General features: G+C 44.1%; 1 protein-coding gene across 1 annotated transcript; it reads right to left on the reverse strand.

Moving 5' to 3' along the window:
- Positions 1 to 4979: 4979 nt before the first annotated feature.
- Positions 4980 to 35403, reverse strand: LOC133052976 (histone-lysine N-methyltransferase PRDM9-like). The gene is given in 15 exon segments (XM_061137733.1): positions 4980 to 5071; positions 6921 to 7008; positions 9077 to 9198; positions 14389 to 14478; positions 14481 to 15575; positions 17256 to 17449; positions 18521 to 18588; positions 19121 to 19392; positions 26371 to 26472; positions 27289 to 27445; positions 29211 to 29260; positions 33424 to 33531; positions 33814 to 33930; positions 34338 to 34442; positions 35346 to 35403. Coding segments are annotated over 15 exon segments (2718 nt in total).
- Between the last annotated feature and the right edge of the window lie 36686 nt (positions 35404 to 72089).

The following is a 72089-nucleotide window of genomic DNA, read 5'->3' on the forward strand; positions in this document are numbered from 1 at the left end:
AAAGCAGAGACATCACTTTGCCAAAAAAGGTCCATCTATTCAAGGCAATTTTTTTTCAGTAGTCATGTATGGATGTGAGAGTTGGATTATAAAGAAAGCTGAGCGCTGAAGAATTGATGCTTTTGAACTGTGATTTGGAGAAGACTCTTGAAGAGTCCCTTGGACTGCAAGGAGATCCAACCAGTCAATCTTAAAGGAGATCAGTCCTGAGTGTTCATTGGAAGGACTGATGTTGAAGCTGAAACTCCAAAACTTTGGCCACCTGCTGCAAAGAGCTGACTCATTGGTAAAGACCCTGATGCTGGGAGGGGTTGGGGGCAGGAGGAGAAGGGGACGGCAAATGATGAGATGGTTGGATGGCATCACCGCCTCAATGGACATGAGTTTGGGTAAATTCCAGGGGCTGGTGATGGGTGAGGAGGCCTGGTGTGCTGAGGTTCATGGGGTCGCAAAAAATTGGACACAACTGAGCAACTGAACTGAGCTGAGGATAAAAACTTGTTGTAAGTGTCATGCATTGAAGTTAAGTAAGAATCGTGCTGTTATTTTAATAAAACCTATGTCAGAATAGGGTTTGGAGAAGGCAATGGCATCCCACTCTAGTATTCTTGCCTGGAAAATCCCATGAATGGAGGAGCCTGGTAGGCTGTGGTCCATGGGGTCGTGAAGAATCAGACACGACGAAGTGACTTCACTTTCACTTTCATGCATTGGAGAAGGAAATGACAACCCACTCCAGAGTTGTTGCCCGAAGCATCCCAGGGACGGAGGAGCCTGGTGGGCTGCCGTCTATGGGGTTGCACAGAGTCGGACACGACTGAAGCGACTTAGCAGCAGCAGCAGCAGCAGCAGCACGGGGTTATACAAAACAGGTCCACACGCCCCTGGCCCCGCTTTCTCACATCCACGCCCCCGTGCCCTGCATCCCCACATCCACGCAGCACAAGCCAGCAGTCTGCCTCCTCTTTCCAGTCAGTCGTTGGGCTTCGCTGAGGTGTTTTGACCCTGGGGAAGGAAATGGCAACCCACTCCAGGAATCTTGCCTGGAACATCCCATGGACTGAGGGGCCTGGTGGGCTACAGTCCATGGGGTCACAAAGAGTCGGACACAGCTGAGCGACTGAGGTGTTATACAAAATTGCCTGTGGTGCCACTGTGTTTGCATCTGCCGTCCACACCGTCATCCAATGAGCAGGAAGGACATAATCCCTTCTCCTTCTTAGCCAGTAAGTCATTGGAAGACATTATTAGTGGTAACAAGAATTAGTATTGTAACAAGGAAAATAAGTATTTGAAGAATCAGTTAATGTTGGGGTCTGAGTGAACGGATCATGTTGAGAAGTCTATAATTGATCATATGACAAATAGGGCCACCGGCACACGTTATTGAGAAATAATCTATTTTAGAACTGAATGATAGCTTAAGGGTTTGTAGTGTGATTCAGTGCCAGTTTGAGATAATTATCTCTTGGCCCGTATACATGAATATTATTGTTGGAACTAAGCTAATGGTGAAGGCATATGAGATAATCTTACATATAGAGTGTATGTGGTGCTTTTATAAATGTTAGTGCTTGTTATTATGACCGATGATATAAATAGTGAGTCTAGAGTGAAAGAGGAAATTTAATTTATCACTTTTATTTGCAGTCGCACCAATTATTAGGTTCCTAACACCAATGGATAAAAGTTTGAAAAAGCCATGCTGTTAGTCAAGGGAGTATAGAATCAGCAATTCTTATCTACTTCTGTGGTAAATAAGAAGGTATTGTCTTTTCTTCCTAGATTCACAATCAAGTGCTTTTCTCTAAACTATATACACAGTATAGGGGGCCTAGGATGATTTTTGGGTTTAAGGATAGGAGTAGAAGAGGTAGGATGGGTAATGATATGAGAGCATTTTCTCATGTAAAAGATGGAGAGATACTGTTTATGTGCTGTGTGTATTTGCCTCACTGTGTTGTAATGAGTATATATAAAGCGTATAGGGCAGCAATTACTGTATGAATTCCTATTGAAATAATTGCAATGTTTGATCACGAGAAGGATATTACTACAAATAGCTCTCCAATCAAGTTAATAGTTGGGGGTAGAGCTAGGTTTGTTTAACTTGCTGTAATCATCAGGTTGCTGATGATTAGTAGGAGGAACATTTGTAGGCTTTAGGCTAGGATTATTGTTTGGCAATGGACCTGGTAATTTGAATTTGCCAGGCAGAACAAAACAGAGGATGGACAATTATTAGGGCTGTGGCTCCTATACAACTTCAAGGTGTTCGGGTAAGGATAGCAAAGTGCTATGTGGCTGACAGAAGAGTATGCAGTGAGTGATTTTAGGTCTGTCTGGCATAAGCAAATGGAGCTGGTTATAATTATGCCTCATAAGGACAATAGAATGAGTGGATACCCTATGAAGTCTGTTAGTGGGTTTCAAATTATTGTAATTTGTATTTCGTAGTATACCGTAGCATCCAAGGTTTAGTAGTGCTGGCAGCATAGCCAGAACTATGAAGCCTGCAATAGGGGCCTCTTCATGTGCTTTAGGTAGTCAAAGGTGGAGGCCATAAAATGGTATTTTTACTATAAAGGCCATTATGCATACTAACCATATGAAACCATTGGATCAAGAGTTGGATACTGATTGGGCTCAGCATTAGAATATTTAAAGGTCCTACTGTATTTTGAATATAGACAAGTATTCCTAAGAGGGCGAGAGAACTTACTATGGTACAATATAAATAGAGACCTGCATTAAGGTGTTCTGCTTGATTTCCTCTTTGGGTAATGATAATGAGTGTTGAAACTAGTGTTGCTCCAAATATAATATATAAAAGAATTAATATTATGACAGTAAATGTTATAATTAAAGTAATTATAGTATGACTAGCAGTGATAATATTTTTTTTTTCTGGTAGAGATTCTTTTAATATGTGGTGTTGACAATTATATAAGGGGTCATAATGATGTAGTTACAATCAGTGGTGGTGTCCATAGGGAGTGGGGGAAAACTAACGAGGAATTGAGGCTGTTATCATTGAATAAGGAGGAGTAGGCTTGTGACTCTAATTAGTAGGCCATGCGTGGTGGTGTTAATTCAGATTAACCTGGTGATCAGGTCAGTGGTATTGTTGCTGACCAAAATCTTGGCCTTCTCTGCCTGCTGAAGCTGAATAAAAGAACATGGAGACTGAGTCTGGAGGAAATAGAAAGCTGGCTTCAATTCTCAGCTGGCAGAGAGGGGAACCCAGCAGGCTCATGCCTCAAGACCTTTGCCTGCCCTCCTTGAGGAGTCTAGGGGCTCATAGAAGGAAGGGTTCACAGTCAGGAGGCAGTGTGATAAACAAAGGGGATAGGACTTTGATTTCTTCCTCTTGCATTTATTCACAGTCGCATCAGTTCAGTTCATTTGCTCAGTCATGTCTAACTGATGATGGGAAAGACTGAAGGCGGACGGAGAAGGGGATGACAGAGGACGAGATTGTTGGATGACATCGCCGACTCAATGGGCCTGGGTTTGAGTCAACTCCAGGAGTTGGTGATGGACAGGGAGGCCTGGTGTGCTGCAGTCTATGGGGTCGCAAAGTGTTGGACACGACTGAGTGACTGAACTGAACTGAAACCACTCCAGTAGATTCTTCCAAGTGTGTAGCCCAGAGCGTTCTGCCTGAGGGAGTTGAGATCACACAGGTAAAACGTGTAACAGCTCACAGGGTGCTCAGGACTGTGGAACTGACAGCGCTTCCTGGGCAGCCAGGAACCTGAGCAGTGATGAGACCCTGCCCTTTCGTAGTCCCAGGGAGAAGGAAGCTGATTGGCCTGCCGGCCAGTCCGAGCCACTACTGGGAGGTCCCTGCCTACCCTGACCACTGGAGCGGCCCAGGGGGCCACTCTCTCAGGCCCCACCAAGGCCCTGCCCTAGACCCATGTGGAGAGTCCTTCCAGGCCGTCGTGATGGGAATCTGTGGTGGGAACTCAGCAGAAAGTGCGTGAGGGCAGCTGGGACGTTCCTTCACTGGGACGTGACATCGCCAGGTACACTGAGGTCACGCATGGTGGGGAGGCCGTTTCTGATGGTGGTCTGTGCTGAGAAGGACACAGGACACGGGGAGGCAGGGGCTGACGGGCGGCGAGTCCAGAGAGGCGCCTTCTTGGAGGAGGGGGCATGCTCAGACAGAACTGCATCTGGGCCCGGAGCTCCAGCAGGGCTGGCCGGCGGGTGAAGAGGGCAAGGCCGGGGCTCAGCCCCAGAAGTGGTGCATCTGGCCTCTGTTAGAGTTTCTGCTCCCCAAGGACTGAGGTTATTGTCTGTCTCCTCACGGCTGTCCCGTGCCTGGAACACGACCTGGCCAGAGGCAGGTGCTAAGCAAATATCTGTGAATGAGTGGACGGTCCGAGTGTGGAGATGCACAGGACAGGCGGCGTCAGACTGCAGAGTGGGGGTTAAGTAGATTAGGAGGCCGAGCCGGGAGAGAGGCATACAGGGTTTCTGAGTCTGGACTCCCAGCCCCATTTGGCTCAGCTCCACCCAAGCCCATCTGTTCCCCAGACCCTCTGTTTTCTCTGGCACATTCCCTCTGGCCTTCACTCACCTGCGTGTCCTGCCCTGCATGACTTAAAAGCGGCTCCAAGTCTGCTCCTACCACCTTTGCCTGAAGCCTCTTTATGCTTAAGGTGGGGGATCCCAAGGGCGCCCCCTTAGATGGGGCCACTTCCCTGCCCAGGGAAGGGTGCACCTTGTCTGTGCCGTAGACTCTGCTCTCTGCAGTTGTCTGCCTGTTCGGGTCTCTGCCTGACCCAGGGCCGGGAGTGTTCATGGGTCGGTGTGTCCCTGCTGATTCTAGCCATCCGCCAGGCTGAGTCCTGCTGGCCTACATCACAACACCGCCATTTACTGGTGACACATGGCCCACCCTGGAGCACCGCTGACAACGTGCCCACTGGTCTCAGCTGGACCTCGCTGTTGGGCCGGGAGCCAGAAGGTCAGTGCTGCTGGTGCCTGTGGGCCTGGCTGCCATCACAAGCTTTCACCTTGGGGCTCAGCAGCTGAGCTGTCAGGGCGTGTGCAGAACGCGCTGCAGACCAGCACAGGAGCTCAGCACTGGGCCTCAGCCAGAGAGCGGAGGCACTGACATCAGCCTGCCCTCCGTTAGGACACTTTCCGGCCTCCTGGGTTCTGTTTTGTCAGACTTTCGAAGAATGGGTGGAGCTGCTGCGCTTATCCTGGCCCACCTACTCCAGAGCTGCCCTCACAGACCTCCCCTGCAGTGGGGTCTGACCAGTATATTCCTGGTTCCAGCATCAAGCCAGGGCGTCCTGGGGCCCCTTCAGTTAAGGGGTCAGGGGAAGCAGAGCTATTTTGTTTTGAGGTGGAGTGGGAGTCGTTTGGGTAGAGTTCTCATTTCCTCCAGCGACACTTGTGACTTACGGTGCCCAGGACTCCCAGCCAGCCTGTGGGCCGCCGTGGGACCCCGTCTCCTGTCGGCCCCTCTTCTGAATGGTTGGTCCATGTTCTGACTGCTCGGCACTTGGTGCTCCTGGGTTGAGTGTCTATTGTAATTGGCTAGGGTCTATTCTTTTTTTTTTTTAATCAGTATTTTTTCTTTTTTCTTTGAATTATGGCTGGCTTACAATGTGTTAATTTCTGCTGTGCAGCTCAGGGATACACTTATACAGATATATACATTGTTTTTAAAAATATTCTTTTACAGTTTATCATTGGATATTGAATATTGTTCTCTGCTATGCAGCAGGGCCTTCTTTAACCATTCTACTTACAAAAGCTACATCTGCTGACCCAGCCTCCCACTCTGGCCCTGCACCGCCCCCTCCTGCTCGGAGAGCGCCAGTCTGTTCCCTCTGTCCCTGAGTCCATTTCTGTTTCATATGTGTGTGTGCTCAGGTGTTCAGTTGTGTCTGATTCTTTGCAACCCCATGGACTGTAGCCCACCAGGCTCTTCTGTCCGTGGGATTTTCCAGGCAAGAATTCACCGCTGGGTGAATGCAGGCTCGTGGTCACTCTGACCTGTCTCAGACCTCTCAGAGGCCGTCCGCCCTGTGAGTGCAGGCTTGTGGTCACTATGGCCTGTCACAGACCTCTCAGAGGCCATCCACTGGGCGAATTCTTGCTTCAGGAAACTCTGGCGTGGCACATACCTCTCAGAGGCCATCTTCTGGGTGAAAACATGCTTGTGGTAACTCTGGTCTGTCACAGACCTATCAGAGGCCATCCACTGGGTGAGTCCAGGCTCGTGGTCACTCTGACCTGTGTCAGACCTCTCAGAGACCATCTGCTGGGTGAATGCATTCTTGTGGTCACTCTGGTGTGTCACCGACCTATCAGAGGCCATCCGCTAGGTGAGTGCAGGCTTGTGGTCACTCTGGTCTGTCACAACCCTCTCAGAGGCCATCCACTGGGTGTATTCATGCTTCAGGAAACTCTGGCCTGGCACATACCTCTCAGGGGCCATCTTCTGGGTGAAAACATGCTTGTGGTAACTCTGGTCTGTCACAGACCTATCAGAGGCCATCCACTGGGTGAGTGCAGGCTAGTAATCACTCTGACCTGTGTCAGACCTCTCAGAGACCATCTGCTGGGTGAATGCATTCTTGTGGTCACTCTGGTGTGTCACCGACCTATCAGAGGCCATCCGCTGGGTGAGTGCAGGCTTGTGGTCACTCTGGTCTGTCACAACCCTCTCAGAGGCCATCCACTGGGTGAGTGTAGTCTTGTTGTCACTCTGGTCAGTCACAGACCTGTCAGAGGCCATCTGCTGGGTAAGTGCATGCTTGTGGTCACTCTGGTCAGTCACAGACCTGTCAGAGGCCATCCACTGGGTAAGTGCAGGCTCGTGGTCACTCTGGTCTGTCACAAACCTCTCAGAGGCTGTCTGCAGTGTGAGTGCAGGCTTTAGTCATTCTGACCTGTCACAGACCTATCAAAGGCCATCCACTGGAGGAGTGTAGTCTTGTGGTCACTCTGGTCAGTCACAGACCTCTCAAGGGCCATCGGCTGGGTGAAGGCATGCTTGTGGTCACTCTGGTCTGTCACAGACCTCTCAGAGGCCATCTGCTGGGTGAATGCATGCTTATGGTCACTCTGGTCTGTCCCAGACCTCTCAAAAGCCATCCCCTGGGTGAGTGCAGGCTCGTGGTCACTCTGGCCTGTCACAGACCTCTCAGAGACTGTCTGCTGGGTGAATACACGCTTGTGGTCACCCTGCTCTGTCACAGACCTCTCAAAAGCCATCTGCTGGGTGAGAGCAGACTTGTGGTTACTCTGGTCTGTCACAGAACTCTCAGAGGCTGTCCGCCGTGTGAGTGCAGGCTTGTAGTCACTATGACCTGTCACAGACCTCTCAGAGGCCATCCACTGGGTGAGTGCAGTCTCGTGATCACTCTGGTCTGTCACAGACCTCTCAGAGGCCATCTGCTGGGTGAATGCATGCTTGTGGTCACTCTGGTCTGTCACAGACATCTCAGAGGCCGTCCACCAATGAGTCCAGGCTCGTGGTCACTCTGGCCTCTCACAGACCTTTCAGAGGCCATCCACTCGGTGAGTGCAGGCTCGCGGTTGCTTTATTCTGTCACTGAGCTCTCAGAAGCCATCTGCTGGGTGAATGTGGGATCCTGGTCACTCTGGTGCACAGTTTCCACAGGGCTGTCGAGAGGCACCGTGTGGCTGCCCCAGCTGGGCCCACTTGTTGCGCTCTTGCTGCCCCCAAGCTACGTCTGGAGAAGGCTAATCCCAATGAGAAGCTATTTTCAGACTTCAGCTCACATCCCAGGAACTAGTCTTCCAGCCTAAGCAGGTCACTTGCGGTTTCCTGTGTTAGTGCTCACATCCCCTAGAGAGTGGGCCATGTCTGGGGACACATGTCCTCTGCTGCTAAAACTGATATTAGACTGTGTTCCCAGGGATGGACCACAAGGGGTGATTGGAGAACGTCTGCCCTACCTGCTTGGAGGCACTGTGCCCCAGCCCCTGCCTTCTCCCCACTCACGTACAGAATGTGGGAGAGCAGGAGGGGAAACCTGGGTCCCAGTGAGACCCTCTCAGCAGAGCTGGGCCTGGGGCAGGCTTGGAGGGTGTGATCGAGAGGTTGCTGAACAGGATGCCACATTTAGAGGGCCTCCTGCAGTGTAGGTTTCAGGGCTAAATAGCAACTAAGTGCAGAGCATGGTGGCTGAGCTGACGGCTGTGGATCCTGCAGGCTGAACGCTGAACACTGAACGTTTGAAGGTTGTCTGGAGTCACAGGACGTGCTTGCTCTCTCTGCTGAGATGATCTCAATGGGGACCCAGGTTCCCTCTCCTACTCTCTAGAAGCTATCAAACTGAAGCCACTCCTCATGGTGAGCTCTGAGGAACCTCAGGAAAGAGAAGAATACCTGCTTTCCAGCAGCCATCAGACTGCAGCCACTCCCCACTGTGATCCCCGAGAAAATTCAGGAAGGAGAAATCAGGATGCTAGTCACAGGTGGTAATGTATGTATCAAAGGGGATGATTTCAGTGAGATGGCTGCTGCATCTTCCCACACACAGACAAGTGCTAAGTTCCTTAACTTTAGATGCTGCCACCTGGTTTTGAAGTCCTAAAAGTTTTGTACTGAAAAAAACAACTCTCAACACCTGTATTATAATATTATTATGTCTATACATATGAAGTAGAGACCTTCCAAAGAACAACAAAAGTCAAATCTCAACATTTAGAACAGTGGCACCAGTGGTGGGCACTCCCCAAAAGATGCAACTAGTGGGGCAATTAGAGCAGTCATCACCCCTTTCCCATAAGATTGTGGAGTGGACCCTGACACTGGGGAATTGTTACGGGGAAGAACAAAATCTGACTCCATGTTGAATGCTTTACTCTAACCTTTGCTTCCTGATGGTCTGTTTGCTACAGGGATGCTGTCCATACATCATGGCGTGCCTCAGAAAACCCTGCCCCTCTGCCTCTGTCCGGGACCTGTCTACCTGTGGATGGCTATAGGAGGGAGACAGTAACACATATCCCTCCAAGGCTGGCCATTCCAGGAGATATTTGCCAGATTAATGGCCTTTTTACTTTATTTCCTTACCTCCCAGCACTGTGTTCTATAAAAGACACTGGCATCCAGACCCTGACAAGATGGCTTCTTCGAGATATTAGTCTGCTTTCTTCTCAATCTGCTGGCTTTCCAAGTAAAGTCATATTCTTTGCCTCAGCATCTCGGCTCTGATTAATCCGTCTGTTGTGAGGCGTGCAGAATAAGCTTGGACTTGGTAACAATCCCACATGCATTGCAGTAAAAAAACTGAAACATAAAATGGAAGCTATATTGTAACAGATTCAATAAAGACTCTGAAAATGGACCATATAAAAAGATCTGAAACCAAAAACCAAAAGGAACTCAGTGGTTGTCTGAAATATTTAGAAAGGTGTTAGTGCCCTTCTTGCCTGTATTCCCTGAAGCCACACTGGACAGTCAGGCCCTGTACATTCAGGACACCCTCTCCAGACCCCGGTGGAGGTGCTCTGCCTTCAGTGCCACCTGGGTCTCAGGAGTAGAAGAGACACAGCCTGGGGGGTCTCCTCTCTGATGCAGGGGAGAGTCACACCAGCCACCCTGTCTACCTGCCCATAATAAATAAGGAGGGTTGTCAACACCTGGGCAAATGATGCTGTGGGCACCTGGACTGCCTCATCCTTGTGAGATTTGGTGTTTAGACAACACAGAAGGAGGACCAGCCAAGAGGGATCCATGGAGCAATGAACCCTTCTTCACAGGGACCCTGTGAGACCCAAGACTCACTCTGCACACCCTGCTCTGACTTTTGGGAACTGGCCTTAGTCATTCTCTGGGCAGGAGGTGGGAAGGTCAACAGGGTCTCTCTTCCACCTCCTGAGACCCAGGTGGGCACTGGGGGCATCAGCCCTCCACCTGGGTTCCAGAGAGGGTGTCCTGATTGCACAGGGCCTAACCGTTCAGTGAGGCCGGCCCTCGTCCAAAGTGCACTGACCTGCTGCAGGGTCTCGGGTTCCCTGGCATCCAGCTCGCCCATCGCCAACCCCAGCTTGGTGTCTTGGGAGCCCCTCACTGGGGGGCACCCAGCAGGTGAAAGCTGCATGACCAGTGAGAAGGAGGAGAAGCCGGTGGGGCAGGGGTCCAGCATGCAGTTTCCAAGGCCCCTCTGCTCCCCCAGGAACACCCAGCCCCGCCTGCCGTGGCCTTTCTCCTCTTCAATATGTGTCTTTGTGGTTGATGTTGCCAAACCGCTTCCTCTGGAAGAGAAGGCTCCATGACCATGGAAGGGGTGGAGGTGAGGAGGTGCTGTATCCCTAAACCCAGAGAGCTTCAGAACTAACTCCCCTGAGCCCTGAACGTACTGCCTGTTGCATCTGTACCAACCGAGGCCGAGATCCAGGCAGATTCTCTGTGGAAACACTTTTCTGTCCAACAAGAGAGGTCTTGTTAACCCACATCTGAACCCCGAGACGAAGGACGTGCTGTAACTGTGGATGCAGCAGGGAAGGTGTTTGAGAGGCTTCTTCCTGGGCAGCTCCCCGAGGCCCCTGGAGTTACTGAACCCAGAGGTGGAGCACTCGCACTTCTCTCCTCACTGCAGGCCAAACAGTGTCCCCAACCACACAGCCCTACTCCTCCACCTCCCTGAGTTCAACAGAAACCCCCCAGTCACGAGTCCAAAGCACAGTCTTCTTGGTGAGCAGAGCAGAGGCTGGTGGGAAGAGGGGTGGAGGCTGAAAGCTTCTTTGTAGAAGGAAAACACGGACGTGTGTTCCCGTGTGTGGTGGCCACATGCTGCAGTAATTGGTGTCCCCCACACATTTATGGGTGGGTTTTAGTTTCTGTATTTTCTAAGTTTCTTCTTTTTTAAACAGCTGCATATTATGAGAACATTTTGCAATCAACCATGAGCACTTGCAAAATAAGCTCTTATTTTTTTTCCTTTTTCTAAAATGTTGCAGTTTTCTATGGTGACAGATGAACAGCCTCCTACTTTTAAGTATTCATTTAATTGGCTGCGCTGGGTCTTAGCTGTGGCATGCAGGGCCTTCAGTTGCAGCATGTGGGAAATAATGCCCTGACCAGGGATTGAACGTGGCCCCCTGTGCTGGGAGTTCAGAGTCCTAGGTTCTGGATGAGCAGAGAATGCTGTGATCTCCTACTTAAAGCAAGGTTATATATTTATTTTTGGCTTGCTGGGTCTTCGCCGCTGTGCGGGCTTGTCTCTGGCTGTCAGGCGTCGGGGTTGCTCTCTCGTTTCTGTGCTGAACTTCTCCCTGCGGGGGCTGCTCTGGGTAGGAAGCAGAGACTCTAGGCTCTTGGGCTGCAGTAGTTGTGAACGGACTTAGTTGCTCCACAGCACGTGGGGTCGTCCCAGATCAGGGATTGAACCCGTGTCTCCTGCATTGGCAGGTGGATTTTTAACCACAGCACCACCAAGGGAGTCATTCCCCTTCCCGCTTCCTGGCAACATCTTCCTGTAAAAAAAGCCTAAAAATAATCAGCTTAGTAAGTTTTCAGGAGTCTGAGCTCTGAGGTCAGCGTCTGTGGTGTCAGTCTCCCAAAGGCATCTTGGCTTCAGATACTGGTTGGGCTCATGAGTCCAGTAAGCAGGACAGCTCTGGTGGCTGAAGACAGACTTGGCCTCTGGAGCTCTGCCCTCAGCAACTCACCCAGGGTCCCCGAGCCCTGGCAGCCAAGCAGAGCCGCGCGCCGGCGGGGCTGGTACAGCCACGGGGCCACCGTGGTCAGGGTGGAGCATGCGGCGGAGGCAGCTGGCTGTCCGTCCCATGATTGCTGGTGTCCTGTGTGCCCGTGCAGGGCAGTCACGGTGTCAGGTGGGGCCTGGCCGCTGTCCTGGGGACAGGATGGGACATCAGAGAGCTCGCATCCCCACTCCCCATCTCCCAGCTCTGATTCAGATCCTGGCTTGTGGCTACTGGCAGCTCCTTGGGCTGGGAGGCTGTGTAAAATACCAACCCCCTTGCTCAAGGTCAGCTGAGACCCCAGCTCTGCGGTCACACACCATCTGTGCCACCACCCAGGCCATCCCACTTCTGAGAGGGAGGGCCTATGTGGGGCTGTGGGTGATGGGCAATTTGGGGGTGTTGTGGGCTGGCCCCAGGAGTCAGCTTTTTGGGGGCAGGGGAGCAGAGGGGAGGGGAGGGAGAAGGTTTGACCTGCTCAGGGTTCCAGGGGATTCCAGGCCCAGCTCTGGTGGGAGGTGCAGGTGAGACGCCCCTGCAGGTTTCTGAATTCCCACGGTTTTTCAGTTGAAGACCCTCTGCCTACACCACCCCTAACTCTCCCTCCCGTGGCCCCGGCCTGAAGCCACAGAAGATGGGGAGTTTATGTGGCTTCCCTTCCTGTAGGGAAACCAAGCCACAGACAAACGTGTTCCTTTAAGAAAGCATAGAAACTGGAAAATAATAGTGGGTGGTTATCACTGCTGCGGTTCATGTAGAGACGCTTCACAAGCCTGGAACATGGAGGGGACTGAGGGCCGTTGTCCCGAGTCCTGGACTTCGCACCCTCCACTCCCCGCCCCGTGGCCCACTCTCCCCTTGGTGTCTTCTGGTGGCCGGGCGGACTTCAGGCTCCTGAACCCCTTCTGGAAGGATCAGGCCGGGGCAGAGGTCATTCACAGAGGGGAGGCTGTGGTCGACCTTAAGAACGCCATTGCCCCCACTCTGTGTTGGAGCTCAGTTCCGGGTCTCAGCAAGTGTGGCTTTCTGGTGCTGTCCCCACCCTCACTCACCCAGGGTGGGGGGCTTTGTGTCCAACTTGTCCCCTTGTGCAGCCTGGTCACCCCAGGACCCGTGCTGTGTGTGCATCTGCTCTGCTCACAGCTCAACCCGGGGCCCATCAGACTTCACTCCTGAAAGGGAAATGTAAGGACGAAGTATTCCATGGTTAAGAATTTCAAGGTCACGACAGCGTTGCCCAGAGCGCACGGGAACAGGTACGAGGCCAATGCAGAGAGAAGCCGCGGTGTGGGATTCAAGGACCCTCCGTGTGGGGGTGGGATGGGGCCGGACAGGGATTTCCTGCAAACCTGGCTCCAGGCTCTGTTCTCTGCAGGGGGATGACTGTGGGCACTGCCTGTTTGTGGAGGAGACGTGGGGCTGCCCAGCTCAGCAGGAACGGCAGGGGTGGGAAGGGAGGTTGGCCTCCCTTAGCACCCGTGACCTCACACTCCCTCATCAGGGCAGCCCAGTGCCTAAACAGCCCCTTCCTCGTCTAGCCTGAAGACCTGGAAAGTGTGGGGGCTCGAGGACATGCAGGAAACAAATTCTGTAAAGCAATTATCCTTCTATTAAAAAATAAAAAATAAAAAAACCGATTGAATAAAAAAACAAAAAGGAAAGCAAAGGTGTGGCTTGCATTCTCAGCCAGCCTCTGCCAGATTATGCCTGTGCTTACCAATCAGACCAAAATGCTGGTGCTCCCACCTCATATCACAGATGAGAATAGAGACACAGAGAGGTTGAGCATCTTTCCCCAGCTCACACAGCTGCTGGGGGCAGGGCTGAGAACTGGACTCCTGTGGTCGCATCTGGAGTTCAGATGCTGTGATGACCCTGAGGGAGCAGCAGACACAAGATTGCCCATGCTCAGCCAGGCACGTGCGCACACACACACACACATGCTCATGGCCTTCACCTTTGCGGCTACAGAAGTCAGAGGGAAACAGTGGGCCACCAGGAGAGGCCAAAGGAGAGTCGGAGTCTCTAAGGAGGAGAGGTCCCAATTCCCAGAAGGCCAAGGAATTCCCTTCCCTGGTGAGTCTGACTCCACTCTGCATTCCTCTCCCTGGACCAGGATTGACTGTCCAGTGACCTAACTGACTTGGCTTGAGAGTTATGCCTTCCCGGGGGTACAGCTACAACTGGACTCCACTACTGTCAGTGATACGGGGGGAATGAGTACATAGTCTGGGCTTCAGATTTGTTTGGAGACAAAATTTATTAGAAGAGGAGTACTAAAAAACCACGAAGGCAATTGGCATGAACATCTCCAGAACACTTAAGAAACTCTCTGCTGTTTATCTACCTCCTCTCCTGTCACGAAAGTGGAAGGTCTATTTAACAAGTAATTCTTGATTATCACACTCTTTCTTTAAAATATTTATCATATATTTATTTATTCGGCTGTGCTGTGTCTTAGTTGCAGACTGTGGGAGCTAGTTCCCCAATCAGGTATTGAACTTAGGTCTCTGCATTGGAGTCTTGACCCCTGGACGACCTGGGAAGTCTCTCCTCATACTCTAGGGGACAGTAATGGGTCACAGGCCTCCTCTGAGGCCTCCTTAGAGCTGAGGCATGGGGTGTCTGCAGTAATCCTCCTGTGGCTAAGGTGTGGTTTGTTGGTCATGACTCACTCACACTCCCTACAAACATATGGCTACTCCCCTGTGTGTGTCCTCTGGTGTCTGATGAGGAGTGACTTCCGACTGAAGCTTCGCCCACATCCCCGCAAACATAGGGCTTCTCCCCTGTGTGTGTCCTCTGGTGTGAGATGAGATTTGACTTATCATTGAAGCTTCTCCCACACTCCCTGCAAACATCGGGCTTCTCCCCTGTGTGTGTCTTCTGGTGTCTGATAAGGTTGAAGTTCTTAATGAAGCTTTGCCCACACTCCCCACAAACATAGGGCTTCTCCCCTGTGTGTGTCCTCTGGTGGGTGATGAGGACGGACTTCTGACTGAAGCTTCGCCCACACTCCCCGCAAACATAGGGCTTCTCCCCTGTGTGTGTTCTCCGGTGTCTGATGAGGGTGGACTTCCGATGGAAGCTTTGCCCACACTCCCTGCAAACATAGGGCTTCTCCCCTGTGTGTGTCCCCTGGAGTCTGACGAAATCTGACTTCTGACTGAAGCTATGCCCACACTCCCCGCAAACATAGGGCTTCTCCCCTGTGTGTGTCTTCTGGTGCCTGATGAGGGCTGACTTCTGAAAGTAGCATCACTCACACTCCCCGCAAACATAGGGCTTCTTCTCTGTGTGTGTTCTCTGGTGTCTGATGAGGGCGGACTTCCGATGGAAGCTTCGTCCACACTACCCGCAAACATAGGGCTTCTCCCCTGTGTGTGTCCTCTCGTGTGTGCTGAGACTTGACGCGTCCTTGGAGACTTGTCCACACTCTCTGTACGTGAACCTCATAATCCTCGAGACCCCTGCCCCCGTGAGCAATGTGCCTGTGTCCTCTGGATTCAGTTTCTGGCTTGTGCTGGGCTCGTCTTTCATTCTCTCATGCACCCAAGAACCCCCCATTTGTCCTCCGGGTGAGTAGGCACAGGCCCTTGAAATCATCTTCAACCTTGTGCTTTTCAGCAATTGTTGGGGCCTGTCCTTGACCTCCTGACCTTCAGGATTGTCGCTAGGGCTGTGTGGGTCTGCGTATCGCTGATTTTGATTGCCTGGGCAGGGATCCTCTAGTTGGAGGAGGTCTCTTTCAGATGGTCTCAGGAGATTCTTAGAGGGGTGACTGCGTTGGGTGTGTTGGCTGAGAAATTTCTGACTGGAGAAGGCCAGAGAGCAGGAGGCACATGGGTGGATCTTGCACTTCGGTTCTGCTGAAAGAGGAAGCTTTTGGTCAGGTAGCTGGTTTGCCATGGTCAGGCCTGCCTCACTAATTATCTAAGTGTTGACAGTGCACAATTTGTCTCCCATTGGGTGTCTCTTTATTGTCCCCAATTCCACTCCACTCTTATTCTCTATATCTACAGAAATCCAGGAAGTTGGTGTCAGGGGCCTTTTCTACCTATCACCCAGATGGAGACCTTCAAGCACCATCAGAGGCAGCATCTCTCCTGATAGAGGTGGATCTGTAGGGAATTTCCCTGCGTCTAAGTGTCTGAAATGTCATGTCACAGTGGCCACAGGTATTTACCCTACTGAGGGATAAGACTTGATGACCTAGGTGAAATGTCCTGAGAGGCTCCCTGTGAGGGGAAAGGGTCTATTAAGTTAGGGGCGCCTGGCCTGGAGCTCTCTGCATATGGGAGGCAGCACAGGGGGTGGTTACAGCAGGTGTGGGTAAATCTGACTTTGTTGCTCCTTGTTCAAAGAGCAGCCTTTGTGCCGATCGCTGCAGGAAGTGGGTTTGAGACTGGACGAGACCGAGCGGCCCAGGTCCCACTGACTAAAGGTCTCTGGCCCCTGTGTCCCAAACTGGTTCACAAATTGCTCCTCTCTCTGTTTCCCATAAATCATAAAATAAAGGCATATCCTTTCTCCAGCCTCAGCAGTACTCATACCTCATTTATTTCATTCAGTCTTAGTCCATTTAACGTGCACTAGGAAGCCCTATTTAAAAATACATCTCCAGCCAGACTCTTCACACCCTCACTCCCAAGCATATTAAACTAGCCCAATCTCCCCTCATGTCTGGCAATGAACTGACCTCTGAGTGGACTACCCCCTGCTGTCTCGTCCGAAAAATGAACTAAAGCATCGTCTTAGCACAGAGAACATGATGCTTGCAGGTGAAAGACACATGGTTGTTCTGTGTCACCCAGGAGGACCCCTGGTGCCTGCACGTGGACACAGGCCCTGAGGCTTCCGTGTCCCGTCCAGCCTCCTTCCTCTCCCTCTGTGATTCCTCCCACGACCCCTGGCATGGTCTCTCTTCCCGGCCCTGGGGCTGTAGCACTGGCTGCTTCCCTGCCCGGAATCCTTCCCCACGGGTGTTATCTCTGCACAGACCCCGCCGCACCGTCCTGCACCACACCCCACCCTCTGCTCACGCTGACCCGAGGCATGTTCCCTGCGCTGGTTTTCCTCAGAGCACCAGCCCCTGTCTGGTGTGAAGCCCCTGCTGCCCCTGGGCAGTGGTTCTGTCTGTTTTGGTGTGTGGAGCACCCTCTGGCACAGAGTATGAACACACATGACAGTAAACTGGACCAGTAACTGAATGCATGTCACTGTACATGTGTTGCTTAGAAATGGGAGGAAATGAGGAAGAAATAGGTAAAGGGCAGAAAGCTCGTAGGTGCTAGAAATGTTGCTTTTTGCTTCTAAGCCTTTCAGCAGAAGGTGATGTTACCCATTTTTTTTTGCATGAAATATTAAAAATTAGAACTAGCATTTTTAATATAATAATTTTTCCTAACAATCATATGACAAGAATCAAATTCTGAGGCATTTTAATTGCAACTCAACTGACTTTACACTGGATCATACTCTGCTTCGAAATCAGACCACGGAGGCTCCCAGGATGGGGTCGGTGCTGGAAGAGGGCTGACACTCACCTCTCCCGGTCGCGAGCTCACTCTTCCCCCTGCTGTTCCTCTTGATGCCAAGGTCCTGACCATACTCATCCCCATACCAGACCAGCAGCTCACAGCCCGGCCTGACCACCTGGCAGGTTCGGTAGAAGATCTGCCCGTGATACTGGAAGGCCACCAGGTTCTGCTCCTCATCGTCCCGGGCACAGTTCACATACCTGGGGTAGAGGCCGGGAAAGGGAAAGAAACCTCAGGTGATGAGTGCCCTCCACTCTCTGACCATGCCCAGCTCCTTGCCTTCCGCCTCTGAGGCTGCCCCTCATGTGGACCTTCTGTTCACACCTTCGGGTAGGCCATGTGACTTCTCATGCTTTTCTCTCAGTACCTAATTAGCCATTTTTCCAGAGCCCAGTTCCAGACTCATCTCCACCTGGACTGTCCTTGAGGCTGGTGACCTCCAACTCCTCTAAACTTTGAATTAAGCTCTCTTTCATCCATAGGACTTGGGGCTCCTTGGCTAACACACAGCCCTCAGCACTCACCCCAGCCTGCTTTCTCTCCCAAGGCTATCTCCCATCTCCCCACGTGTATCCAGGGTTCTGTTTGCTTGCCCACCCCCTCCCACGGAAACTTGGAGAGAGCTCTGATATAGCTTGAGACACGGAACAGTAATTGTTTGTTCACTGTCTCCCTGCCCTGATGAAAGGAGAGGCCCTCAGAGAATGGCCCTGCTCAGGGCCATGCTACCCCCCATTCCTTCCGAGGCCTCAGGGCCCACTTCTCACTGGAACCAAGACTGAGGAGGTTGTTGCCAACATAGAGTCAAGGTCTCCTGTATTGGCTTATCCTGGCACTGTGTAGTTACTCAAAGATAGAAAACCTAAGGTTACCGTTCCTAAAATCAATTGGCAAATGTCTGTCTGCAGTATGATCTCCAAAAGGACATGGGTTGTGTGATCTGCTTCAGTAACGAAGTTCATTGTCTAAACTGAAACATAAAGTGCATGGTAAGTGTCCATTAAGAGAGTTAAAGGGTCACTGGTGAATCTAGACTCCTCAAGTTGTTTTCAGGTCCACCAGTTTTGTTCAGCATATAGACTTGTATCTTGACGGCACATGCCATATTTTTATTTGCTTCTTTCCAGTGTCTTTTGAAATGAAAGAGCATGATATGGAGGGAAAAGAGGAAAGAAGATGTGAATGCTGTTGAGGGAGCTGGGTTGAGAAGGATAGGGGCGTGGGATGGAGGGAGTCTCAATGTCTACACACTGCAGACTCACTGCACTCACCTCATCCAGTTGGCCCAAGACGTGTCCTTTCCATCCACATATTCGTAGCAGTTCCTTGCTTTGGTGATCTGAGTGTCAGAGAAAGAGTTACAAGCTTTCTTCTTTCTTTTATTTTTTCTTGGTAGGAAGATATAGAAGAGCTATTTCCCTCTGTAGTCATTGGTGCTTTTCAGCCTGCATGGATTCACCTGCCAGTCGGACCACACAGTAAGCCCCTTACTCATCATTCCAAGTCTGAGTCTCTTGGTTCATTGAAGGCAAGGGCTCCACAAGGAGGAGTCACTTCTGTGTGTCTGTACTACTGTGTTCCCACCTCTCCTCTGACCTTTAGATAGAGGTCCTGAGTGTGTACACAATGGTCCCACCTCTCCTCTGACCTTTAGATAGAGGTCCTGAGTGTCTCTACACTGTGGTCCCACCTCTCCTCTGACCTTTAGATGGAAGTCTTCTGTTGACGCCCAGGGCACATAGTACCCAGGGCTGACTGTGTCATTGCTGACCATGTTATCACCATGTGCGTCCTCGCAGGTAGACATGAAGTACCCCCCACCACACACAAGCAGTTAGAGGCCAGAGGACAGGGAAACGGGTGCTTCTCACCTGCCAGGCGTATCCAGTCTTGGCGGCCTCTTCATCGTCTGTGATCTGGCCCTCATAGGGGCCAAAGTGCAGGCCCAGCGGCAGATCGGACGCCTCGTTCCACACTCCAAGCCCAGCATCAGGTATGCCCGACAGTCTGATGCTTAATCCAGGGGGCAGAGTGAGGGCTGAGCGGTTGGCATGCCCCTTTTCCACTGCACAGTCCTTTACAAAGGTTGGGGGCCCATGGGCAGCACAGCTGTCGATGAAGAAGTTCTGACACTCCTCACAATCTGGAGGTGAGAACAGGGATGAGAGGAAGTATAGTGAAGTTGCTGGTCGTAACGACCTCCTCGAAAGAACTGGGGCACTCATGGTGTTAGGGGAAGCACACTGTTTGAGATCGCCCACCCTGTTCAGGCACCATAGTAACCATTTACATGAGTTGTTTTATGGCAGGAGATCCTGATAAGGAATACGGAACTAATAAGCCACCACCAACCGGAAGAGTTCGGGAAAGATCAAAAGGAGACACCGCATGTCTGTCCACATCCCAGAATCCCTCTCGCTAGCATCCACCTTGGCTGAGGGATGTGTCAGCCACCAGGAAAGACTCTGAATTAAAATGATTCGCCAAAGACCACCCGGAAACTAATCCATCACCATAAAACTTTAGACTGTGAGCCACGAGGCAGAGCAGTTCTCCTGAGTTCCCTTACCTCCTGCTTCCTGCCCAGGTGCCCTTTCCCAACAAAATCTCTTGCTTTGTCAGCATGTGTCTCCTCGGACAATTCATTTCCGAGTGTTAGACAAGAGCCCAGTTTTGGGTCCCGGAAGGGGTCCCCCTTCTTGCAACAAATGGCGACTCTGGTGGGACTCTTCTTTGCTGAGATTGATATCCTGACCACTCGGGGTACTCAGGGCCCAGCTTGCCTGCCAATGGGCCAGACCCAGTGGCTGCAACTGGGACTTTTTTGTCCCTGGTCTTCTCCTGATGTGGACAACTGGCCAGAGTGCCCCGACCGGTAAGGAACAAGAGACTTTGTTGACCTCTCTCCTTCCCTCTCTCTTTCCTCTCCCTAGCCCTTCCTATCCTTCCCATTTTTCTAGTCCCCTGGTCCTGGACGCAGGAATCTGGTGGAAGGGCCTCAGCTTGAGCTGAGGATTGGAGACCTATCACCTCCTCTTGGCAGAGAACTCGAATTTTCTGGTCTGGTTTCTGGTAGGGCCGGGTTCCAATCCTCCCTTTTCTGGAGGCCCAGGGAAAAGTCCCGTAACGCCTGGGTGTCTGTAAGTGGCAGGAGACGTCTGTAAGGCCACCCCTTTTGTCCCCCTTTGCCGCCTCCTCCTCCTTCTTCTTTCAACCTGGCTTCCTTTCCTCCTTGTGAAATCTTTGAAGACATCTGAAGTTTTGTGTCTCTATGGAAGGCTTTCTGAGAGACTGTATTCTTGTATTTAAGGGAGTGTCTGATGAGGACTGCCAGGTTTATATGTGTGTGTTTTAACTCTGTTCTGTGTTGTGATTTGTGATGGCCATTTTGCTTTGTCTGGCCACCATTTAGACCTGCTGCCATTTTGTTAGAACTTGATTTTCTTTCCCTGTGCCTTGAGACCAGGGCTCTCAGGAACACTTATATAGACCATCTCTAACTCCTGAGATTGAGAGAAAAAGGAAAAAAGCCTTTAAAAATGTTATTTATTTCAACTTTTTTATAAACTAGTAAATTTTATATTGTACTATCTAATTCATGACCTAACTTAGAAAATGAAGCTAGATCTTGCACTGTGTCTGTCTAAATATGTTTTGGTATGTCTTTGTCTCTGGGTAATATTTTTTAGGTTAATTTGTAAATTAGCTCTATTTAATTGGCTTAAAAAAAGATAAGTGCTTACAAATCAAATAATTCTAAATTAAACAATAAATTCCAGGTTTAGGTGAACTGGGAAATATTCAGTACTAAATACCTGATATTAATGTTTGTTTGTTGACCTAGCTAATATAGACATGTCTTAGAGAAATTAACATCAAGTAGAATATTTTCATTGTACCTAGGTTTAATATAAGTTAAATATTATACCTGTTACAAGTTTGTCAACAAGGAAATTACCTCGAGTGAAAAAACTTCTAAAAAATGTAAATGAGGTATGCATTTGTATATAAACTCTATTAAGAATAATTATTCTTTAAAAATATCTGTCTAAAACAGTCTCCCCAGATTGGCATAACTTGAATTTCTAAGGGTTGTGCTAAACTAAGTATTGGAAGTCTATTAAATAATTAGGTCATTTCCAAATGAAATAAGATTTTGAAACATTTACTACTAAACACTGATTTCCTTTTACAGAAAAACTAAAGAGATTTGGGACTATAAATGAATAATGTTTGATGCCATCCTAAAATGTTTTAAGAAAGCAAGGGTTTTAGAAATTATCACTGGTATTTATGCTCACCAATCTATAAAATGCTAAAATAAAAGTTAGCTCTTGGTTGCTAAAGGAAAGCAGGAAGTGTGCTTTCAGTAAAAAAGTATGAAAAACTACTAAAAAGTGTTATGCATGATCAGGATTTTCTAAAATTGGATTGCAATTAGTTAGATAAATGGATTTTGTTAGGAATGACAGGGTCATAAGAAAACTGGTTAGAGCCTCTTAGGTCCAAGATGGCGGAGCTGACTTTTACTAGACCTTGAGCCTTGGTATTTACGCCCATTGTGACATATCAACAAGCTAAATGATACACCCATCAACATTGACTAAATCTGACCAAATGTTCTAAACGCTTTTAATTGATCTTTTCAATAAAACTTCCTAAATCGAATTCTTTTGAAGTTCCTTTGACCTCTAGCTAACTTTGGGGTGCTTCAGAGGGCCCCTGAAACATCCCAAAGAGAGATATTAAACTGTATTTATTTGGTTGGTTAAATTACATGAAAAAGATTATCAAATGAGTAATAAATCTGCTCATGTTATAATGTATGATAAAATTACTAATACAGATATCCTAGAAATTATATGGAGTTCTTAACATTTTGATATGTCTTTGTGTTCTAATTAGAAACCTGATGACTTCACAAAAGTTAACAAAGGACTGAATGAACCAGCGAATATGCTTATAACTTATGGTTTCTATCTAAAAAAATTACAGGTTTGAATCTTGTGTTTTCCGGGAGTAAGGAAAACCTTCCTCTCAAACTGATTATGCAAATAATTTGGTAAAATTATACGTTATGAACAAAACAATTATATTTTCTCTCTATCTGACTCCTCCAGAAATTTGGAACTCTTAGGTTTCCATTAAGTTTATCAAATGAGCTAGGAAGGTTATCTCACTAACAGGTAGAAAAATCTCAAGGAATTTTTGAGCCCTTAAAAAGAAAAGAGTTCACCTAGATTTGTTAGACAAAATCTGTGATAAGCCTTTGGTGTGAGTTTCCCAGCCCTGTTTTATATTAAAAGTTCAGTCTGAGATTCTATAAATGTTTCAGCAAAATAAAAAGTCTATGATCAATTATGGTTATATAAATCATTAGAGCAAAATTAGTGAGAACAGACCTGTTTTTGCAAACAAACTAGCCTTAATTTGGTTATATTTGATAAAAATGAGGGTAACTTTAGGAAAAAAAAAAAGATATTTCAAAAAATGTTAAATCTCAGTTAATGGAGGTCTGCATGTAGTAAGACTCATTTCTTAGATAGTTCTTTGCTGTTATGTGATATTAATGTAAAATTTAATTGAATTCTTAAAGAACACCCTAAGCTTGTTTCTGAAGATTATCTCAGTAATCTGTCTTTGGATGAAGATCAGATGCCTCATGACCTGCAACCAGGACTAGAAAAAGACATAATTTAGGAGACTGTCTCCAACCTGGATAGAAGGGCTTTTTATCAGGTACTCTTAACTAGCTCATGCACAATGAAACTGAAGGAAAATTAACTCTTAGATTAATTCCCACTTCCAAAGGCCCCTACACTGGATTGGTCTATAGAAAAGACAGCCGACCTGATCTCACCTTAAAGTGATGCTCAAACAGGAAAAACTACACTACACCAGGATGAAAAGACCACTACATCAGAGGTAGGCAGCTTGCCCAAGATGCAGGATCTGCTTCGTATGATCATTTATAATGTTGTCTTGACTTCTTAGACCTTTGCATATAAATCAAATGCTTTCCTATCATAGGCCTGATCCTATGCTAGTTTTATTAATCAATCCAATTGTTGGGCTTGTGGCCAATTACCTGTATCCAATTCTGGGTTACCTTGGTAAATTTCTCTAATATAAGATTCTAACTGGTTGGCCCTGAAAAAATTTACTTAAAAAAAAAAAAAATTATAGTCATATTCAGGTCACTGTGATGCTGCTAGATGGGATCCCCTCACTGGGCCAATTAATAATGCCTGCTCTGACTCTGGCCGTAAATTTGAGCTTTTTTCTATTACTCAGGCTTAATCAGAGCAACAAGAAAAGTTTTATCAAAAAAAAAAATCTCCCACAATTATGAGAATGATTTATACAGATAACACCAGGCTATGGTAATTTAGGTTTAAAGTCTCCTCTGTGTTGGAAACAATTAAATCATACTAAGGATAATCAGTCTAGTAACACTAAAAAACTGGGCTATGTGCCTTATAGATGGTGGTGCCAATGTATAATTTCCATGCAAGATAAAGATTCATGCAGAGTAGACTAAGTCAGATGACCTGGGATATACTGGGCTACATCTAATGGAAGCTCTTAAGTCTTACTTGTGACTTTACTAATACTGCTGGCTATGCTCTTTGTATTTCACCTGTTTTACAAAACTGCTGTTTTTTACACCACCAAATGTGTGCCTGAGGCCTCTGATAAAATAATATATAGTTCCCTATGAGATCGATGATGATAACAGTGTAACTCTAGATATGAAAAAAAGCAACAAGAGGGAATGTCTTCCTGGACCAAGAGGCTAGTAAGACAGGTGGTCCAGAGAATTTTGGATACTGTTTAATGGCCTAGTCCAGTAACAGCACATTGAGTGGCCTGTCAACAAAATCTTTGCCAACCTGAAAATGGACATTCTCAGCACCATGGGATAAAATGGTCATGAAATGCCCCCCTCAAAATCATGGTCAAGTTTATGAGCAAAAAGGGGCTCTGCCAATTAAAGATTGACACTTGCCATCTACATCTACAGAGATTAAATCAAGGCCTGTGCAACTGCTGACTTTCAACAGCCCTGAAAGGAGTTCAGGGTGAAGATCAGGAATGAGGCCCTCGGTGCTCTGAAAAAAACTGGCAGAACAGGCCTTCAGATAGTTAGATCTTTTCAAGAGATTTTATGAGTCCCAATTCTTGCATCTTCTCATACCTAGAGAAACACCGACGTCAGTAGTGGTGACATCTGCTTTGGCTATTAAGGAAACTTTTACGACTACAAATCAAAATAGAGTACTCAGCTATGGTTCAGACATCCTGGAAAATAACCAGGTGTTGCTATGGGTGTAATTTCAGATTAGACGTTATATTGCTAAACACTTGAGTTTTCTGAGTCGTGTCAGGCTTAGATGCCACCATTCTCAAAACAATGTCTGCTGGATGCTAATAACTTCTACCTTACTTTTTATAAAACTAGACAACTGGCCACCTGGCTAAAAGTCTCCCTGAAGTGCCAGGACTAGACTGGGTGTCAGGCCTATTTTTATTTTTATTTTTTTTATTTTTTTTTTCAGGCCTATTTTTAAAAAGAAGAGATATATTTTGTCTATTAAAATTCCAGTTATCCCTCCTGCAGCTACTACTAATTGGGTCTGTTACAACAAAATGCCAGACCAAAAGATTGAGATTTTAATCATACAAGGCTCAGATCTAGGACTTAGAACTCAGGAATACTTCCAATTCAGTGTCTCTTCTCCAAGCTGAGGCGGTCCTATGCCCTATTTTGAGAAAAACTTATCACAGTCATAGTTGCCCTGTTCCCTAAATTAAAACTGAGCAGGACTCTGTGGGTGGCGACTCTGGAGTACAGATCTGCTGTATGTTCCCCATATCTCATCTGTAAGATATAGGCTTCTTTCAGCTTCCTTGACCTTCCCTGAGTTCCAAACGGTGGATTCAAACGATTGCAAATCAGGGAAGGGAGAGAATACTGAAACAGGAGAAACAATCATATGGTGGTGCAGCCTTGAGACAGGGTCCTGGTTCCTACTCAAAGAAATATGCATAACAATGTCTTTTGAATTCTTCTACAGACCTGGAGCCACCACCCAGGTGGAAGATGGTAGCTTCAGACTAAACACAATTCATGGAGCACAGCTCTGTTCCTTCACCACCAGCCAAGCAAAAAAAAAAAAAAAAAGTCACAAACCCTGCAGCCCTCACTCCAAATCTTGCCTCCTATTTCTGGGGACCAGTGATGACCATCCTGGAAGGTCTCCTGTTTGGCCCCTGTCTATTTCATCTCTGAGAGGCGCCAACAGTTTCAAACTAAATTGCTGTTATTACAAGAGTAAAAGCTGGTTTCAGATGTAGAACACCCCAACTTAGATCAGGTAGAGAGAGACTTCTGCTCTGCTAGGCAGGCCCATGCCCAGGCACAGCAGGAAAAATTTACAGAAGAAAGAGACCTCCGCCCCAATTCCCAAGAAGCATCTTGAGTATAAAGTCTCTCAGGGGGGAGTTGTTAGGGGAAGCACACTGATTGAAACCACCCACCCTGGTCAGGCACCATAGTAACCATTTGCATGAGTTGTTTTATGACAGGAGATCCTGATAAGGAATACAGAACTAATAAGCCACCACCAACCGGAAGAGTTCGGGAAAGATCAAAAGGAGACACCGCATGTCTGTCCACTTCCCAGAATCCCTCTCGCTAGCATTCATCCTGGCTGAGAGATTCGTGTGCCACCAGGAAAGACTCTGAATTAAAATGATTCACCAAAGATCACCCGGAAAATAATCCCATAACCATAAAACCTGAGACTGTGAGCCACGAGGCAGAGCAGTTCTCCTGGGTTCTCTTACCTACTGCTCTCCACTTGGGTGCCCTTCCCAATAAAATCTCTTGCTTTGTCAGCATGTGTCTCCTTGGACAATTCAGTTCCGAGTGTTAGACAAGAGCCCAGTTTCAGGCCCTGGAAGGGGTCCCCCTTCTTGCAACAATGGCATTTGTCCTCGATCCTGCACCTCAAGTCATAGAGGAAGGGGATGACCGGGGGATCAGATGGTGAGGTGAGGTTAGTGGACCAAGGCCTCATAGCCCCTTCTCCATGAGTGGGCCAGCAGGGTCACTCACAGAGGTAGTCGTCATCCTGGGGTTCACTGACCTCTTGGTACACATGGCCCTTTCTTTCTCGTAGACTGTACCTCTTCACTCCAGTCTCCTTTCCTCTGAATTCTAAGATGGAGAACAGAAGCTAAGCAAGGCTGGTGGGGTCTGGAGAATTAGTCTCTGTTTTATCAGAAAGTGTGAGATCTCCTACCTGTCCATCTATACACTTTGTTAAAACTTTCTTACATGTATTTTTCAAACTTTTACTTTTGTAATTTTATGCTTTATTATTCCATTATTTATTTCTTGGCTTGTGGGATCTTAGTCCCCCGACCAGGAATGGAACCCACACCTCCTGCAGTGGAAGCGTGGAGTCTTAACCACTTCATCCCCAGGAAGTCCCTTCTCTATACTTTTTTTAATTTCCCTTTAACTACTGGTTCAGGAGACTGAGGCTCCAATGACCACATTTGCCCAGTTCAGTGATAGAGTTCTGCACTTCCCGTTAGTAGGTTTAACTTCTGAACCTTCTAACTTAGGAAATAGTTCACCAACACATCTACTCAGAAAATATATGTTAAGGGCACACGACACATAAGGCACTGAGCAGAGGTCTGGGCATAAACACTAACAAAGCACAGTTCCCATTATCACAGCTGGATTTATTGAACTACTTTTAGGTGTCAGACATTTGCATTTAATGTAAGGCTTTCAAGCACTGTATGAGTTATGTATCCTTATCCTCACTTTAAAGACCGCAATCAGGACCTCAGAAAATGTATAAGATTTTCCCAAGGCCCCAGTGCTAACTTCATGTCTCAGACCAGTCCAGCTTAAACCCCACCTACCCAAAGTCCATGCCACACACCTAGGCCATACTTATTAGTGTTTCCTCAGGGATTAGAGGAACTAATTAGAGGAACTCCCCAAAGTTTTTCTTACCGACTTTTTCTCTGGGGTGCTGTCCAGGGGTCCTTGCTTTTCTGTGATGGGGCACTGGTTTCTGAGCCTGCTTGGAGCCACTTGTTTTCAGCAATTTTGCTGCTCCCGGCAATTCCATCAAACTAGATTCCTTACTTAATGGTGCCCTGGATATTCTCTTCCATGTGAGTAAAAGACAACATTCATTTCTTTAGTTTTTTAGGACTTTATGAAGTGTTTTCACATGCATGACTTTAGTTAATACTTTGACAATTCTTGGAAATACCTGATTGTTTTTTTTTTTTTTGGGGGGGGGGAGGGGGGTGGTCTGAACACTGGAGTGTAACAAAAGGACCTAGGTGGATAGTGAATCAAAACTAGAATTCATATCTTAAGGTTCTTCCCCTGCAACTTTCTGCATAAAAGTGAGAGCAAGGCAGAGAGAATAGCTAGAGGCCAGGGGAAGAAGAAGGTAAGGGCTCGTAGAGAGATCCGGGGGGTTTCTATTAATTACTGGTCCTTTGATGGATGAGGAAGTATGGAAAATTACAGAGGGGACAAAACACATCTGGAAAATAAGGTGACAACGCATTGAGATTAAGAAGAGAAAAGACGATCGGCAGAAACACATTTAGACAATAAAGGAAAAGAGATGAAAGTTGCAGGTTGCCATGTCCTAGAGACAATGTTTGGAATTAAAGTAGCTGGTCTCATCAGTTCTCCTTGAACAAGGCTGTATGACTAGCTGGTTCTCCTCAGTTTCCTGATCCATTCATTGGTATACAGGCTAATTCTTAATATTATAGTGGACATGAAATTTAATAACTTTCACCAAATTGTTGTGTGAGCTATTTAATACAGTTAGAATATGAGCGAACATCCCTGGTATCAATTTATTCCCTAAACGGCATCTATATTTGAAGTCTACCTCACAGATACTATCTTCAGCATCCTTTGACCTTTCTACTCCTAAATGAATGCTTAAATGTGGAGTCAGTCATTCACAAAACATTCAGGGGGCCCTCAGGGGCTTTGAGCTGGGCCTAGACTTCTGAGAATGAATGGGTGTGGGCTAGCCTCCCAAAGCTCACAACACAGGGGCAGGCTAAACAAACGATTCCAAACAGGAGAGTTGCCTATTAGAGCTCAGAGGAGGAGCTGTTCCTCGCTCCTGCAAGAATGAGCATTTGAAATGATGCCCAGATGATGTGTTTCTACTCAAAAGTGCATAATCTATGTGACGTCCTTCTGTTATTTTCTTATTTGTTGCTTTTCAGTCATAAACCTGAGGCTTCTCAGGGTTGTGAGTTGCTTCCTCTTATTGGAGTGGGAGGCTCTGAGGTAGGGATCCTGTCTCCTTCTTCATCTTGGACTGTCCACTCTACTAACTGCCCAGCATGTCCTTAAGCTTCCCTTAGTCAGATGTCTTAGCATATCCCTCCCTAGTACAGCACAAAAAAACTGAGGTTGAAAACATCTCTCAGATGAATGATATAAAGATATATGAATAAGCTTCATAGAACTATGGAAGTTTTAATCAGTTTGTAAGCGGTTTAGAGAACGTGCATTGGTTTAGATTGCACTACCAGTGATACTGTGATCTCAGGCATATAATCAAATGTTTTTTACCTCATTTTTGGAATCTATAATGGTGATAGCTATACCTACTTATAGGTACTGTAGGGTTGATTTAAGGTTTAAGTAAGTTAAACTTACTATAATGCTTAAAGTCTGAAACATTATGAAAATAATGTAACAACAGAACCGCCTACTACTGCTTTTTTTCTTACTAACTGTAAAGGTGGTGATGATATCAGACAGTGTGCTAAAGATCCAGGATAGGAAGGCAGCCGTCTCCAGTATCTCTGTGTTTCCTCCTATTCTCACCTGTGACTGGATCGATGAGGAGGATATTTTGGCAACAGGATTTGGGAAATACTCACCTTCTGGTGTTTACTGTGCTCCACTCTGAAGGCCATCGAGCAAGGTTTACCTAAAAAATGATGAGAAGCAGTGTTTTGGTTGGGAAATGTTTCCAAACTCTGGGTATTCTAACTAAGGATACATAATTCTAAGCCAGAGAGTGACAAAGACAATGATTACCAAAGAAGGAAAGGAAGATGATTTCTGTATCATCAACTTCTGTGCTTCCACTGGGAGCATTACATAATTTTCTTAAAATTAAAAACAAACAAACAAAAAAAAAAAAAAACAGAAACTTCATCTGTGCCTCATCTGATGTTCCGAACAGTATCTAATAAATTTACTAGTCGTTCATGACAATAGTACTCAACAATGTAGAAATAGGAGGAAGTGACTGCAATATAATAAATGTCATATATTGAAAATCTACCTCTAACATCATAGTCATCAGTGAAAAAGATCAAGAAAAAAAGGCAAGGATGCCCGTTATCAACATTTCTGTTCACCATAATATTAGAAGTCCTAGCCAGTGTTTTAGGTTAGAAATGGAAACAAAAGGCTTCCATTTGGAAAGAAAGAAGTAAAATTATGTCTACTCACAGGGGCATGGTTTTATGTGCAGAAAAATCTTTAAATCCACACACACAAAAATCCTGCACAGAAAGTTGCATGGTACAAAATCAACATTCAAATATCTTTCCATGCATGAAGGATGACCATTCCCCAAAGGAAAATAAGAAAACAATCCTATTTATTTTTTTATTTTTTTAAAGCTACAGTCAAGACCTAAATTAAATATATATATATTTTTTTTATTTATTTCTTTGTGCCAGGTCTTTGTTGTGGCATGTGTGATCTAGTTCCCTGACTAGGGACTGAACCCAAGTTCTCTGCACTGGGAGTGTGGAATCTTAGACACTGGACAAAGAATCTTGTTTGTAATAGCATTGAAAAAAATGAAGTAATTAGGAATAAACTTAAGGAAATGAAAGACTTACATGTTGAAAACTACAAAGTATTGCAGAAAGGAATCTGACATAAATAAATAGATAGGTGTCTCGTGTTTATGGATTTGGAGGCTTAATATTATTAAGCTGTTCATACTACCCAAAGCAATTTAAAGATTCAAAGCAATTCCTAATAAAATCCGAATGGAAATTTTTTCAGATATAGAAAATCCATCCAACAGTTAACACGGAATCTCAGAGCACCCCAAATAGGCAAAGAATCTTAGAAAGAACAACAAAGCTGGAGGCCACTGATTTCAGAACATACTACAAAGGTACAGGAACCAAAAGAGTGTAGATATGGCAAAAAATGTGTGCTTAGTCACTCAGTCTTCTTGACTTTTTGTGACCTTTTGGACTGTAGCCCACCAGGCTCCTCTGTCCAGGGGATTTCTCAGGCAAGAATACTGGACAGGGTTTCCATTTCCTTCTCCAGGGGGTCGTCTTAACCCATGGATTGAACCCGCATCTCCTGTGTCTCCTGCACTGAAGGCAGATTCTTCACCTGCTGAGCCACTGAGGAAGCTGGCTGGCATAAAGACAGATATGACAATCAATGGCACAGAATAGACAGCCAGAAATAAACTCTTGGATACATGGTCTAATGATCTTCATCTATGGTGTCAAGATAATGGGGAAAGTTTAATCCCTGTAATGAATGGTGCTGGGGAAACAAAATAACCATATGCAAAATAATGAACATCTCACATCTTGAAGAAAAATTAATTCAGAATGGATTGAAGACCTAAATGCAAGACTTGATAAGACTCTTAGAAGAAAACAAGGGTAAAGCTTCATGACATTGAATCAGCAGTGATTTCTTAGATATGGTACCAGGTGCACAAGTATTAGTAACAAAGTACAAATAGACAAATGAGATTAATCTTAAAATCTCTGTGCAGCAAAAGGACACTGAACAGTGTTGAAAATTCCACCTCCAGGATGGTAGAACATATTTGTAAAATATGCATCTGATAAGGGGTTAATAAGCATACACCAGTGTGAAGGTTACTGATAAGCCAGGAAGAGAAACTGACTGACCATGATGGCACCTTGATATCAAATTTCCATGTTCCAGCACTGTAAGAAAACAAATTTCTGTGGTTTAAGGAATGCAGTCTGTTTTGTTATGGCAGTCTGAGCTGACTAACTGAGAGACGTAATTGAATAGACCTTCCTCCAGAGAAAATACACAAATGGCCAACAAACATATGAAAAGACGCTCAATATTACTAATCAATAGGGAAATACAAACTGAAACCTTCTGTGATGGGCAATATGTATAAGAAGACAATAGCAAGTTTGGTAAGGATATGGATAAATTGGAACCCTTATACACTACAGTTGGCAATGTAAAATGTTGCAAGCTTTCTAGAAAATAGTATGGAGTTTCGACAGAAAATTAGAACTGCTGTATGATCTAGCAATCTCATTCAAGAGTGTGTTTCCATAAAGAATTGAAAGCAAGATATTGACTAAATAGTGGGCACATGTATGGTCACTGCCACATTATTCCCAATGGGCACGATGTGTAAGCAATCTAAATGTTCATTGCTGGATAAAAGATAAAGATTATATATTAGATATATGTTATAGCTATTACATCCACATGCACACAACGGAATGTTTTGAGGCCTTAAAAAAGAATTCTGTCATATGCTCCATCATGGATGGGCCTTGATGATATTATACTAAGTGAAATGAACCAATCAAAAAAGACAAATATTGTCCGATTCCACTTCTATGAGGTATCTAAATTAATCAAATCCATGGAAACAGAAAATATAACCGTGGTTGCCAAGGGCTGTGAGGAGGAAGGACTGGAGAATTGTCACTCAGTGGGTTAGGGCTTCAGTCACGCAAGATGTAACATTTCTACAGATTTGTTATACAGCAATGTGGATATATCCCCAGTGGCTCAGCGGTAAAAAATCCACCTGAAATGCAGGAGATGCAACAGATGCAAGCCCAATCCCTGAGTTGGGAAGATCACCTGGAGGAGGAGATGGCAACCCACTCCAGGATTCTTGCCTAGAGAATCCCAGGGAGAGAGAGGCCGGGTGGGCTACAGTCTATGGGTACGCAAAGTCAGACATGACTGAGCAATTAACAATATGGCCACTAACACTAACGTGCACATAGTTAGCAACAGTGTGTCATACACTCAGAAATTGTTAAAAAGGTAAATAAAGACGTGCAGGTGTATGGTGAACCGAGGCGTATGTATTCCCTGTAAAGAATCTCTTCTTATGTTAACACCTTTACAGACAACCAAATGTTTGGTTTTCATGTCCAATTCCCTAGTTTTAATAGCCTCAGGGAACAGAGGGACTTCCCTGGTGCACAGTGGATGAGAATCTGCCTGCCAATGAAGAGGACACAGGTTTGATGGCTGGTCCAGGAAGATTCCACTTTCTGCGGGGCAACTAAGCCTGTGTGTCACAAACTACAGAGCCTGTATATGCTCTGCAATGAGAAGACACTTACTGCAACCAGAGAAACCCATGGACAGCAGCAAAGACCCAGTGCAGCCAAAACTAAATAAATAATGTTTTAAAATCTGGGAGAACAGAAATCCACAGATGGAGAATCATAGAACTATCTAAATTGTTTTCTCCAGTCTAGGCAGATTAACTCTTCTAAACTCTTTGAGCAGCTGAAGAGGAAGTGAGTGCTCACTTCTATTTTATAATAAGTGTACTTCATATTATTTACCTGATGCCATCTCTGGTCAGTGAAATGTGGGAAAGATCATGCAGAATAAACAGTTCTCTCCAATTCTTTCCCAGAATCAAAATATAGAATTAGTTTAACCTTAGGGTAAGAAGATCATGGGTTTTGTTTTATATACATACGTAAATAATGTATCTTGACATAATATGTTAATTATTTCCTTTTCGAAGAGATTTGATCCAATAACCAATGAGATTAGTATTAAATCTGTTTGGTGAATTTATTTCTAAGGTTTGTTTAACTGCCTTTCACTAAGAATGCTTAGCAAAAATAATTCTTTTTTAAAAAGAATCATACATTTTAACCATAAAACTTTTGAGAATTACAAGGGAAAACTTATACATTCATCTTCATTCAGGCTTATGTTAATATTTGCCACAAGCACTTCGGAATGCTGAAAATTATGTTTTCCTTGCTAATGGCTGAGATGAAGTTGAGACCTAAGCCCAGGCTGGTTTCAGGAAGACACCTCCACATCCTCCTGGCCTCTCACCTTGCTGCCTTGGTGTCCATTCTTCATCAGAATCTTCAGTGTCATCTACCTGAGGTTTGATGACCTGCCTGCGGTGATGCATGAAATCCGGTCGAGTGGCTCTGAAACCTGGAAAGAAGGAAAATATTTGTTCTAAGAAGGAGAAACAAAGCACAGAATCAATGGAAAGTATCACAAAGTCAGGGAATCAGTGGGATGGGCTGGGGGAATCTAGAATAATGCAAGAGGGTCAACCTCCGGCTGGTACAGAACTGTAAACATTTCCTCCAGTTTAGTCTCCACACAAAAGGGACCTGTGAGCAGATGAAGCCACCTAAGAGCAGGCCAAGTGAACACTGAGGGTGAAGACCTGTTTCATGTTTCCCAGGTACCTGGGAAACTTCCTGGTACCTATAGCAATCAGTGCTTCGTAGTTTCTTTTCACATTCCTATATCGGATTTTTTCCCATTCTCCCATCTCTTCCCATTCTTCCTTGGAGAAGTATACGGAGATGTCTTTGAAAGCATCTTTGTCCTAAGGAACATAATAGATTTCATCAGTGATTTACTAATCTAAGTCAGACCTTAGAGCTGAGGCTTCTCGTCCACCTTTTGTGCAGGGAGTAGCCTGAAGCTACTGGATGGTCTGAGTGAGACAGGGATGAAGACTTTCCTTCCCGACTGTGTCTTGCTTACCTGAACAAACACTGAGCATTTTCCTAACTCTCCCTGGACACAGAGCAGTTGACGAAGCTAGTGTCCTGTTTTGTCCCACTCCACCCCCACCATCTCAGACAGGACCAGGCATTCCCATCCTGTGTACAGTCACAGGGAAGTTCACTCAGCTGCCCAGGCAAGCAGTCTGTGGTGCTTCAGGTACCAGCACCGTGTCCTTCCTATAGAGCTGGCTTAGAGCCCAGCTTTGCCGCCTCCACCTCTCACCATGGGCTTCCACTCTGTTCTCCCGGCATCTCCCTCAGTGCTCTCCTCTGGAGACCTGTTCGTCCTCAAGGCCATTGGAGTGCTCAAGGCCAAGGTGTCTGTGGAAGAAGAAGGTGCTGAGATAGCTCAGACCAGTGTCCAGTGCCTGGTCTGTCTTCCTTGGGTGGAGTGTCCAGGGCAGGAAGGTGAGGGGAAAGTCAGGGTGAGGATAATGGTGGGATGGACGGATCCTGACTAGATATGACAGATCAGCCTAATGTGAACTAGATTTGGTTTCTTTGGTTCCCCTACAATTCAGGCCCTCTGAGGGAAGGCACTGGGAGGGAAGTGTCTGTGGGGGATGGAGGGATTCTTGAGGAGACCCGGAAACCCCTAACCGCTGGACTGGGGTCAGGCTTAAATCAGGGCTCTTTTCCAGTGCAGCAGAGGGAATGTTTCTCCAATAAGGATTTTGAGGATCTCCTCCTGGACATTCAGAAAAGTCTGGGCATAACGTAGGTTCTACGTCTAAGGGAGAAGTCACTCGGCTTGAGGAGATCTGGGTCCCAAGGGCTGAAGTAACTCGGGTCCTCAGACAGAGGGGACTGGGGATCTTCTGGCTAATGTAGAATGTGCAGGGTGATAAACCTTGGGATCTGTGAGGCTGAGGAAATCGGGGGTTTCTTATTAATGGACTTTAAGTCTCTGACAGGCAGGACTGTTAGGGTCTTGAGGAGGAAGTTTCAAGAGCTCGCAGGCAGAGGGATTCAGGGTCTGTGAGGTTGAGGAAATTTGGTATCTCTGTGGGTGGTATTTTTAGGGTGCCTCAGGCTGAGGGGAACTGGAGTTAATCTAGGTATTTGAGGGTCGCAGCACTAAGGGGTTTGGTGTTTCTGTGGGTGAAGGGACTTGTAATCCCTAAGCTCACGAGACGCAAGCCCCCTTCAGAATAGGACTCAGGTTACTCAAAGTTGACAGGATTTCGGACCTCCCACCCTGGAATTTGAAGCCTTTAGGCTAACGGTTTATGAGGGCTGCACAGGGCGCTTTCCTGTCAGCCTCCCAGCTGTCCTGCCGCATTGCCCACCCTGTCCCCAGGAGAGCTAGAGGTTAAGCGAAGTCCAGTCCTTCCGCGCTGAGGTGAAGTGAAGGGCCAGCAGCCTGCCTGTACCCTGTCAGGCACAAGTGACCAATCGGCGATGTGACTGAGACAGTCTGGCCAATAGGCGCCTGGAGGTGTGCAGAGCGTGATGGAGGCCCCGCCCCACCGCTCGGGGATTGGCTGCTCTGTGGGCGTGTCTGTCAATGCCCCAGTGCGCAGGCGCAGTTTGGCTGGTTTCTTTGTTTTCATGCCTGGCCTCGTAGGCCTGGATCCTCAAGTGGGCGGGTGGTCCTCAGGCTGAATGTTTCTTTCCAGTGCCCTCAACTCGTATATCGGCTCCACCAGACTGTAACCGTGCTCCCGGAGTTTATCCTAGGCCCACCTGTGCCCTACCTTATCAAATCCAGTTTTGTCAAGAACTCTTTGTGGTGAGTACTGCATTATTCAAGGGAAACGGTGTAATTAACTGCATTCTGATGAGACACAAGATAAACACCGTGTGGTCGAAGATATAAACACAACGCGTGGAATAAGGATGTTAGAAAAAACTTGGAGGGTTTTTAACCTGAAAGTAGAAGTGACACTGATGAGCCATCTGTATATTTAATGTGGGTATGAAAAGCCTTCAGAAATGAGGTATAAATAAAACCTCAAAGCCTTGCAAGTGTTTTCTGTAAGCCAAGGCATCAGTCTGGAGGACTGTGGATCCACTGAGCTGAGTTTGCCTGCCACCTACTGGCTTCACAAGGTAAAATGGGGACACTGTTTCTGGCCCTTAGGTAGCTTTGCTCACAGAAAATTAATGTGATTTCCATGTATTGGAAGCAAAGCGACTGACTGTAGAATTAGTGTCAAGTGGTGGTTGGGAGTCTGGATGGAGAAATGTTACCAGAAAAGTGAGTTTACCTCTTGGTGGGTGTAGAGCCAGAAGGTGCAACCCAGCCAAAGCTCATGGGAAGGAAAAGTGTATTACTTGCAGAACTATGGAGAACACCATGGCGCTTTCCAGAGCAGTGTCTCTGTAAACCACAAAGTTGGGTAAGCTTTAATCTATGAGTACAGGCATGTTCTGGCTTCTGTGGCGACTCAGATGGTCAACAATCTCTGCATAGCAGAAGACCCGGGTTCAACCCATAAGTGTGGAAGATCCCAAGGGGAGGGCGGGGCAGTCCACTTCCGGATTCTTGCCTGGAGAATCCCATGGACAGAGGAGGCTGATGGTCCATGGGTTTACAAAGAGTCAGATATGAGTGAGTGACTAACACTTAAACTTACAGGCATGTTCATTAAGGGTCTTGGGCTGTGGGAGACTCCAAGCTTCAGTCGATTGAAGTCTTGAGAGTCAGAGCCAGTCACCATCAGTATCCCTTACATTCTAGCTGGTCTGGTATACATATAGATATCTATTCTTGATATAGATATTTATATCTATTCTTCTTCATATTCTTTCCCCTTATCAGTTCAATTCAGTCACTCAGTCTTGTCTGACTCTTTGCAGCCCCATGGACTGTAGCACGCCAGGCCTACCTGTCTATCGGTAACTCCCGGAGTTTACCGAAACTCATGTCCATTGAGTCGGTGATGCCATCCAACCATCTCATCCTCTGTTGTCCCTTTCTCCTCCTGGCCTCAATCTTTCTCAGCATCAGGGTACTTTGAAATGAGTAAGCACTTCACATCATGTGGCCAAAGCATTGGAGTTTCAGCTTCAACATCAGTCTTTCCAATGAACACTCAGGTCTGATCTCGTTTAGAATGGACTGGTTGGATCCCCTTGCAGTCCAAGGGACTCTCGAGTCTTCTCCAACACCACAGTTCAAAAGCATCCATTCTTCAGCACTCAGTTTTCTTTATAGTCCAACTATCCCATCCATACATGACCACTGGAAAAACCATAGCCTAGACTAGACATACCTTTGTTAGCAAAGTAACGTCTCTGCTTTTTAATATACTGTCTAGGTTGGTAATAACTTTTCTTCCAAGGAGTAAGTGTCTTTTAATTTCATGGCTGCAGTCATGATCTGCAGTGCTTTTTGAGCCCCCCGAAATAAAGTCAGCCACTGTTTCCCCATCTATTTGCCATGAAGTGATGGGACCAGATGCCATGATCTTAGTTTTAAGAATCTTGAGCTTTAAGTCAACATTTTCATTCTCTTCTTTCACTTTCATCAGGAGGCTCTTTAGTTCTTCTTCACTTTCTGCAATAAGGGTTGTGTCATTTGCATTGCTGATATTTCTCCCGGCAATCTTGAATTTAGCTTGTGTTTCATCCACCCCGTTATTTCTCATGATGTACTCTGCATAGAAATTAAATAAGCAGGGTGACAATATATAGCCTTGATATGCTCCTTTCCCAATTTGGAACCAGTCTGTTATTCCATGTCTGGTTCTGACTGTTGCTTCTTGACCTGCATACAGATTTCTCAAGAGGCAGGTCAGGTGGTCTGGTAGCCCCATCTTTTGGGAATTTTCCACAGTTTATTGTGACCCACACAGTCAAAGGCTTTGGCATAGACTATGAAGCAGTAATATATTTTTTTTCTGGAACTCTCTTGCTTTTTCAATGATCCAGTGGATGTTGGCAATTTGATCTCTGGTTTCTCTGCCTTTTCTAAAACCAGCTTGAAGATCTTCACCTTCACAGTTCACGTATTGTTCAAGCCTGGCTTGGAGAATTTTGAGCATCATTTTGCTAGTGTATGAGATGAGTGCAATCATGCAGTAGTTTCTGCATTCTTTGGCATTGCCTTTCTTCAGGATTGGAATGAAACCTGACCTTTTCCAGTCCTGTGGCCACTGCTGAGTTTTCCAAATTTGCTGACAGATTGAGTGCAGCACTTTCACAGCATCATCTTTTAGGATATGAAATAGCTCAACTGGAATTCCATCTCCTCTACTAGCTTTGTTTGTAGTGATGTCTCCTAAGGCTCACTTGACTTCACATTCCAGGATGTCTGGCTCTAGATGAGTGATCACACCATTGTGATTATCTGGTTGATGAAGATCTGTTTTGTACAGTTCTTCTGTGTTTTCTTGGCACCCCTTCTTAATATCTTCTGCTTCTGTTAGGTCCATACCATTTATGTCCTTTGCTGAGCCCATCTTTGCGTGAAATGTTCTCATAAGCATAAGGTCGCTATTGCAGGGAATGGCCACAAGGCGTCAGGACTTTTTCATGCCCAGTTGTGACTACCTTGAAAGTGAAAACTTTCAAGTTTTAACTCAAGACTGTAATTCAATATGGAATGTAGCTGAAGAAACACCCAAAAGCTTGTGTGCTCTTTCTGAACATAATTATTTATTTATTTTAATAATTTTTTTCATTTACTGGCGGTGCCATGTGACATGTCGGATGTTTAGTTCCCCGACCAAGTGTCGAACCATTGCCCCCTGCATTTGAAGCACAGAACCTTCACCACTGGACTGCAGGGAAGTCCCCCTAAGCATTATTTTTTTTTAAAGTAACCTTTTTTCTTATTGTAGTAACATTGATATACCATGTGTTGTTGGTGGCAGGTGAACCGAATGTATTTTCTTTTTGGTTCCTGTTCAGTTGCAGAGTCAGGTCTTTTTGTAGGAGCGTTCCCTTTTCTACAGGCCCTGTTATACTGGTAAGACATCTATTTGTATATACATAAGTGTACATAAATGTAAATATCTAGGTACATAGATATGTAAATGTCCAGTTAGAGATATAAATGTCTAGGTATGTAGACATACAAATGTTTATATGCATAGAAATATACATTCTAGGTACATAGATATATAAATACCTAGGTTCATAGAGACATAAATATCTATATACTTAAACATATACATATATATGTACCTATAGACATAACTAACTATGCAAAACAGAAAAAGAGACACAGATGAACAAAACAGACTTTTGGACTCTGTGGGAGAAGGCAAGGGTGGGATGTTTTGAGAGAACAGCATCGAAACATGTATATAATCTAGGGTGAAACAGATCACCAGACCAGGTTGGATGCATGAGACAAGTGCTCGGGCCTGCTGCACTGGGAAGACCCAGAGGGATCGGGTAGAGTGGGAGGCGGGAGGGGGGATCGGGGTGGGGAATACATGTAAATCCATGGCTGATTCATGTCAATGTATGACAAAAACCATTAAAATATTGTAAAGTTATAGCCTCCACTAATTAAAAATAAATGGAAAAAAAAAAAAAAGAATTCAATTTGTTGTAAACCATGGGCCCCACCCAAACCCAATTAATCAGAAAATTTTGAATTGGGGCCCTGCAATTCATGTTTTCTAAGCAAGATTTTCAGTTGATGGTGATGCACATGAAATTTGGGAACCTCAGTGGCTGTTTTTTAAAATCCCCTTGGAAATGGAACCCTCTTACACTGTTGGTGGGAAAGCAAACTAGTATAGCCGCTATGGAGAACAGTGTGGAGATTTCTTAAGAAACTGGAATTAGAACTGTCATATGACCCAGGAATCCCACTTCTGGGCATATAAACTGTGGAAACCAGATCTGAAAGAGACACATACACCCCACTGTTCATCTCAGAACTGTTTATAATAGCCAAGACATGGAAGCAATGTAGATGCCCATCAGCAGACGAATGGATAAGGAAGCTGTGGTACATATACACCATGGAATATTACTCAGCCATTAAAAACAATTCATTTGAATCAGTTCTAATGAGATGGATGAAACTGGAGCCCATCATACAGAGTGAAGTAAGCCAGAAAGACAAAGACCAATATAGTATACTAACACATATATATGGAATTTAGAAAGATGGTAACAATAACCCTATATGCAAAACAGAAAAAGAGACACAGATGTACAGAACAGACTTTTGGACTCTGTGGGAGAAGGCGAGGGTGGGAGGTTTCAAGAGAATAACATCGAAACATGTATATTATCTAGGGTGAAAGAGATCAGCAGCCCAGGCTGGATGCATGAGACAAGTGCTCGGGCCTGGTGCACTGGGAAGACCCAGAGCAATTGGGTGGGGAGGGAGGGAGGTGGGAGCGGGAATCAGGATAGGGAAAACATGTAAATCCATGGCTGATTCATGTCAATATATGACAAAAACCATTACTATATTATAAAGTAATTAGCCTCCAAGTAATAAAAATAAATGGACAAAAAAAGAAATATACATTCTAGGTACATAGATATATAAATACCTAGGTTCACAGAGGCATAGATATTTATATACATAGACATATAAATACTTATGTACATATAGACATGACTATGTATATACAGATATAAATATCTATTATAGATACATATAGACACAGACATCTATATACATAGACATAAATATCTGTATACACAGAGGATGGTTACACAGTGGACAATGAAGGAGACCACCTTATAGACAAAATAAGTGGTACAGACAGTAGCATTTATAAGAGCATACTAGGAGAGAGAAACATGAACAATTTCAAACAAAGAGAACACAGCTAAGCAAGATGCATGTGACTAGTTTTAATGTGATGGCACTAAACCAACAAGTCCCAGGGGGTCAGTAGATGAAGGCAAATTCTGGAAGGGTGAGATAGTGAAAACTGGTTAAATGTTTCATCTTTGTTTACAAAGTATACCTTATAAATTTTTGGATTCATACTTGTTACCTCCTTAAGTATGTATTACCTATATAACCTCATATGCCCACATCCAAACTGGTTCAACTCAAATCAAGCATAACTCCAACTTGTTGCAACTCTAGTTAGTCAACTGTTGCAATTTCATGAAAAAGACACATTGGGATTCTTTTGTATAGACCAGTAATGGTTAGGATTTCTGTCTAATGTTTTTTTTTTGTTGTTGTTGTTTTTTAGGGTCCTTAGAGATCATTTAAAATTTCAACACTTCTCCCTGCTTCACCTTGTTCTGAGTCAATGGACATTGGAAAAGTTATGGAAAGAGTGTTTAATATAATCTGAACTCACCAGGTATCTATTGTTTGGTGTACATAAAGATCTGAGAAGTAGACTTCGATGGATGTAAAAATAAACATTGTGGATATACAACATAATTAGAAATTGCGAGAGTCACTTGACCAGAGATCAATCACAATGGATCCACTTCATCTCCCACACCCATGAGGACAAGTTCATCTTGGTAATAATACCAGCAACTGAAGAGTTAAACTGTTATCACTGTGAAAATTGATTATGAAAAGAAATCTATGGAATGTTTTCATAGATAGGATGCAACTTTCCAAGAGGCTTTAAATTTCAGGTGAATGTTTTATTATTTGAAATCTTGTGTGGATTACAGGCTCTGTAAGTTTCACAGACTGTTCATTCTCTTCCATCCTGGACTGAATCCATTACCTTTTGGTTCATGCACTTGTGACACACTTCATCAGCTTAGAGACAATCTGTGTTGGGGAGTGTTCTAAACCAATGTGTGCGTACCAGCTGCAGGTCTGACAAGAAACATTCACTCTCATGTTGTTGTAGTTGCTGCTCAGTGGCTAAGTTGTGTCTGACTCTTTGTGACCACATGGACTGCAGCACACCAGGAATCCCTGCCCATCACCAACTCCTGGAGATTGTTCAAACTTCTGTCCGTTGAATCAGTGATGCCATCCAACCATCTCTTCCTCTGCCATCCCCTTCTCCGTTTGCCTTCAACATTTCCCAGCATCAGGGTCTTTTCCAGTGGGTCAGCTCTTCACATCAGGGGGCCAAAGGATTGGAGCTTTGGTTTCATCGTCAGTCCTTCCTATGAATGTTGAGGACTGAGTTCCTTTAGGATTGACTGGTTTGATCTCCTCGCAGACCCAGGGACTCTCAAGAGTCTTCTCTAGCACCACAGGTCAAAAGCATTAGTTCTTCAGTGCTCTGCCTTCTTTGTGGTCCTACTCTAACATCCATACATGACTACTGCAAAAACCAGTAGCTTTTACTCTCACATATGGGATACCAAATTTGTTTTTACATATTGCCTGCTATATTTAGGCTCTTGGTTCATACTTCATGTACCCATGTAGTGTTGTATTTCAATCCAGTTTGAAACAGAGCTTTGTTTGAAGAACGTTTTGCCCACCAGCAGCGTTCTATTCTCACCAGCACCTGTTACCTTGGTGTGACATATCAAAACTCAGAAACTCTTACATGTTGATATGAATATCAATTTCATTTTAGCAGAGTTTAAACAGAGAAGTGACAAAATCAGGGTGCCTGTTTTATCAGGTTTCTCCAGGCAGAAAATTGAAGCTTGATGTGGTTCAGTTGCTCAGTCGTGTCCAACTCTCTGCAACCCCATAGACTGCAGCATGCTGGCTTCCCATCCCTCACCATCTACCAGAGTTTGCTCAGACTCATGTATATTGTGTTGGTGGTGCTGTCCAAGCATTTCGTCCTCTGTCATCCCCTTCTCCTCCTGCCCTCAGTCTTTGAAATTGAAATTGTTAGAAGGCAGTGTTCATACAGCTTATGGGCTCCTTGACTCAATTTTTTCTTGCAAGAATTTTCTTAGGTATTTTTCAAGTGTGACCTTTCATTCATATAATAGCAAAAAACAGAATTAGAAGAAACCACTTTGAAACAACAGATCGTTTCTCTCCTGACAATCTGAACACAAAGGAACCAGTGGGAACCACAAAGATCTGGGCGCCAAATTTTTAAGAATATTTTAGGTTGGCAAATACTAACTAGTATGCTTTCCATTTCAACAATTCTTATTCTGATACAGAATATCCTTTTCTAGAAGGCTTCCAGTGTGGCTGCCTCCTGCTGGAAGCATGGAAGAAGGAATCAGGGAACTTTCTATCTGTCTTTACAAGACACTGGACTCAACTCTAAGAAATCCCTGGATCTTCCCTGGATCCTGACCACCACATGGCCAAAGATACTGGTAACAGTTTTGTTTTGCCTGTTAAAGTGTTTAATGACAAAGATTCTCTCAGTTTCCTGATGTGGGTGACATGTGGGGCCCAGTGATGATTTTTTCTTTAAAAAAGTTACTTGCCGGTTCCCACCTGAGGGTGATGCCCCTGTCCAATGATGAGAGACTTGTGCCTCCAGGAGAGCAACTTTATGTTAGTTTAAACCTGACCAACTTCTGTCTGCATGGTAGATTTAGACCTCTCTGTCTTGTCTAGTGGCTTCCTTGGTGGCTTAGATGGTAAAGAATATGCATGCTGTACAGGAGAACTGGGTTCATCTCTGGATTGGGAAGATCCCCTGGAGAAGGGAAAGGCAACTGAATCCAGTATTCTTGCCTCCAGAATCCCATGGACAGAGGAGGCTGGAGGGCTACAATCCATGTGGTCACAAACAGTCAGATATGTCTGAAGGATGAATACTTTGACTTTTCAATCCTGTCTGCATGATTATGTTTAGACAGGACATCTTGATTTCTGCAATGAGAATATTGACACCTGACCATGTTCTATGTGCACGAGGATGTGGAGACCTGGGTGCACACTGGGCCTGGCCTCCGTCCTGGAAAACTCCGTGCCTGTGTCTGAATGTCAATGCTCACAGGTCTGGGGTCTGGAGCTGAGTTGGGCCTCTCTGGGTAATGTGCCCTGCTCTGAGAGGGGTTCCATGGCCCTCCCAGGGTCAGTGCTGTAGTAGGGCTCTTGGTCTTTCCTCCTGCAAGGGTCACCTGCCCTGAGGCTCATGGAGACTCCTCGGGTGAGCTACTTGGTAATTATTCCAGTTTTCTAGCATATTCAGTTTGAGTAGGGAGGCAGGTTCACCTGGCTCATTGATTCCAGGGTACAAGGATCAGGCAAAAAAACCCACGGGCAGCAGGTGAGGTTGCTATGTGATCGCCTTCCCGTCAGCCATCCCTGCTCAGCAGACACCAGACCAGACCCTGGTCTTCTAGCCCCACGCCTGGTGTGTTTTCTCAACACCTCAGTGGGAAAATAAAGAACAGAGCCTGCTGGAACCAAGGCAGTGTGTTCAGCATTATCGTGACAGCTGTGAAAACAGTTAGTATCAGGCAGAACCAAAGGGCAGGAGAGGGCGACTTCTCTGGGATGAGAGAAGCTTCCAGGAACCCAGGGGGTTCCAGGAACCCACTCATTTCTGCTTTTGGGGCCCAGCCATCAGGCACCTGCTGTCCTAACCAAGAGTCATGCGGCCCAAGAGCCAGGGTTTGGGGACTGTGTGGGTCTCACCCCATCCACACGGGTCTGGATCCTGTGCCCAGAGACCCTGTGTCTGCTCTTCACCTCTGTGTGTCTTGCCCCTTGGAGATCCCCAACATCTGAATTGACCGTGTTGCCCTGATTAACCTGTGGTCTTTCTTCTCTTCATCTTGGGACATTCACATGAGGCCCGGCACCTTTGAATGGGTTGCTGCTCTTTGTTCTGCTGGGTGAAATCCTTTGGCGGTGTCATATTAATCTCATAGTGTATCAGAGACCTAATCTGTAGGGTCACCACTGTTTGGGGTCCCCTAGATGGATCTTCTGTAATTTAATTTTTATTTTCTATTGGAGTCAGGCTGATTTCCATTGTTTTATTAGTTTTATCTGTACAGTAACTTAATTTGATTTTACATAGAAGGGAGTCTCTCATTTTTCCATTTTTTCCTCATAGAGATTATTACAGTCTCTCTAGTAGAGTTCCTTCTTCTGTTCACTAGGTCCTATTTGCTTATCTATTTGTTAGATGTTAGTGTGTATATTGATCCTAGACCCTTTATCCCTTCTTTCTTTCTTTCTTTTGATACTCATAATTTGATTTTCGCAGGCTGTGAAGTCTGTTTTGTACATTAGTCATTGTTATGAATTTATAAACTGTGCCGGTAAGTGATATCTCATGATGTTTGTCCTTCTGTGTCTGAGTTCCCTCACCTGGTGTGATGACTTCTTAGCACACCCAGGCTGCTGACAGCATCCCTGTTTCACTCTGTTTTATGGTTGAGTGGTGTTCCAGTTGTAGATGTACGCCTTGTCTTCACTTTTCTTCCACTGGACCTTTTGGTGGATTCCATGTCTTGCTTATTGAAATAGTGCTGCCCTGAAAATCAAGGTGCACGTGTCATTTTGAATGGTGATTTTCAGTGGACCATGCTTCCCTGATAGCTTAGTTGGTAAAGAACCCGCCTGCAATGCAGGAGACCCCAGTTCAGTTCCTGGGACAGGAAGATCCGCTGGAGAAGGGATGGGCTACCTACTCCAGTATTCTCGGGCTTCCTTTGTGGCTCAGCAGGTAAAGAATCTGCGTGCAATGCGGGAGACCTGGACTTGATCCCTGGGTTGGGAAGATCCTCTGGAGAAGGGAAAGTTTACCCACTCCAGTGTTCTGGCCTAGAGAATTCCATGGACTGTATAGTCCATAGTGTTGCAAAGTGTTGAACACGACTGAGTGACTTTCACTTCACATTCTCTGGACCTAGGCCCATGAGTGGGAATGCAGGGTCGTAGGATACCTCTATGTCTTGTATTTATTGAAAGCTCCACGCTGTTTTCCATAGTGCCTTCACCATTTACATTCCCAAAAAGATTGTAGGAGGATTTCATTTTCCTTATATTCTTTGCAGATGTTTTATTTTATTTATTTATTTATCTTTATTCTTTGTAGATCATTTTTATGATGGCCTCCGTGACCAGCGTGAGGTGATACCTTATTGCAGTTTTGATTGGCAGTGATTTAATAATTATTGGGGTGGACTATCTATCCATGTGCTTTATTATTTTATACTTTGTGAGTACAATTTATCTCTTGAAACTTGCCTCTTGAAACTTGGCCCTGTTTGGAATTCTTTTCTGATGAAATACCCCAGGACATTTCTTGAGGGCAGATGTCATTTAAAGCCCTGTCAAACTTGTGCCTATTTAGAGCCCTTCAGCACCTGTTTTATGGCTTCCCTGCTCACTTGGTGGTAAAAGAATCCACCTGCAATGCAGAAGACTTTCAGGAGACCTGGGCTTGATCCCTGGGTTGGGAAGATTCCCTGAAGATGGAAATGGCAAACCATTCCAGTATTCTTGCCTGGAGAATCCCATGGATATCCTTTGTCCTGGCAGGCTACAGTCCATGGGGTTGCAAAGAGTCGGACATGACTGAGCAACTAAACAACAAAAACCGCACCAGTTTTGACATGTAAATATTGATCTGACCAGCTAATTATTCCCCCCACCACCTGCCACCTTTCCATTTTGTTAAGGGTAAGTTTCTGAGTCTGTGAATCTGTTTGCATTTTGTAATGACGCTCATTTGTATCCATTTTTAGATTCCACAGAAGTGATACTCTCTATTATCTGTCTTTCCCTTTCTCAGTTATTTCACTTAGTTTCATCACCTCTAGTTTCTTCCCTGTAACTGGAAATGGCATTATTTCATCCTTCTTTATGTCTGAGCAATATTTCATTGTGTATATGTACCTCATTTTCTGTGTCAGTTCTTCTGTCCTTGTACAATTAAGTTGCTCCCTTGTCGTGGCTGTCGTACCTAGTGCTGCCATGATCTTTGGAGTGCAGGTGTCTTTAAAATCGTGCTTTTTTTCTGAATCTACTCCTAGGCATTGGATTTCTGGGTCACTGGGTACTTCTGTGCTTTGTTTTAAAAGAACCTCCATAATGTTCTATCTAATAGGTGTACCAATTTACATTCCCACCAACAGTGTAGGAGGCTTTCTTTCTTTCCACACCCTCTGCAGAATTTATTGTTGTAGGTTTTTGATGTTGCCATTCTGACTAATGTGGGGTGATACCTCATGGTAGATTTGATTTGCCTTTCTCAAAGAACTAGTGATGCTGAGCATCTTTTCATGTGCTTTTATCACCGGCTCTATGACCTCTTTAGAGAAACATGCATTTAGACCTTTGGCTGATTTTTTTGTTGAGTTTTTTTTTTTGTTGTTGTTGTTTGTTTGTTTGTTTTAATGAGCTGTACTAAAAATTTGTATGTGTTAAAGAGAAAGTTCTTGTGAAATCAACCCTGAATATTCACTGGACGGACTGAAACTCCAATCTTTTGGCCACCTGATGCAAAGAGTTGACTTATTGGAAAAGACCCTGATGCTGGGAAAGACTGAGGCCGGGAAGAAACGGCTTTACCCACTCAACAGACATGAGTTTGAGCAAACTCCCAGAGATAGTCAGGGCCAGGGAGGCCTGGCATGCTGCAGTCCATGGGGTCACAAATAGTCAGACAAGACTTAGCAACTGAGCAACTACAAAAACCTGAATCCTCCTGAATATTAATTGCCTAGCAATTCAGCTGGCATTTAATATTCAGTTGTCCAGTATGAAAAGACAAAAAGTTATGTCACTGAAAAATGAATTCCCCTGGTTGGTAGTTGCCCAATATGCTACTGGAGAAGAGTGAAGAAATAAATCCAGAAGGAATGGAAAGGCTAAGTCAAAATGGAAACAGTTGTTGGGTGTGTATGGTGGTGTAAGTAAAGTCTGATGCTGTAAAGAGCAATATTGCATAGGAATGTGGAATGTTAGGTGTATGAATCCAGGTGAATTAGAAGTTGTCAAGAAGAAGATAGCAAGGGTGAACATTGGCATTTGTGGAATAAGTGAACTACGATGTGTGGGTTAGGGTTAGGGTTAGAATGTGGTCCACTGGAGAAAGGAATGGCAAACCACTTCAGTATTCTTGCCTTGAGAACCCCATAAGCAGTGTGAAAAGGAAAAAAAATGTTAAGACACTGAAAAATGAAATCCCCAGGTGGGTACGTGCCCAATGTGTTACTGGAGATCAGTGGAGAAATACCTCCAGAAAGAACGAAGGGATGGAGCCAAAGCCAAAACAACACCCAGTTGTGGATGGGTCTGGTGATCAAAGCAAGGTTCGATGCTCTCAAGAGCAATATTGCATAGGAACCTGGAATGTTAAGTCCATGAATCAAGGCAAATTGGAAGTGGTCAAACAGGAGATGACAAGAGTAAACATCGAAATTTTAGGAATCAGCAAACTCAGGTGGACTGGAATGGGTGAATTAAACACAGATGACCATTATATATATTACTGTGGGCAGGAATCCCTTAGAAGAAGTGGAGTAGCCATCATAGTCAACAAACGAGTCTGAGATGCAGTAATTGGATGCAATCTCAAAAACAACAGAATGATCCCTGTTAGTTTCCAAGGGAAACCATTCAATGTCACAGTAATCCAAGTCTATGGCCCAACCAGTAATGCTGATGAAGCTGAAGTTGAATGGTTCTATGAAGACATACAAGGCCTTCTAGAACTAACACACCCAAAAAGATGTCCTTTTCATTAAAGGGGACTGGAATGCAAAAGTATGAATTCAAGAAATGCCTGGAGCAACAGGCAAATTTGGCCTTGGAGTACAGAATGAAGCAGGGCAAAGGTTAATAGAGTTCTGCCAATAAAATGAACTGGTCATAGCAAACACCCTCTTCCAACAACACAAGAGAAGACTCTACACATGGACATCGACAGATGGACAGCACCGAAAACAGGTTGATTATATTCTTTGCAGCCAAAGATGGAGAAGCTCTATACAGTCAGCAAAATCAAGACCAGGAGCCATTTATGGCTCACATCATGAACTCCTTATTGCCAAATTCAGAGTGAAATGGAAGAAAATAGGGAAACCACTAGATCATTCAGGTATGACCTAAATCAAATCCCTTATGACTATACAGTGGAATAGAGAAATATATTTAAGGAACTAGATCTGATAGAGTGCCTGATGAACTATGGATGAAGGTTCATGGTTCATTCTAGAGGAGACAGAAATCAAGACCATCCCCCAAAATACAGAAAAATAAAAGAAATACGAAAAATCAAAATGGCTGTCTGAGGAGGCCTTACAAAGAGCTGTGAAAAGAGGGAACTGGAAAGCAAAGGAGAAAAGGAAAGATATACCCATTTGAATGCAGAGTTCCAAAGAAGAGCAAGGAGAGAGAAGAAAGCCTTCCTCGATGATCAGTGCAAAGAAATGGAGGAAAACAATAGAATGGGAAAGACTAGAGATCTCTTCAAGAAAATCAGAGATACCAAGGGAACACTTTATGCAAAGATGGGCTCAATAAAGGACAGAAATGGTAGGGACCTAACAGAAGCAGAAGATATTAAGAAGAGGTGGCAAGAGTACACAGAAGAACTGTGTAGAAAAGATCTTCATGACCCAGATAATCATGATATTGTGATCACTCACATAGAGCCAGACATCCAGGAATGTGAAATCAAGTGGGCCTTAGGAAGCATCACTATGAACAAAGCTAGTGGAGTTATGGAATTCCATTTGAGCTATTTCAAATCCTAGAAGATGATGCTGTGAAAGTGTTGCACTCAGTATGCCAGCAAATTTGGAAAACTCAGCAGTAGACACAGGACTGGAAAGGTCAGTTTTCATTCCAATCCCAAAGAAAGGCAATGCCAAAGAATGCTCAAAGTACCCCACGATTGCACTCATCTCACACACTAGTAAAGTGATGCTTAAAATTCTCCAAGCCAGGCTTCAGCAAGACATGAACCGTCAATTTCCAGATGTTCAAGCTGGATTTAGAAAAGGCAGAGGAACCAGAGTTCCAATTGCCAACATCCGCGGGATCATCAAAAAAGCAAGAGAGTTCCAGAGAAAGATTTATTTCTGTTTTATTGAGTATGCCAAAGCCTTTGCCTGTGTGGGTCACAATAAACTGTGGAAAATTCTGAAAGAGATGGGAATACCAGGCCACCTGACCTGTCCCTTGAGAAACCTGCATGCAGGTCAGGAAGCAAGAGTTAGAAGTGGACATAGAACAACAGACTGGTTCCAAATAGAAAAAGGAGTACTTTAAGGCTGTATATTATCACCCTGCTTATTTAACTTATATGCAGAGTACATCATAAGAAACGCTGGGCTGGAGGAAGTACAAGCTGGAATCAAGATTGCCGGGAGCAATATCAATAACCTCAGATATGCAGATGACACCACCCTTATGGGAGAATGAGAAGAAGAATGAAAGAGCCTCTTATTGAAAGTGAAAGAAGAGAGTGAAAAAGTTGGCTTAAAGCTTAACATTCAGAAAACTAAGATCATGGCATCCAGGCCCATCACTTCATGTTAAATAGATGGGGAAAGAGTGAAAACAGTCGTTGACTTTATCTTTCTGGGCTCCAAAATCACTGCAGATGGTGATTGGAGCCATGAAATTAAAACACAATTGCTCCTGGGAAGGAACGTTATGAACAATCTAGACAGCATATTAAAAAGCATAGATGTTACTTTGCCAACAAAAGTCTGTCTAGTCAACGGTATTCTTTTTCCAGTGGTCATGTATGGATGTGAGTATTGGATTATAAAGGAAACCGAGCACATAAGCATTGATGCTTTTGAACTGTGGTTTTGGAGAAGATGCCTGAGAGTCCCTTGGACCACAAGGAGATCCAACAGTCCATCCTAATGGAGATGAGTCCTGGATGTTCGTTGGAAGGACTGATGTTGAAGCTGAAACTCCTATACTTTGGCCACCTGATGCAAAGAGCTGACTTATTTGAAAAGACCCGGATGCTGGGAGGGATTGAGGGCAGGAGAATAAGGGGACGACAGAGAATGAGATGGTTGGATGGCATCACCAACTTGATGGACATTGGTTTGGGTGAACTCTGGCAGTTGGTGATGGACAGGGAGGCGTGGTGTGCTGCGGTCCACGGGGTTGCAAAGAGTCAGGCATGACTGAGTGACTGAACTGAACTGAAATAGTGTTGTCGAAAAATTGTTTGATATAGGTGCCCTGGGAGCGCATCTGATTTTCGTCCTAGAGAAGGCACGGCTCACGAGTGTAGCACATCTTCTGTGGAAATTAACATTTAAATATCGCTATAGGTAAAACAACTCAGTCATCTACTTCCGAATACCCTGGCTTTAACTCTGATATTGGAATTATATAGGAGTCAAAATTCAAGTCTTCATAATCTGTATATTCGTAGCTTCAATATCTTTGGTGCCATAAGGCATGGAGTGTTAATTTTGTCTATTATGTATAAAAGGCAATTAAGACGAAAATAATAGCTGCTAAGATTTTTCAGATAGTCTATTTCTTGTGTGTCTATAGTGCCAGTGTGTGTGAGTTTTGTTGTCAGAATAAGTGAGATAATATAAACTACTAGTGAGCTGATTAAGAAAACAATTACTAATGTGTTATCAACAAGTGTAAGAATTCTTCGGTGATGGCTGGTGTTGCATCTTGAAAGTCTAGTTGTAGAGGATATGCCATTGATATATACAGATTTTTCACCTATAACTTAACTTCAACAAAGTGATATAATATTTTACTAATATCTCCTAAATAGAGAAAGAAATCATGGTTATGATTTTGGCTTGAAATCAGTAGTCGGGGGTTCGATTCCTTCCTTATTTATTTTCAAATGATGTGCATAGGTTCTTTGGGTGTGTGATATGGTTGGTCTACTGTTAAGACCTCGTCTTGATGTAAATGCTTCTCAGGTAATGAGAATTATTGGTATTACTGTGGTTAAAGAAGTGAATGGACCTATAGATGAAATAGTATTTCATACTGTGTATGCATCTGGGTCTTCAGAATATTGTTGTGGTATTCCAAACAGGCCTAGCAAGTGTTTTTGGAAAAGGTTATGTTAACATCTACAAATACATTTATGAAGTGAGTTTTTACTCAAGTCAAGTTGGGTATAGCCTGAGAATAATGAGATTCAGTGCAGAAAGCCCCCTATAATAGCAAATCTCCCACTGAAAGTACATAATGCAACTATGTAACTACATAGTGTATCTCATGAAGAAAATATCTGAAGATGAATTAGCCAGGAAAATTCCTGTTAACCCTCTGACTGTGAAAAGAAATATAAAACCTAGGACTCACATTATAGCTGGGTATTGTTTAATGCTACTGTCATGAGGCATTGCTAAACAACTGAACATTTTTACTCTTGTTGGTCTGGTGATAATTATAGTGGCTGATGTGAAATAGGCTTGTGTGTCAACATATATCCCTACTGTGAATATATGATGTTCTCATACAATAAATGCTAAGAATCCAGTTGACACTATAGCTCAGGCCATTGCCATGCACCTGAAAGTTTCTTTTCCCCTAAGTAATAGGTTACAATATGTGAAATCATCCTAAATCCTGGCAAAATCAAGATATACTTCAGAGTGTCGGAAAAATCAGATCAATGTTGATACAGTATTGGGTCCTCTCCTCCTTCAGGATTTAGATTTCAGTCTGTTAATAGCATAGTAAAAATTCCAGCTGCCAATACAGGTAGTGATAGTAATATGGCTGTGACTAGGACTAATCAAATGAATAACAGCGTTTGACATTGGGATATGGCAGGGGTGTATATTAATAGTTGTAGTAATAAAATTGATAACAACTAAGATAGAAGAAACACCTGTTAGGTGTAGAGAAAAAGTAGTAAAGTCTACTTAAGCTCCAGCAAGAGCTAGATTTCTGGCTAAAGGTGTAGATAGCTCAGCCTGTGCCAGTGCCTGCTTCAGCTATTGGTGATGCAAGCAGTAAGAGGAAAGAGGGAGGGAGAAGTCAGAAGCTTATTTATTCAAGGAAAACTATGTCATTAGCTCCAGCTATTAGGGAAACTAATCAATTACCAAAGCCTCCAATCATCATAGGGAGTACTATAATGAAAATTATTACAAATGCATGAGCTGTTACAATTGCATTATAAATTTGGTCATCTCCAAGTCGAGTTCCAGGTTGGCCCAACCCAGCACAGATTAAGGCACTGTGCCTACTGTTGCCAGCCAAAATCTTGGCCTTCTTTGCCCACTGACGCTGATCGAAAAATATGGAAACCGGGTTTGAAGGAAATAGAAAGGTGGCTTTTATTCTTAGCTGGAAGAGAGGAGAAACACAGTAGGCTTATGCCTCGAGAGCTGTGCCCTGCCCCCCATGAGGAATCTAGGGGCTTATAGAAGGCAAGAGCTCACAGTCAGGAATCAGTGATGAGGAGCAAAGGGGATAGGATCTTGATTTCTTCCTTTTCCATTGTTTCAAGGACAGTAGGAGACTGATGTCAATAACCCAGTAATTGAGTCTGGCATTCGGTGATCCTGTGGCCTTCTTTCTGATATGTAACTACAACGGGAAGAGTGTTCTGAGGGTAAACAGCAGAGAGGGGATATATTTAGCACAGAGTCAAAGGAACATAAGTGCCAAGTGTACCTTCTGCAGAGTTTAGGGACAGAAAAGCAAACTTAGTCCCAGACATTCAGCGTGAGGAGCAGTTACAGGAAAAAGAAAAGTTAGGAATGTTCAGGCCTGCTCACTCTTCTCTTTATCTTCTTTGTTGTCAGAAAAGAAATGAGAAAAACTCACTCCTCCTTTTTCTCTTTCACTGCAAACCTGCCTCCCGGCTCAAGCACCAGATAGTAAGTATATAGTACTGATATCTTTATGGTTAGTTGAAAATGATAAGCAGTTAATGAACATAGGCAGAATGGCTGAGTAAGGTTTAGACCGTAAATCTAAAGAGAGGGGTTTAATCCACTTTTTCTTTTTACTAAGTCCTGTATGAATATTTCACTTTGAATTGCAAATTCAAAGAAGCCAGTTCAATTTGCTGGGACTTATACCACTTTTTTTTTTTTTCCCCTATTTTCCTTTTGCAATAGAAGTAGGTTGAAATCAGTTGACCAGGATAATTAGCTGTTAACTAAAAGTTCATGGGGTTATAGCCCACCAATCTAGAGAGGGTTCAGCTTGAGGTGGCTTGTTTGCATTCAACTGATGTAAGATATAATCTTGCAAACATTATGAACAGGAATTAAGTAAATTATACTTGCTCAGGGCTTTGAAGTATAAGGAACATCCTTGTAGTGCAGGAATTTTCCTGTATTTCATACAATAAAGAACCTACTTGCAATGCAGGAGACCTGGGTTCCATCCATGAATCGGGAAGATCCCCTGGAGAAGGGAATGGCAATCCACTCCAGGATTCTTACCTGGAGAATCCCATGGACAGAGGATTCTGGTGCGCTACAGTCTATGCGATCGCTAAGAGTTGGACATGACTGAGCGACTAAGCATACAGCACACAGGGCATTGAAGGCTCTTGGTCTAGTTAACATAAACTCCTATTCCAGCGCTGAGAGAATTGGTGTTATGGGTGGAAATATTGTGGTTATTGCAGTTATTGTGGATAGGAGTGTTATTTGTTTCATAGAGTAGAATCGTCATGTTTTCTCTGTTATTTGTGGAGAGGAATAAATTTAATGCTGTGGAGTGTGTGAGTCATATGTTGAAGTACAGTAGTGCAATGATTGCTATTACTGTTGGTAAAATGATGCTTTTTTTGGTCGTTGTTATCTTTTCAATAATTATTTACTAGTGTTTGTATCCTAATAGTGGTGGAAGGTCTCCTATTGATAATAGAATGATGAGGATAAGGGTTGTTATGATTGATATCTTGTTGCATGTATGTGATAGTGATAATGTGGTGGTGGTGGAGTTGGTTATGGACATTCTGCATATGGTGGAAGTTAAGATAATATAACCAGGTTTAGTGGAGAAGGCAATGGCAACCTACTCCAGTACTGTTGCCTGGAAAATCCCATGGATGGAGGAGCCTAGTAGGCTGTAGTCTATGGGGTCGCGAAGAATCAGACACGATGGAGTGACTTCACTTTTACTTTTCACTTTCATGCATTGAAGAAGGAAATGGCAACCCACTCCAGCGTTCTTGCCTGGAGAATCCCAGAGACGGCAGAGCCTGGTGGGTTGCCGTCTATGGGATTGCAGAGTCGGACATGACTGAAGCGACTTATCAGCAGCAGCAGCAACCAGGTTTAGTGCTGTCAGAGTGGGATTACATAATACGATGGTGTTTATACATCCTATGTGGGCCGTTGATGAATAGGCTGTGATTTTGCATACTGCATCTGATTTCACCATCCTCAGCCTCCAATTATAGTGGATAATGTGGATATAGCTTGTATCAACTTGGGCTTCCCTGGTGTTTCAGATGACAGAGAATCTGCCTGCAATGTGGAAGACCTGGGTTTGATCCCTGGCTTGGGAAGATCCCCTGGAGGAGCGCATGGCAACCAACTCCAGTGTTCCTGCCTGGAGAATGCCCACAGCAGAAGAGCCTGGTGGGATACAGTCCCTGGAGTCAAAAAGAGTCAGACACGGCTGAGCGACTAAGCCCAGCACACAGTACACTATTAAATTAATTGATGGTTAAGTTTGGTATAGCACAGACATGGGTACAAGTTTTTGTCATGGTCATAGAATGAAGCCAGATGTTAGTAAAATGTCTAGTATACCTTCTGGTACTCCAATGTGAAATGCAGATATTTCCAGTTTTCATAAGGCTATTGTTAGTAATATGGATGCTGTTTGATTAAATTGTTTTGTGACAGTCCATTGGCCTGAGAATAATAAACAATGACAGTTATCATGAGTAATATTGATGTGGTGGATTGTGTCAAGTATTTAGTTGATGCTTCTGTTGCTCCTGGGTAAAATTTATTTATTATGATGGGATGATGCCTAATATATTTATTTCAAAGCCAAACAGATAAGTAATCAATGGAGATAATTATAATGACAATAAATCCTGAGAAAATAGTTGATAGGATAATGATAAAGATGATGGGAGTTATTAGTACAGAAAGGGTATAAATGAACATTTTTGGGGTACAGGCCAAATAGTTTAATTAGCTGACCTTACTTATAGAATGTGGTGTAATTTGGTAGCACAAAGAACTTTGGATTCTTAGGGGTCTGTTCAATTTCTATTAGGACTCTAGATACAAGAGGATTTAAATCCCTATTATTTACTCTCTCAAAGTAACTCTAGTCAGACGCATTTCTTATGCTTGTGGAAGAGCACTTGATAATAGGGTGGATAGGATATGTGTCATATGCATAGGGCTTATTGTTAGGGATTGAAAATATTTGAGAGTAAATGTATTCATTGGTCATATTGGAATCAGGGTTCTAATGCTCAAATTGATAGGAAGGAGACTGTTAATAACAGTGATTTGGTTCAGTTCAGTTGCTTAGTCCCATCCGACTCTTTGTGACCCGATACACTGCAGCACACCAGGCCTCCCTGTCCATCACCAACTCCTGGAGTCAATCCAAACCCATGGCCCATTGAGTTAGTGATGCCATCTCACCATCTCATCCTCTGTCTTCCCGCTCTCCTCCCACCTTCATCTGTCCCAGCATCAGGGTCTTTTCAATTAAGTCAGCTCTACACATCAGGAGGCCAAAGTATTGGAGTTTCAGCTTTAGCATCAGTCCTTCCAATGAACATGCAGGGCTGATCTCCTTTAGGATGGACTGGTTGGATCTCCTTGCAGTCCATGGGACTCTTCAAGAGTCTTCTCCAACACCACAGTTCAAAAGCATCTGTTCTTCAGCCCTCAGCATTCTTTATAGTCCAACTCTCGCATCCATATATGACCACTGGAAAAACCACAGTCTTGACTAGACGGACCTTTGTTGGCAAAGTAATGTCACTGCTTTTTAATATGCTGTCTAGATGTGTCATAGTTTTTTTTTTTTTTTTCCCCAAATAGTAAGCATCTTTTAATTTCATGGCTGCAATCACCATCTGTAGTGATTTTGGAGTCCCCCAAAATAGTCTGTCACTGTTTCCAATCTTTCCCCATCTATTTGACAAGAAGTGATGGGACCAGATGCCATGATCTTGGTTTTCTGAATGTTAAGATTTAAGCCAACTTTTTCACTCTCCTCTTTCAGTTTCATCAAGAGGCTCTTTCGTTCTACTTCACTTTCTGCCATAAGGGTGATGTCATCTGCATATCTGAGGTTATAGTTATTACTCCTGGCAATCTCAATTCCAACTTGTGCTTCCTCCAGCCCAGGGTTTCTCATGATGTACTCTGCATATAAATTAAATAAGCAGGGTGATAATATACAGCCTTGACGTACTCCATTTCATGTTTGGAACCAGGCTGTTGTTCTATGTCCAGTTCTAACTGTTGCTTCCTGACCTGCATACAGGTTTCTCAGGAGGCAGGTCAAGTGGTCTGGTATTCCCATCTCTTTCAAAATTTTCAATAGTTTATTGTGATCCACACAGTCAAAGGCTTTGACATAGTCAATAAAACAGAAATAGATGTTTTTCTGGAACTCTCCTGCTTTTGTGATGATCCAGCAGATGTTGGCAATTGGACCTCTGGTTCCTCTGTCTTTTCTAAAACCAGCTTGACCATCTGGAAGTTCACAGTTTATGTATTGCTGAAGCCTGGCAGAGCCACCCTCCACCCCCCGGCCCCAAATAAATTCTGTCACTGTTTCCGTTGTTTTCCCATCTATTTGCCATGAAGTGATGGGACTATTTGCCATGACCTTAGTTTTCTGATTGTTGAGTTTTTAGTACACTTTTTTTCCAAAGAGGGTGTTTGCTTTTACCAGTGCATTCACTTGGCAGAACTCTATTAGCCTTTGCCTTGCTTCATTCTGTACTCCAAAGCCAAATTTGCCTGTTACTCCAGGAGTTTCTTGACTTGCTTCTTTTGCATTCTAGTCTTGCAGGTCTTCATAGAACTGTTCAACTTCAGCTTCTTCAGCAATACTGGTCAGGGCATAGCCTTGGATTACTGTAATATTGACTGGTTTGCCTTAGAAATGAACAGAAATCCTTCTGTCGTTGTTGAGACTGCATCCAAGTACTGCATTTCAGACTCTCTTATTGACTATGATGGCTACTCCATTTCTTCTAAGGGATTTATGCCCACAGTAGTAGCTATAATAGTTTCAATAATATGTGAACTGTGAACATCAAGATGTTCAAGCTGGTTTTAGAAAAGGCAGAGGAACCAGAGACCAGATTTCCAACATCCACTGGACCATTGAAAACAAGAAAGTTCCAGAAAAATGTCTATTTCTGCTGTATTGACTATGCCAAAGCCTTTGACTGTGGATCACAATAAATTGTGGAAATTTCTGAAAGAGATGGGAATCCCAGACCACCTGACCTGCCACTTGAGAAACCTGTATGCAGGTCAGGATACAACTGTTAGAACTGGACATGGAACAGCAGACTGGGTCCAAATTTGAAAGAAGCATGTCAAGGCTGTATATTGTCAGCCTGCTTATTTAACTTATATGCAGAATACATCATGAGAAACGCTGGGCTGGAGGAAGCACAAGCTGGAATCGAGATTGCTGGGAGCAATATCAATAACCTCAGAAATGCGGATGACACCACCCTTATGGCAGAAAGTGAAGAAGAACTAAAGAGCCTCTTGATGAAACTGAAAGAGGAGAATGAAAAAGTTTGCTCAATGCTCAATATTTAGAGGCGAAGGCAATGGCACCCCACTCCAGTACTCTTGCCTGGAAAATCCCATGGTTGGAGGAGCCTGGTAGGCTGCAGTCCGTGGGGACGCGAAGGTTCGGACACGACTGAGCAACTTCAGTTTCACTTTTCACATTCATTGATTGGAGAAGGAAATGACAACCCACTCCAGTGTTCTTGCCTGGAGAATCCCAGGGATGGGGGAGCCTGGTGGGTATCCATCAACGGGTTTGACAGAGTCGGACATGACTGAGCAACGGAACTGACTGACTGATATTTCTATCATATGCTGGAGCAGCAATTGTGTCACACTCGAGTGACTCTGAGGAGATACCCCTCGTCCAGGGGCAAAGGCGAAGCCCCAGAAAGATGGTACGAGTGGCACAGTCACATTCAGAATCAAACCCCACACCTGCCAGAGACACTCAGAGGGCTCAAACGCACCCTGTGCACACCAGGACCTCAGCCACACAGAGACTGAGACAGAACTGTGTCTGGGTGTGTCCTGAGGAGATACGGGTCAACAGTGGACTGCCGCAGGGCCAGGGACTCTGGGTGCAATAGACCTGGGTATGGCAGAAGCCCTCTTGGAGAAGTTCACCATTAACCCACCACAGAGCTGCCAGGACGCCCACAGGACTGGGGAAACAGACTCTTGGAGGGCACAACAGAACCTAGTGCACACCAGGACCCAGGAGAAAGGAGCAGTGACCCACAGGAGACTGACCAAGACGTGCCCATGAGTGTCCAGGAGTCTCTGCTGGAGGCGTGGGTTGGCGACGGCCGGCTGCAGGGTTGGGGACACTGACTGTAGCAGGGCCCGCATGGCATCTTTTGAAGGAGGTCGCCATTATCTTCATCACCTCCACAATAGTTTGGCCTCAGGTCAAAAAACAGAGAGGGAACACAACCTCGGCCTTCAACAGAAAATTGTATTTCCATCAGAGGGCAGACAGACTGAAAACCACAATCACAGAAAACTAACCAATCTGATCACATGGGCCACAGCCTTGTCTAATTCAATGAAACTATGAACCATGCTGTGTAGAGCCAGCCAAGACGAACGGGTCCTGGTGGAGATTTCTGACAAACATGGGCCACTGGAGAAGGGAGTGACAAACTACTTCAGTATTCTTGCTTTGAGAACCCCATGAGCAGTATGAAAAGCAAAAAGATAGGACACTGAAACATAATCTCCCCAGGTCGGTATGTACCCAATATGCTCCTGGAGATCAGTGGAGAACTAACTCCAGAAAGAATGGAGAGACAGAGCCAAAGCAAAAGCAACACCCAGTTGTGGATGTGACTGGTGATGGAAGTAAAGTCTGATGCTGTAAAGAGCAATATTGCATAGGAACCTGGAATGTTAAGTCCGTGAATCAAGGCGAATTAGAAGTGGTCAAACAGGAGATGGCAAGAGTGAACATTGACATTTCAAGAATTAGTGAAATAAAATGGACTAGAATGGGTGAATTTAACTCAGATGACCATTTTGTCGTTTGGGCAAGAATCCCTTAGAAGAAATGGAGTAGCCCTGATTGTCAACAAAAAAGTCTGATGCAGTACTTGGATGTAATCTCAAAAATGACAGAATGATCTCTGTTCATTTTCAAGGCACACCATTCAATATCACAGTAATCCAAGTCAATGCACAGACCAATAATGCTGAAGAAGCTGATATTGCACGATTCTATGAAGACCTACAAGACCTTCTAGACTTAAATTGAAGAAAATAGGGAAAACCACTAGACTGTTCAGGTATGACCTAAATCAAAACCATTATGACTCTATTGTGGAAGGGACAAATAGATTCAAGGGGTTATATCTGCTAGACAGAGTGCCTGAATAACTATGGATGGAGCTTCATGACATTGTACAGGAGGCAGTGATCAAGACCATCTCCAAGGAAAAGAAATGCAAAAAGGCAAAATGGTTGTCTGAGGAAGCCTTACAAATAGCTCTGAAAAGAAGAGAAGCAAAAGGCAAAGGCGAAAAAGAAAGATATACCCATTTGAATACAGAGTTCCAAAGAAGAGCAAGAAGAGGTAAGAAAGCCTTTCTCAGTGATTAGTGCAAACAAATAGAGGAAAACAATAGAATGGGAAAGACTAGAGTTCTCTTTAAGAAAATTAGAGATACCAAGGGAAGAGTTCATGCAAAGATGGGCACAATAAAGAACAGAAATGGTAGGAACCTAAGAGAAGTAGAAGGTATTAAGAAGAGGTGGCAAGAATACACAGAAGAGAGAGAGGAGCCAAGATGGCGGAGGAGTAGGACGGGGAGACCACTTTCTCTCCTACAAATTCATCAAAAGAATAACTGAACACAGAGCAGACTTCGCAAAACAACTTCTGATTGCTAGCCGAGGTCATCAGGCGCCCAGAAAAGCAGCCCATTGTCTTCGAAAGGAGGTTGGACAAAATATAAAAGATAAAAAGTGAGACAAAAGAGCTAAGGACGGAGATCCGTCCCGGGAGCTCTTAGGCGGCATTGCTTGTGGTAGGGTCCGGGCCTGAGTGCCCTGAGGACAATCGGAGGGAGCTTCTGTGAGTTGCCAACATGAACTGTGGGAGACCAAAAGAGAGAGAGTAAATTAACTGGTCTGAACACACTGCCGGCCGTTCGCAGAACAAAGAGACCGAGAGGTTCCAGAGAGGAGCTCGCAGGCTGCGGACCGGCCCAGCTCCGCCGGAGGCAGGAGGCAGGGGGGAGGGGAAGGTCGCGGCGAGACACAGGGCGCAGGCACCCGACCGGCGCGGGCGGGGACTGGGGCTGGGGACATGGAGGGCAGAAGGCGCGCGCACCGACTGGCGCCAGCGGAAACTGAGACTGGGTCCGCGGAAGGGAGGGGGCGCGCCACACCTGGGGAGAGAGCGCCCACCAAGCCCCTGGCTGCCTGGACCGCTCTGACGGGGAAGGCACAGAGAGCAGGCGCAGCTTTTCGTTCCGCGCTTTTGTGGAACACCCGAGGGCTGGAACCTCGCGCAGCGCGGGGCGCACTCCATATAGAGCAGCCGGGAGCCTGAGCGGCGCAGACGGAGAGGGCAGCGTCGGCCCCTCCCGGCAGCGCCAGCCTTTCCCCGCGGCGCAAGCCCGTCACCACAGCGACAACCCCTCCCGGCAGCGCAAGCCCCTCCCCGCAGCGCCAGCCCCTCCCCGCAGAGCGACGGAACTAGCTACCTGAATAAGAGTCCACCTCCGCCCGCCTGTGTCAGGGCGGAAATGAGGCTCTGAAGAGACCGGCAAACAGAAGCCAAATAAACAAAGGGAACCACTTCAGGAGAGAGCGGTGCAACAGATTAAAATCCCTCTAGGAAACATTGACTACACCGGAGGAGCCTGTAGATATCGAGAAGTGTAAGCTGGAACGAGGAGCTATCTGAAACTGAGCCGAAACCACACTGACCGCAACAGCTCCAGAGAAACTCCTAGATATAATTTTACTTTTTTCTCTTTTTTTATTTTTTTTTTATTTTTTTAAATTTTTTCTTTTTTTTCTTTTTTCTTTTTTAGTTTTTCTCTTTTATTTTCCTTTAAAATCCCCTATTACTCCCCCATTACTCCTTAACTTTCATTTCCATAGACTTTTACGATTTTTTAATTAGGGGGGAAAAATTTTTTTTTTTCTTTTCTTTTTTTCTTTTTCTTTCTTTTTTTTCTTTTTTTTCTTTCCTTTTTCTCTTCTATTTTCTATTTTTCTTTTTCTCTTATTTCTTTTAAAGTCCTCTAGTACTCCTCTACTACTCCTTAATTTTCATTTTAAATACACTATAACCTTACAAAAAAAAAAATAGAAGAGAAGCCCTATTTTTAAACCGAAGATTAATCTCTCCCAGTCTTGACTCTCTGTTTTCTACCTCAGAACACCTCTATTTCCTCCTTTCCCCTTCTCTTCCCAATCCAATTCTGTGAATCTTTGTAGGTGACTGGGCTACGGAGAACATTCTGGGAACAGACAGCTGCGTAGATCTGTCTCTCTCCTCTTGAGTCCCCCTTTTTTTCTCCTCCTGTTCATCTCTATCTCCCTCCTCCCTCTCCTCTTCTTCATGTGACTCTGTGAACCTATCTGGGTGTCCCTAACAGGGGAGAATCTTTTAGCCATTAACCTAGAAGTTTTCTTATCAGTGCTGTATAGTTGGAGAAGTCCTGAGACTACAGGAAGAATAAAACTGAAATCCAGAGGCAGGAGAATTAAGCCCAAAACCTGAGAACACCAGAAAACTCCTGACTACAAGGAACTTTAAGTAATAAGTGACTGTCCAAAAGCCTCCATACCTACACTGAAATCAACCACCACACAAGAGCCAATAAGTTTTAGAGCAAGACATACCACGCAAATTCTCCAGCAACGCAGGAACATAGCCCTGAACATCAATATACAGGCTGCCCAAGGTCACACCTAACACATAGACCCATCTCAAAACTCATTACTGGGCACTCCATTGCTCTCCAAAGAGAAGAAATCAAGTTCCACGCACCAGAACACTGACGCAAGCTTCCCTAACCAGTAAATCTCGACAAGCCAATCGTCAAACCCCACCCACTGGGTTAATCCTCCACAACAAAAAGGAACCACAGACCTCCAGAATACAGAAAGCCCACTCCAGATACAGCAATCTAAACAAGATGAAAAAGCAAAGAAATACCCAACAGGTAAAGGAACATGAAAAATGCCCACCAAGTCAAACAAAAGAGGAGGAGATAGGACTCTACCTGAAAAAGAATTTAGAATAATGGTAATAAAAATGATCCAAAATCTTGAAAACAAAATGGAGTTACAGATAAATAGCCTGGAAACAAAGATTGAAAAGATGCAAGAAATGTTTAATAAAGACCTAGAAGAAATAAAAAAGAGTCAATTACAAATGAATAATGCAATGAATGAGATCAAAAACACTTTGGAGGGAACCAAGAGTAGAATAACGGAGGCAGAAGATAGGATAAGTGAGGTAGAAGATAAAATGGTGGAAATAAATGAAGCAGAGAGGAAAAAAGAAAAAAGGATGAAAAGAAATGAGGACAACCTCAGGGACCTCTGGGACACTGTGAAACGCCCCAACATTCGAATAATAGGAGTTCCAGAAGAAGAAGACAAAAAGAAAGGCCATGAGAAAATACTCGAGGAGATAATAGCTGAAAACTTCCCTAAAATGGGGAAGGAAATTGCCACCCAAGTCCAAGAAACCCAGAGAGTCCCAAACAGGATAAACCCGAGGCGAAACACCCCAAGACACATATTAATCAAATTAACAAAGATCAAACATAAAGAACAAATGTTAAAAGCAGCAAGGGAAAAACAACAAATAACACACAAAGGGATTCCCATAAGGATAACAGCTGATCTATCAATAGAAACCCTCCAGGCCAGAAGGGAATGGCAGGACATACTTAAAGTAATGAAAGAGAATAACCTACAACCTAGATTACTGTATCCAGCAAGGATCTCATTCAGATATGAAGGAGAATTCAAAAGCTTTACAGATAAGCAAAAGCTGAGAGAATTCAGCACCACCAAACCAGCTCTTCAACAAATGCTAAAGGATCTTCTCTAGACAGGAAATGCAGAAAGGTTGTACAAACGTGAACCCCAAACAACAAAGTAAATGGCAACGGGACCACACCTATCAATAATTACCCTAAATGTAAATGGGTTGAATGCCCCAACCAAAAGACAAAGATTGGCTGAATGGATACAAAAACAAGACCCCTATATATGCTGTCTACAAGAGACCCACCTCAAAACAAGAGACACATACAGACTAAAAGTGAAGGGCTGGAAAAAAATATTTCATGCAAACGGAGACCAAAAGAAAGCAGGAGTCGCAATACTCATATCAGATAAAATAGACTTTCAAATAAAGGAAGTGAAAAGAGACAAAGAAGGACACTACATAATGATCAAAGGATCAATCAAAAAAGAAGATATAACAATTATAAATATATATGCACCCAACATAGGAGCACCGCAATATGTACGGCAAACGCTAACGAGTATGAAAGAGGAAATTAATAGTAACACAATAATAGTGGGAGACTTTAATACCCCACTCACAACTATGGATAGATCAACTAAACAGAAAATTAACAAGGAAACACAAACCTTAAATGACACAATGGACCAGCTAGACCTAATTGATATCTATAGGACATTTCACCCCAAAACAATCAACTTCACCTTTTTCTCAAGTGCACAGGGAACCTTCTCCAGAATAGATCACATCCTGGGCCATAAATCTGGTCTTGGAAAATTCAAAAAAATTGAAATCATTCCAGTCATCGTTTCTGACCACAGTGCAGTAAGATTAGATCTCAATTACAGGGAAAAAATTGTTAAAACTTCAAACATATGGAGGCTAAATAACACGCTTCTGAATAACCAACAAATCATAGAAGAAATCAAAGAAGAAATCAAAATATGTATAGAAATGAATGAAAATGAAAACACAACAACCCAAAACCTGTGGGACACTGTAAAAGCAGTGCTAAGGGGAAGGTTCATAGCATTACAGGCTTACATCAAGAAACAGGAAAAAAAACAATTAAATAACCTAACTCTACACCTAAAGCAATTAGAGAAGGAAGAAATGAAGAACCCCAGAGTTAGCAGAAGGAAAGAAATCTTAAAAATCAGGGCAGAAATAAATGCAAAAGAAACTAAAGAGATCATAGCAAAAATCAACAAAGCTAAAAGCTGGTTTTTTGAAAAAATAAACAAAATTGACAAACCATTAGCAAGACTCATTAAGAAACAAAGAGAGAAAAACCAAATTAACAAAATTAGAAATGAAAATGGAGAGATCACAACAGACAACACTGAAATACAAAGGATCATAAGAGACTACTACCAGCAGCTCTATGCCAATAAAATGGACAACTTGGATGAAATGGACAAATTCTTAGAAAAGTATAACTTTCCAAAACTGAACCAGGAAGAAATAGAAGATCTTAACAGACCCATCACAAGCAAGGAAATCGAAACTGTCATCAAAAATCTTCCAGCAAACAAAAGCCCAGGACCAGATGGCTTCACAGCTGAATTCTACCAAAAATTTAGAGAAGAGCTAACACCTATCTTACTCAAACTCTTCCAGAAAATTGCAGAAGAAGGTAAGCTTCCAAACTCATTCTATGAGGCCACCATCACCCTAATTCCAAAACCAGACAAAGATGCCACAAAAAAAGAAAACTATAGGCCAATATCACTGATGAACATAGATGCAAAAATCCTTAACAAAATTCTAGCAAACAGAATCCAACAACATATTAAAAAAATCATACACAATGACCAAGTGGGCTTTATCCCAGGAATGCAAGGATTCTTTAATATCCACAAATCAATCAATGTAATACACCACATTAACAAATTGAAAGATAAAAACCATATGATTATCTCAATAGATGCAGAGAAAGCCTTTGACAAAATCCAACACTCATTTATGATTAAAACTCTCCAAAAAGCAGGAATAGAAGGAATATACCTCAACATAATAAAAGCTATATATGACAAACCCACAGCAAGCATCACCCTCAATGGTGAAAAATTGAAAGCATTTCCCCTGAAATCAGGAACAAGACAAGGGTGCCCACTCTCACCACTACTATTCAATATAGTGTTGGAAGTTCTGGCCACAGCAATCAGAGCAGAAAAAGAAGTAAAAGGAATCCAGATAGGAAAAGAAGAAGTAAAACTCTCACTGTTTGCAGATGACATGATCCTCTACATAGAAAACCCTAAAGACTCTACCAGAAAATTACTAGAGCTAATCAATGAATATAGTAAAGTTGCAGGATATAAAATTAACACACAGAAATCCCTTGCATTCCTATATACTAACAATAAAAAAACAGACAGAGAAATTAAGGAAACAATACCATTCACCATTGCAACAAAAAGAATAAAATACTTAGGAGTATATCTACCTAAAGAAACAAAGGACCTATACATAGAAAACTATAAAACACTGATGAAAGACATCAAAGAGGACACAAACAGATGGAGAAACATACCGTGTTCATGGATTGGAAGAATTAATATTGTCAAAATGGCTATTCTACCCAAAGCAGTCTATAGATTCAATGCAATCCCTATCAAGCTACCAACGGTATTTTTCACAAAACTAGACCAAAGAATTTCACAATTTGTATGGAAATACAAAAAACCTCGAATAGCCAAAGTAATCTTGAGAAAGAATAATGGAGCTGGAGGAATCAACCTGCCTGACTTCAGACTCTACTACAAAGCCACAGTCATCAAGACAGTATGGTACTGGCACAAAGACAGAAATATAGATCAATGGAACAGAATAGAAAGCCCAGAGATAAATCCACAAACTTATGGACACCTTATCTTTGACAAAGGAGGCAAGGATATACAAAGGAAAAAAGACAACCTCTTTACCAAGTGGTGCTGGGAAAACTGGTCAACCACTTGTAAAAGAATGAAACTAGAACACTTTCTAACACCATACACCAAAATAAACTCAAAATGGATTAAAGATCTAAATGTAAGACCAGAAACTATAAAACTCCTAGAGGAGAACATAGGCAAAACACTCTCCGACATAAATCAAAGCAAGATCCTCTAAGACCCATCTCCCAGAATATTGGAAATAAAAGCAAAACTAAACAAATGGGACCTAATGAAACTTAAAAGCTTTTGCACTACAAAGGAAACTATAAGTAAGGTGAAAAGACAGCCCTCAGATTGGGAGAAAATAATAGCAAATGAAACAACAGACAAAGGATTAATCTCAAAAATATACAAGCAACTCCTGAAGCTCAATTCCAGAAAAATAAATGACCCAATCAAAAAATGGGCCAAAGAACTAAATAGACATTTCTCCAAAGAAGACATACAGATGGCTAACAAACACGTGAAAAGATGCTCAACATCACTCATTGTTAGAGAAATGCAAATCAAAACCACAATGAGGTACCATTACACGCCAGTCAGGATGGCTGCTATCCAAAAGTCTACAAGCAATAAATGCTGGAGAGGGTGTGGAGAAAAGGGAACCCTCTTACACTGTTGGTGGGAATGCAAACTAGTACAGCCGCTATGGAAAACAGTGTGGAGACTTCTTAAAAAACTGGAAATAGAACTGCCATATGACCCAGCAATCCCACTTCTGGGCCTACACACTGAGGAAACCAGATCTGAAAGAGACACGTGCACCCCATTGTTCATCGCAGCACTGTTTATAATAGCCAGGACATGGAAGCAACCTAGATGCCCATCAGCAGATGAATGGATAAGGAAGCTGTGGTACATATACACCATGGAATATTACTCAGCCATTAAAAAGAATTCATTTGAACCAGTCCTAATGAGATGGATGAAGCTGGAGCCCATTATACAGAGTGAAGTAAGCCAGAAAGATAAAGAACATTACAGCATACTGACACATGTATATGGAATTTAGAAAGGTGATAACGATAACCCTATATGCAGAACAGAAAAAGAGACACAGAAATACAGAACAGACTTTTGAACTTTGTGGAAGAATGTGAGGGTGGGATATTTCAAAAGAACAGCATGTATGCTATCTATGGTGAAACAGATCACCAGCCCAGGTGGGATGCACGAGACAAGTGCTCCGGCCTGGTGCACTGGGAAGACCCAGAGGAATCGGGTGGAGAGGGAGGTGGGAGGGGGGATCGGGATTGGGAATACATGTAAATCCATGGCTGATTCATATCAATGTATGACAAAACCCACTGGGAAAAAAAAAATAAAAAAAAAAAAAAAGAATACACAGAAGAACTGGACAGAAAAGATCTTCCAGACCCAGATAATCATGATGGTGTGATCACTCACCTAGAGCCAGACATCCTGGAATGTGAAATCAAGTGGGCCTTAGGAAGCATCACTATGAACAAAGCTAGTGAAAGTGATGAAATTCCATTTGAGCTATTCCAAATCCTAAAAGATGATTTTTTGAAAGTGCTGCACTCAATATACCAGCCAATTTGGAAAACTTAGCAGTGGCCACAGGACTAGAAAAGGTCAGTTTTCATTCCAATCCCAAAGAAAGAGAATTCCAAAGAATGCTCAAACTACTGCACAATTACACTCATCTCACATGGTTGCAAAGCAATGCTCAAAATTCCCCAAGCCAGGCTTCAACAGAGCATGAACCATGAACTTCCAGATGTTCAAGCTAGATTTAGAAAAGGCAGAGGAACGAGAGATGAAATTGCCAAGAACCACTGGATCATTGAAAAAGCAAGAGAATTCCAGAAAAACATTTACTTCTGCTTTATTGACTATGCCAAAACTTTTTGACTGTGTGGTTTACAACAAAGTATGGAAAATTCTTCAAGAGATAGGAATAATAGACCACCTGACCTGCCTTCTGAGAAATATGTATGCAGGTTAGGAAGCAACAGTTAGAACTGGACATGGAACAATAGGCTGGTTCCAAATAGGATAAGGAGTACGTCAAGGCTGTATATTGTCACCCTGCTTATTTAACTTATATGCAGGGTACATCATGAGAAACCCTGGGCTGGATGAAGCACAAACTGGAATCAAGATTGCCAGGAGAAATATCAATAACCTCTGATATGCAGATGATGTCACCCGTATGGTAGAAAGTGAAGAAGAATTGAAGAGCCTCTTGATGAAAGTGAAAGAGGAGAGTGAAAAAGTTGGCTTAAAACTCAACATTCAGAAAACTAAGATCATGGCATCTGGTCCCATCACTTCATGGCAAATAGAGGGAAAAACAGTGGACACAGTGGCTGATTTTATTTTATTTTATTTTTTTTTTTTTTGGTTGCAAAATCACCGCAGACAGTGATTCCAGCCAAGCAGTTAAAAGACACTTGATCCTTGGAAGGAAAGTTATGAGCTACCTAGACAGCATATTAAAAGGCAGAGACATTACTTTGCCAATAAAGGTTTATCTAGTCAAGGCTGTGGTTTTTTCAGTAGCCATATATGGATGTGAGAGTTGGACTATAAAAAAAGCTGAGCACAACAGAATTGATGCTTTTGAACTGTGGTGTTGGAGAAGACTCTTGAAGAGTCCCTTGGACTGCAAGGAGATCCAACCAGTCCATCTTAAAAGAGATCAGTCCTGGGTGTTCATTGGAAGGATTGCTGTTAATGCTGAAACTCCAATACTTTGGCCACCTGTTGGGAAAAACTGGCTCATTTGAAAAGACCCTGATGCTGGGAAAGACTGAAGGCAGGAGAAGAAGGGGAAGACAAAGGATAAGATGGTTGGATAGCATCACCAGATCAATGGAAATGAGTTTGGGTAAACTCCAGGAATTGGTGATGGACAGGGAGGCCTGACGTGCTGCGGTTCATGGGGTTGCAAAAAGTCGGCCATGACTGAGCGACTGAACTGAACTGAGGATAAAAATTTGTTGTAAGTGTCATGCGTTGAAGTTAAGTAAGAATCATGCTATTGTTTTAATAAAACCGGTATCAGTATAGGGTTCAGAGAAGGCAATGGCACCCCACTCCAGTACTCTTGCCTGGAAAATCCCATGGACGGAGGAGCCTGCTAGGCTGCAGTCCATGGGGTCGCAAAGAATCAGACACGACGGAGTGACTTCACTTTCACTTTTCACTTTCATGCATTGGAGAAGGAAATGGCAACCCACTCCAGTGTTGTTGCCTGAAGAATCCCAGGGACAGAGGAGCCTGGTGGGCTGCCATCTATGGGGTTGCACAGAGTCAGACACGACTGAAGCAACTTAGCAGCAGCAGCAGCAGCACGGGGTTATACAAAACAGGTCCACACGCCCCTGGCCCCGCTTTCTCACATCCACGCCCCCGTGCCCTGCATCCCCACATCCACGCAGCACAAGCCAGCACTCTGCGTCCTCTTTCTAGTCAGTCTTTGGGCTTGGCTGAGGTGTTTTGGCCCTGGGGAAGGAAATGGCAACCCACTCCAGAATTCTTGCCTGGAACACCGCATGGACTGAGGGGCCTGGTGGGCTACAGTCCATGGGGTCACAAAGAGTCGGACACAGCTGAGCGACGGATGTGTTATTCAAAATTGCCTGTAGTGCTGCCGTGTTTGCATCTGCCGTCCACACCATCATCCAATGAGCAGGAAGGACATAATCCCTGCTCCTTCTCAGCCAGTAAGTCATTGGAAGAGATTATTAGTGGTAACAAGAATTAGTATTGTAACAAGGAAAAGGAGTGTTGAAGAATCAGTTAATGTTGGGGTCTGAGGGAATGGATCATATAGAGAAGTCTATAATTGATCATATGACAAATAGGGCCACCAGCACACGCTATTGAGAAATAATCTATTTTAGAACTGAATGATAGCTTAAGGGTTTGTAGTGTGATTCAGTGCCAGTTTGAGATAATTATCTCTTGACCTGTATACATGAATATTATTATTGGAACTAAGCTAATGGTGAAGGCATATGAGATAATCTTACATATAGAGGGTATGTGGTGGTTTTATAAATGTTAGTGCTTGTTATTATGATAGATGATATACATAGTGAGGCTAGAGTGAAAGAGGAAATTTAATTTATTACTTTTATTTGGAGTTGCACCAATTATTTGGTTCCTAACACCAATGGATAAAATTTTGAAAAAGCCATGCTGTTAGTCATGGGAGCATAGAGTCAGCAATTCTTATCTACTTCTGTGGTAAATAAGAAGGTATTGTCTTCTCTTACTAGATTCACAATCGAGTGTTTTTCTCTAAACTATATATACAGTATAGGGGCCTAGAATGATTTTTGGGTTTAAGGATAGGAGTAGAAGAGGTAGGATGGGTAATGATATGAGAGCATTTTCTCCTGTAAAAGATGGAGAGATACAGTTTATGTGGTGTGTGTATTTTCCTCACTGTGTTGCAATGACTATATATAAAGAGTATAGGGCAGCAATTACTATATGAATTCCTATGAAAATAATTGCAATGTTTGATCACGAAAAGGATATTACTACAAATAACTCTCCCACCAAGTTAATAGTTAGGGGTAGAGCTAGGTTTGTTTAACTTGCTGGTAATCACCAGGTTGCCATTAGTAGGAGGAACATTTGTAGGCTTTAGGCTAGGATTATTGTTTGGCAATGGACCTGGTAATTTGAATTTGCCAGGCAGAACAATACAGAGGACGTAAGGCTATGGGCAATTATTAAGGCTGTGGCTCCTATACAACTTAAAGGTGTTCGGGTAAGGATAGCAAAGGGCTATGTGACAGACAGAAGAGTATGCAGTGAGTGATTTTAGGTCTGTCTGGCATAAGCAAATGGAGCTGGTTATAATTATGCCTCATAAGGACAATAGAATGTGTGGATACCCTATGAAGTCTGTTGGTGTGTTTCAAACTATTGTAATTCGTATTTCATAGTATACCATAGCATCCAAATTTTAGTAGTGCTGGCAGCATAGCCAGAGCTATGAATAGCTCTGCACCTGCAATAGGGGCCTCTTCATGTGCTTTAGGTAGTCAAAGGTGGAGGCCATAAAATGGTATTTTT

This window comes from Dama dama, chromosome X, assembly GCF_033118175.1.
Source record: "Dama dama isolate Ldn47 chromosome X, ASM3311817v1, whole genome shotgun sequence".
NCBI lineage: Eukaryota > Metazoa > Chordata > Mammalia > Artiodactyla > Cervidae > Dama > Dama dama.